The 71527-nt window shown below is 43.7% G+C and overlaps 2 protein-coding genes and 1 long non-coding RNA gene across 9 annotated transcripts in view; 2 read left to right on the top strand and 1 right to left on the bottom strand.

Moving 5' to 3' along the window:
- The window catches only part of LOC141424035 (uncharacterized), a 1297-nt gene extending 650 nt beyond the window's left edge, over window positions 1-647 (top strand). Inside the window, exon 2 of the long non-coding RNA XR_012448831.1 lies at window positions 457-647. This is a non-coding gene — a long non-coding RNA (uncharacterized lncRNA). The remainder of the gene's footprint in view (window positions 1-456) is intronic.
- A 14221-nt stretch (window positions 648-14868) lies between these two features.
- Gpr19 (G protein-coupled receptor 19) lies at window positions 14869-58438 on the top strand. 7 transcript variants are annotated; one of them, XR_012448833.1, is made up of 8 exons: window positions 14870-15638; window positions 15990-16042; window positions 24944-25100; window positions 26603-26712; window positions 50238-50382; window positions 50924-51014; window positions 53103-57143; window positions 57957-58438. XR_012448833.1 is itself a non-coding variant. In XM_074076028.1 (6 exons), the coding sequence occupies exon 6, from the start codon at window positions 53124-53126 to the stop codon at window positions 54372-54374; it is 1251 nt and encodes a 416-aa protein (XP_073932129.1). In that variant the 5' UTR covers window positions 14870-15638; window positions 15990-16042; window positions 24944-25100; window positions 26603-26712; window positions 50922-51014; window positions 53103-53123; the 3' UTR covers window positions 54375-57914. The 7 variants fall into 7 exon arrangements, 1 of the variants encoding a protein (XP_073932129.1); XR_012448834.1 differs by lacking the exon at window positions 50238-50382 and having other exon boundaries at window positions 14869-15638; window positions 50922-51082; XR_012448832.1 differs by lacking the exon at window positions 50238-50382.
- A 5865-nt stretch (window positions 58439-64303) lies between these two features.
- The window catches only part of Crebl2 (cAMP responsive element binding protein like 2), a 15702-nt gene continuing 8478 nt past the window's right edge, over window positions 64304-71527 (bottom strand). The window contains exons 2-4 of the mRNA XM_020153988.2: window positions 68234-68431; window positions 67210-67354; window positions 64304-65209 (exon numbers count right to left, since the gene is read on the bottom strand). Coding sequence (XP_020009577.1) covers window positions 65205-65209; window positions 67210-67354; window positions 68234-68431 — 348 coding nt within the window. The 3' untranslated portion in view covers window positions 64304-65204. The remainder of the gene's footprint in view (window positions 65210-67209; window positions 67355-68233; window positions 68432-71527) is intronic.

A 71527-nucleotide genomic window follows, 5' to 3' on the forward strand; every position in this document is an offset into this window, starting at 1 on the left:
TAAAAAATAAAGATCGACTGGGCTCTCAAGTTCCTTCCTACACTTTGTAGCCGTTTCAGACGCATTTAGTTTTGAAAAAAGCAAGGCTAACCCTCCCCCCACCGCAACTCAGGTTCTGGCTTCCCCAGCGCGGTTAAGGCCACTGACACCGGCTGCGTGTGGGAACTCGCCTCTTGATACTTTTCAATTCTTTCCCGGGCTCTAGCCGTTTCCTTTACCTGCGTCCAGCCGCCAAATACAACAACTCCTTCCTTCCTCCCCCTTTCCCTCCCACCGAATCGTTGCTCTGCCCCACTCAGAACAATATTCAGATGCAAGCAAAGGGCTGCAAGCTGTTGAAGGTGGAAATTTCCCTAACGATCAAAGTTGAGATTTTGAAGTGATTTATAAAACCACCACAACCGTGTCCTAACGTCTGGTCTTACTATTCGCGTGTTTCTCTGCTCCTCTTCACAGCTCCAAATGTATCTATCCTTGTGCTCTTGGACATCACGATGGAAGTTAAAGCAGGACCCACAGGATTGTCAGGGCTGAGACAGGGCTCAACGGGACTGGAAATGCCCCTTCACAATATTGACCACCTTGGCTGGGGCCTAAGTCAATAAATGTTATTGGAAACTGACCTTTTGTGTCAGTAGTACACAGCATCTATGCTATAGGTGAACTTCATTTTTTACTTTTCTTAGCCACATCTTCTTTGTCCCTTTTATGGACTAGCCTGGCCTCCTACATGCTGAATGTTACAGTTGGGAAGGCCCTCTGGGACCCTGTGGTTTAACCCCCTCTTTGTCCCAGGGAGGAAATTGAGACTCAGGTTTCCTGTCCAGGGACATACTCACAGTTGGTAGCAAAGTCAAGACTAGATGCAGTTCTCACTCTCCACCTGGGTCATCTTCTGTTCCTTTCCTCCCTGGGAGGCACAGCAGACTCAGGGTTTGGTGTGGATTTGTTTGCACTGTAGTCTACAGGTCTAACCGTCTTACAGGGAGGGATACAACATGACTTCTTCCCATTCTTGGGTGAACTGCAGATGTCCCCTTGATGTCACTGTGGTCACCAGTACTTAAAGGCAGCTGCCACTGGCCTTTGGTATCTCTCCCTATCCACTGGTTTAACTAAAATCCAGATTTCAAAAAAACAAGTGACACCCAGAGAGCAATGAAGGACGAAGTGTCCACAGTTTGTTCAATGTCAGGACTTCCTACCTAACAGAAAAGCTCACTGGCAGTCAAGGCAGGCAGGAGGTCTCACATTTTTTTGAGACAGGATCTCACTATGTTGCTCAAGCTGACTTTGAACTCCTGGGCTCTGCCTCAGTCTCCCACATAGCTGAGACTACAGGCCTGAATCCCTGTGCCTGGCTACTTTTTCTATATTTACCATCCTCACTTAATTTTTTGGACTGGGGACTGGGGAAGAAGGGACAGGAAAATTAGGGTAAGTCTTAATCCCACAATATCTGAAACAATACCACCGCTGAAATTCATGTCCAAATTTTAAAATAATTGTCAGATTGCATAGGTACTTTATACACAAACTACCCCATAATATGTAAAATGGAGACATTTTACCTTGTCACAGAAAAGTGATTTTATTCATGGTCTTAACAACTATGTGAAAGTAGACAATGAATACTTCCATCCCTGACACACGCTGGGTCTTTCAACTAATACGTAGGAACACCATTTTGTTACTCTGCTAAATCTCAAAAGTAACCGAGTCATGGTCACACCACCTTAAGAAAACTGACTGCCAGCAGAAAGACTGCTGACAGGGACCTCACTATGATCTAAAGTGTTTTGTTTACAGGCAAAGCACCGGAGATCCACACGGCAAATAATGAGAAGGCAGGCGTCTACTATAGTAGCGATGAAGCATGAAAAAAAAAAAAAAGTACAATAGAGACTCCGAAGGAAAAGGGAGCGTGGAGATGAGAGCGCCATCCTCCTGCAGGAAGAAAAATTGCACATGAACAGTGGAAGGGTGCAGCCTGGGTAGAAAGAAAGTGCCACACTGCACAGCTCTAAGATGGGCTCTGCTTCCCAAAGACCCCTGGCTCTGGGAGATGCTCTGTTGTCTTTTTCAGGACTGGTGGTCTCTTACTTAGAGCTGAGAAGTGTCGCATAGGCCACCGCAGAGTTCTGTGTCTTTCACAAGCTGAGGAGAGTGGCAAAGACCAAAACAACTGAAAAGGAAACGCCTGTGGAGCAGGCGCGTGCTCACGGAGGTGGTTGGGCAAAGCGGCTCGTGCAAGCCCGGCTCTCAGGTGCAGTGCTCTGGTTGGGAAATTAGGCAGCACCATATGTTTCTGCAAAGATACGGCCCGGGTGCCCTTCCCACTACAAACACACAACTTCTAATCCTCTCTCCAGGATGTTTTTTGCAGGCAGCTTTCACTCAATTTCATCATTCCACTACACAGATGTATTGTTAGAGGTGGAACTTTCACAGTCAGCTGTTCCCAACAGATGAATTAAGATTTAATTCAACTTAACAAATATTTACTGAACACCTTCCATTAAGTTACTTATAATTCTTTCTTTCAACTTGTTTATCGAGGCCTCCTATATGCCAGACGTTGTCCTAGGCTCTGGGAGTACAGATGTGACCCAATTTGAACTAAAGGGAGACAGAAAACAGTAAATGAGTACAATGCATACTCCAAGGAAGTGATCCATACCGCGGAGAAGCGATAGGCAGGGGAAAGGGGTAGAGCATCTGGAGTGTTGTGATGTGAACAGGACTCAGGGAAGGCTGAGAAAGCAGAGGTTTTAACCAGCAGAATGATGTGATCTTATCACATGTAAGTGTTTCCCAGGCATTTTTCACACCAGCATGGAGAGAGAAAAGATGGATAAGCCACAATCCCTGCCATGAAGTAAGGGGAGAAGAAAGAAAGAGGAAGGCCTCATGGAAGAGGTTATAGGTGCAGCAGATCTAGAGGAATAAGAAAAATGTCAGGAGTGGTGGTGTATGCCTGTAATCCTAGCTACTCAGGAGTAAGAGATCAAGAAGATCAAAGTTTGAGGCCAGTCAGGGCAAAAAAAATTATTAAGACCCCCCATTTCAACCAATGAAAGCTGGGTGTGGTGGTGCGTGCCTGTCATTCTAGCTACACAGGAAGCATAAATAGCAGGATCAAGGTCCAGGCTGGCTCTGGGCATAAATTCGAGTCCTTATATGAAAAAAAAAAACAAAAAAAAAGGAGCAGGGGGTGTGGCTCAGTGGCAAAGTGCCTGCCTAGCAAGCATGAGGCCATGAGTTCAAACCCTAGTACTATTCAAAAAAAGAAAATTCTATAACTGGGTATCAGTAGAAGTAGTAATGGGGGGATGGGATCAGGCAGTTATAGACCATGGAAGACATGCTAAAAAAAGTGTTATGTAGTCAGCAGCAGGCACTGCTGGAGCTTTTGCTGAGACAATGACATGATCACTGCCCAAACTTGTCCCCTGAAAACAAGCCCTGAGCCTGTGAGGAAGATCTGGAGCTTGGATTTGTGAGCTGGTATGACCTGCAGAAGGTGGGGCTGAGGGCCATGTGAGGGACAGTGTCTAGGGATGGTGCTAAATACAGTACAGAGTCAGGCTGGCAATCCCACTTTTGGGTTAATCCAAAGGGTAATGGGAGTTGGGAGTCCAGGTGGGAGGCAGAGAGGCCACAAGACAGGGACAAGAAGATCTGGAACAGTCAGAGGCAGTTGGGTCTGACCTCCCCAGCTATGAAGGCAATGGCGCAGATGCTTTTTGGTGCTTACAGCATTGGCTGTGAGTGGGGAGGTAACTGTGAAAGGCCCAAGGTGCCTTGGACAATCAGATCTTTGTGTGAAGAAGCAGATTGTGACAGCAAAGTAAAGGATCGTTGTGATGAGTGTGAGAGGCTGGCTACCCCGGAGGTAATCTGGGAGTGTCCTGCTGCTCAAGCAACAGATACCACTGCAGAAGGAGAGCTGTGGACAAGAGGATGGACGCATGGAACCAACTCGGCTTGCTTACGTAGTTGGAACAGAGGCAGACCTAGAGAGATGGAGAAATGGAGGATGGATGTGGACTTGGGTATTTGAGAAAAAAACACCTTTAACTAAGAGATGCAATACTGGGACACTGTACAGAGACTGCTAGCAGTCCATCAAAATCCTATCTTGCCAGGTGCTGGTGGGTCATACCTGTAATCCCAGCTACTCAGGAGGCAGAGATCAGGAGGATCATGGTTCAAACCCAGCCCGGGCAAACAGTCTGTGAGACCCTATCTTGAAAAAACCCAACACAAAATAGGGATGGGGAGAGAGTGACTCCAGTGGTAGAGTGTCTTCCTAGCAAGTATGAAGGCCTGAGTTCAAACCCCAGGGTCACCACCACCAAAAAAAAAAAAAAAAAATCCAATCTCACTTTCTTCTTTAGTATCAGAATTGTAACTGGGCATATGACTGCCCAGCTACAGAAAATTCCCCAGTTTCCTTTGCAGCAAGTCCTTGTGGTGCTGAAGTATTTTACGATTGAATGTAAGCAAAAGTGAAATGGGCCTTCCACGAAGGCCCAATGCATAAAACCTTCCCGGTGGGTCCTTCCATTGTGCCTCTCTCCCCTCCCCCGTAGTACAGCCTCGGAATGTGACAGTATCATCAACCAAGGACCCTAACCTGATCTGAGAGGAAAAAAAAAATCTATTTCCATTTTGATGAAGCACTATATTTTGGCTCCATTTGTTATAACATCCTATAGTCGATAATAACTGATACAGAGGGAAAAGTTTGGGAGGGAAGAAATAAGGAAGGTTAAGAATTTTGGTAATTGGCTGGGTGCCGGTGGCTCACACCTGTAATCCTAGCTACTCAGGAGGCAGAGATCAGGAGGATCACAGTTCAAAGCCAGCCTGGGCAAATAGTTAGCAAGACCATATCTTGAAAAAAAAAAAAATCACAAAAAAGGGCTGGTGGAATGGCTCAAGTGATAAGAGCACCTGCTTTATAAGCGTGAGGCCCTGAGTTCAAACTCCAGTGCCAACAAAACAAAACAAACAAACGGGATTTGGCCTATTATAGTCAGTGAATTAACTGGATTCCTTTAAGAGGATAACAGAGACAAGACAGGAGATATGAACCAAAACATGAAGGGATGCCACGACTGATGAAGCCCTGTGAGACTCATCCATATTTATAAATATACCATAAATCATCTAGCCAGATCAGATCCTGAGATTAAAGACTACAGGGAGGATGCATGTGACAGACTCTTTTATGTCACATTTGAGGGGGGCACACTCATTGTTACTTCACTGTCCAACACTCCTTCCTCAGACTCAGCAGATTATGTGACCCTGTTCCTAGCTCTTCCTGATTGACCAGAAAAGGGGAGAGGAGTGGTTATCTGACCTAAACTTGCCAAACTAAATTCTTTCTCCTGAAAATTTGGAATCAGGTTTCAGAAACTTTAATTAGTAAGTTGCAAGTTAGAGACTAATGAGGTAATGGGGTTTGGGATTAGAAGGGCCCTTTTAAGAACACGATCTTCAGTCTATGTGTGATAGAGATAGAGATAAAGTCTGTCTGTAGAGTGTCAGAAGAGAAAAAGGACATGCAAAGGGGGCTGAAAACAGAGACCGTGTGGTTTTAGAAAGACAGATAACCCTTAGTAACCAGAGACTTCTCATTTTCTGGATCCTGCACTTCATGTTCAAAAAGACGGCCCTGGGTTAATAGAACACTTCAACCCTCTTGTCTAAGCCAGCGTGGTATGGGTTTCTGCTAGGTGAACTAACATCCATGATTAACACAAAGCAGCTTCCTCTACCCCACCATATTTGATGCTCCTAAGACCACAGTCTGGAGACAAATGCTACTCTCTTCTCTTGTAGTTGAAACCTGGAGCTAGAAAATTAAGGTTCCAAAGCCACCAGAGAGTAGGGGAGGCACCAGGACTAGTGTTCCTGCTCTTCTGAAGCTGACTCCAGAGCCCGAATTAGAAGTTGCAAGGAGTGGTGGGGTTATAAATTGTATCACTGAAAGTTCATTGGCTTAATTTACAGAGAACTATTCACCAAAAAACAAAAAAAAAGGTTGGGGGATGGAATGGGATTCAAATCCTTGGAAAAATAAAGGTAGCATCTTTGGGGGGGTGGGGAACTAGACTCAAGAAGGGTTTAAATCTGGTAAGGCTAAAATTTAAAGAAAAAAGTGCATTGACCATGTTTAGTTACAGGAAGTTTTTTAAGGAGAATGTCGTGAGAAAGTATGACACCATTGCCAGTGTGGTAAGGGTTGAACCTGAATTCATGATCATGAGCACAATTTAGTTTCCATGGCTGAAACAGAATTGGATAGCTTCTGTGACTAGAATATGAAATTTGGAACAATGAACATATTTGCCCCCAATCCACCATTTTCAACTACATTCCATTCTTCATGTTGAGAAAACAGAAGGGGGGAATCGCTCTTGATTCTGACCTCAGTCCTCAGTTTATGCAGACTAACACCTAAAAAAAAAAAGAAAAAAAACCCTGGAAACTGCCCACTTTCTGCTTCTGACCACTCTCTGAATAATTATTCACATGAATATTTGTTCATTTCTTCATTCATTAAATTTTTAATGAGCCCTTAGCAGATGCCAGACCCTTTGGGGCCATCACAGAGAACAAAGATAATGAAAGTCCCTGCTGTCATGGAGTGGTGCACACTCTCAAGTGTGGAAGGGACCCAATACACAAATAAATCAGCATACTATGTCATGTTGTTACAAGGGCCAAAAAAAGACAAATTGACTAGTTAAGGGTATAAAGAGTAATGAAGGCAGATGTTACACTAATAGGAAAGGACTCTTTGATCAAGTGACATTTGAGTTGAGACCTGAATGAAGTGAGGGCAGGGACCATACAACTTTCTGTGTTTTAAGCAGAGAAAATAGCAAATCCAAATGGCTCATAGGTTAAGAATGTGCTTGGGATGGTTGAAGTACAATAATGGAACTAGTAAACCAGACACACAGTAAGTGGTGGCTGGGAGGTAGGAGAGAGGAAGTAGGGGCTAGATGATATGCGCTTTATAAAATGGCAAAGACCAGATTTTATTCCAAGCTATGAGCAGAGAGTTTTGATCTGACTTTGGCCAACTTCAATCACTTTGACTGTTGAGTGGGAAGTACTTCAAAAAGGTGAGAGAGAAGTAGGAAAACCACAAGACCCAGACCTCGAGACCCTGTCTCAAATTAACTAAGTCATGGAACTTCAGACCAAGGTGGTAGCAGTGTAGGTTAAAAAAAAAAAAAGGGATAGAGTTAATAGATGTATTTTTTAAAAGATACACCAATGGGATTTGCTAAAGATTTGAAAACTTTTTTTTTTTTGAGAGAAAAGAGGCCACAATGACTAAGCCTTTTTGTCCCAAGCAAGTAAGACAGGGGTGGCTATTTGCTGGGATGGGTTGATGGAGGAACTAATAAATGTGGCTTTGAGCATGTGACATTTGAGGTGCCCCCGGACATCCAAGCCAAGATGTTTGGTAAGCGGCCGGTGGAGTTCAGGGGCGAGAGATCTGTGTTGGACATACGGTTTTGAAGATTTTTAACACTTAGGTAGCATGAAAGCCACAGGACTACAACAGATCACCAAGGGAGTTTAGACAGAGAAGAGGCCTAAGTAGCAACCTTAGGGTAGGACAATTTTTAGAAGTGACTCAGAAACCAAGTAAAAGTGTTTCTAGGAGTGGAGAGAGAGAGAGCAGTCGATCAAACGCAGTGATAGAACATGTCAGACAGGACTGAAGGCTAACGCTGAGTTTGGCCATTGGAGTCATGGGTGATTTTCATCAGAGTAGTTTTGGTGGAGTGGAAGATGTGACCACTTGACTGAGGTGAGCTAAAAAAGGGGGAAAGTCATGTATACCATGCTGCATACCCACAGGGATAAAATACATTCATACATAGTCTAAGCATATGACGACTAGGTTCTAACATCAGGAAAATGGTCCTGGAAGTAGGCCAGGCAGGGCCCTGGGTGAGGTCTGGCTGATGGGGTGCAAACATGTTAAAGACATGCCACATAGAGGTCAGGGGTAGCGTTTGCCCAGCATATACAAGGCCCTAGTTTCAATCCACAGTCAACTGCCTTCTCTGTTGTTCACTGTCTAGTTTTTTAAACTGCTATCTTCAATATCCTTTCATTTTCTTTTTTATTTTAATTTTTTGTAATTTTCAGCTAAGCTGTCTTTTAATAGAGAGAGTGAACAAATGGTGCTGGAACAACTGGACATCCACATGGAAAAAGAAAAAGAAAAAATATCGTTGAAAAATACATAAATACACAGGCTGGGTGCCTATGGCTCACACCTGTAATCCTAGCTACTCAGGAGGTAGAGCTCAGGAGATTACAATTTGAAGCCAGCCTGGGCACAGACCCTAGCTCAAAAAAAGGGCTGGTGGATTGGAGTGGCTCAAGGTGTAGGCCCTGAGTTCAAGCCCCAGTACCACAAAACAAACAACAACAAAAAAACATAAATAAAATTACTTGATAGCTGCCAGACCAAAAGTAATACTTGTATACATCAGTAAAAGACATCTACTAAGTTATCTGTCATTCACTTCAGTATCTTTTCTACATTTCATTATAAGTTGTCCTGCCAACAAATGGCCTTACACTACTTTGAAAGTAATCATTTTTGAGACTATGCTAAGAGAATGGGCACAGGATTAGCTTGGTTTGTGAAGCTCATATTTCTACCAGCAAATGTCCTGCTTAGCAAGGAACCGCCAACACAAACTGTCTTGTTTCCCAGATAACTGGTGTAAGGCTTTATCATAAATTGTTAGCATATTTAAAGGGCAGTAAGTTGCATTTTTATCTATCATTATTATCACTATTTATTATTATCATTTGCGTTTTGGGGTTTGAACTCAAGGCCTTGTGATTGCTAGGCAAGTGCTCTACCACTTGAGCCATACCCTAGCCCCCCCGCCTTATTTGTTGTTTTTTTTTTTTGCTTTAAGATTTTTCAGAGGGTTTCATTTTTTGCCCAGGCTGGCCTATACTTGGGTTTGAATTCAGGGCCTCATGCTTACTAGGCAGAGCTCTACCACTTGAGCCACTCTGCCAGCCCTGCTTTGTGTTGAATATTTTCGAGAAAGGGTCTCATGAACTATTTGCCTAGACTGGCTTTGAACCTCAATCCTCCTGATCTCTGCCTCCTGAGTAGCTAGGATTACAGGCATGAGCCACGGGTGCCATGCTCATTTCTATTTATTCTTGACAAAAATCCTTTCCCAATCCATGACCTGCTTAGGTAGGCTCTTCCTATTTCAGTGCACTGTGTCAAAGGCAATGTGGAAGTTACTGCCTTTTCCCTTAATGGAGAATTCGATTTTTCAGACCTAGAATATTTCAGAGTAGTTTTCTTTGCCTTCTGAAGGGAAGAAACAGAAACATTCAAAATAGTTAGGCCCTCTGTGGCTGCATGAGGACAGAAGAAGGTTGGAATCCCAACCCTCCAAACCCCAGCAGAACATTCAGGAACAAGAGTGCAATTGACCTGCTGTGGTGGTTAAAGAGCACAGGAGGGCAGCATAAGGCCAGAGCTGTCAGCTCCAATTCTGCAAATACTCCAAACCATAGCCACATTTATAATCTACTTTTCTGAATGTATATACAAAGATTTTAATCCCCACAAAATTTAATTGAACTCTAAATTCACAGATTCTACATTTTTATTCATTACCCATGTGATAAATGTAATGCTTATTTTGTGATAAATAAAACAAACATATAAACAATAACTTTATAATAATAAATCTATAATGTTATAAACGTATAAGTAAGTATAATAGGTGTCTCACATTTACAATCTTAATAAGTGAAGTAAGCCAGATGCCGGTGGCTCACACCTATAATCCTAGCTACTCAGGAGAGATCAGAAGGATCTCGGTTCCAAGCCAGCCCAGGCAAATAGTCTGCAAGACCCTATCTCAAAAAAACCCTTCACAAAAATAGGGCTGGTGGAGTGGCTTAAGGTGAAGACCCTGAGTTCAAGCCCTAGTACTCACACATACACACACACATACACACACACACACACACACAAAAGAAAAAGTGAAGTAAAAGTAAAAAAAAAAGGTGACCTGTTAGTCAGGTGGTGTGGCACACTCCTAAAATCCCAGCATTCAGGATTCTGAGGCAGGAGAATCACGAGTTTGAGGCCAGACTGGGTTATATAGCAAGACCCTGTCTCAAAAAAAAAAAAGGTGACTTGTCTGTGGTAACATAAAATTAGTTGCAAAGTCAAGACAACAATGTAACCTGATACTTTCCCCAAAATCTAGGCTTTCCAGAAAGCTCGATGCTCCCCATGACATGTCCAAAACATCTTCACCTTAACCTCCCATATAAATCTGTTCTCGTTAACCTTTTTCATATCCCGTAATGAGATCAATTCCAATACCCCACTAAAATAAATGAAAGCAGGGGGCTTGTAATAGATACTACAGGGTCCAGTGAAGGTCCCAAAGACAGCTCCCAGGGCATTCTGTGAGGACTCCTATATGTGGGCCATGGAACCTATCAAGTCTACAGTCCCAAGAGAAAGTGTCCCAGGCCATAGCATGGGCTTCTGACCGTGAACTACTGTTTATGATGGGGCCCAGGACAAATGGCTCTGCCCAAAAGAAATAGGATGGTTATTAGCTAAGCCAGCCTTACACTCTCACTCAAGAATTGAACTTGGGAAGTACAGAAGGAAGCAGAGGACCACAGTGAGGCCAGACAGAGTGTAGAGTGGAGGGACTAGGACAGTCACCATGTGCCAGAATGAGTCACCATGATTTCCATGGCAAAGGTGGGTGTCTAGTTCACCCAAACTTCCAAAGAGCCTTTGAATCCCAGTAGTTTCATGGAAGTTTGGCAAAGACTCCCGTCACACACAGGACATACATGCACACAAATATTATTATTACAACAAGTGAGACTGTTCCTTATAACTGACAGTCCTTACTCAAACACTACCTCACAGATATAGTCAGAGGTAAGTCCAAATTCTGTAACAGATAGGCTTCCAGATGGCCAGAGGCAGGGCCAAATTATGTGAACAGTTACCCTCCAAATCCAACACAAGCGGGCACAACCATGCCCCATGCAATACCTGATTTTTACTTATTTATTTTTTTGCGGTACTGGGGCTTGAACTCAGGGCCTACACCTTGAGCCACTCCACCAGCCCTTTTCTTTTTTTGCGATAGTTTTTTTTTTTTTTTTGGAGATAGGATCTCCAGGAACTATTTGCTGGGTTAGCTTTCAAACCGTGATCTTCCTGATCTCTGTCTCCTGAGTAGCTAGGATTACAGATGTAAGCCACCCGTGTCGGCTAACACGTGATGTTTTTATCAAAGGTGCACTTCCTTCTCTCATTATGTATCTGTTAATTATGTACAATGTGTCAAGCATTACACTAGTTGCTGGAGTCACAGAGACAAAGAAGATGAAGTCTGTATTTGAGAGATTCCCAGCTCAGTGAAGCACAGAAATATCACATAAAAATGGAAAGAAATTATAGACAATTTAGAGGAAGTGTACATGATTGCCAATTGGTGGATTCTCTTTTGCATCTAAGTCATTCTAATAGAGTTCTTCTAGCCAAGACCAGTTTATCAGTCATGATAAGATTTGAGTCAGTATACTGCTTAACCAAGCAAGAAGAAGACAACAGAATTGAATCATTGTTCCTCAGTGCCTTGATCACTGGACGGCCAGGGTAACAACTACCAAGTTCAATGTAACCATTATTTAAGACGAACAGTCTTCTCAAGATTTTAAGTGTGACTATGATGTTTTAGATTTAAAAGCTACACATCCCCTACTGATTTCTTATTTTGAGTGACTATCAAGACATAGAAGTAATGAAAACATAAGTTTAAAATAGAGGATGAAGCAAAACAAAACAAAACAAAACAAAAAACACAGAGGAAGAAAGAGAGAAGGCACTGAATAAAGAGAAGGCAGATCGAGAAAACCATTCTTAAAATATGAGTCATTACAAATTTGGATCCAGATTTATTACAGGTCTATATTTACCATGGATTTAGTCATAGTTGCTTAAAATAAGAAATTTAAAACCCACTAATGCCTACTCTAACATGTTTAGTCTGACTTTTTAAATACATTTCTATACCAAGAGTTCTGTTGTCCTTTTTTTTAAGCACTGGAGATGCGAGTCAAACACCAACTCAAGGGGTGGAAGTGTATCTCACTGTTACAGCACGTGCACAAGACCTGCACCAGCACCAAAAGGACAACTACAAAAACAAAAACCTTTCCATTTTTCACAACATTTGAGTTATGTGGTGAAGCTGCACAGTATAAATGAAGGTGTGAAACCACTTTCTCCCGGGAAGGTGGCGGGTAGGTGGGGCTGACTGATCAAAGAAAGCAAAATCGTACATCAGATTTTCAATTTTCATGAAACTTCTCTTTTTTTTGGACAGGGCCTCACTGTGAATCCCAGGCTCACCTTCAAGAATGACTGTGATATTGAGCATATATGCCAGGTGAGATTTAGTTGTGTTAGTATTTTTTATTAATATAGTAATTTTTATGGTCCTGAAATAAAGTTTCAGTGGTCTGTTCCTAACGCTGTATTTCTGTTATTTCTAGTGCATCACTTTAAAGAACATATTTTCCCTGAACATAACTTCTTAGCCTCCCTGGCAGGTCGGGTAGTCATGTAAGAGTTTCAGGCAGAAAGAAGTAAAAGGAGGCCTGTTAGACAGGTCATATGGGAAAGATTTTTGCCCTTATAAGAAGAGAAAGACCCCAAGAGGTAAGCTTCCCCACACCATACTCCTTCCTTTCTGTTTAGAACATTTCTCATGAGGACATGATGTTTAGGGCTGTGGCAGCCACCTTGGGACAATGATAAAGGTCTATCAGATAAAGATAACAGAACAGAAAGACATCTTTCCATATCAAAGATGTAAATTGAATGAAGAAGTCAACCAAGCAAATATGGAGGCAGAGGGTGACAAGGACAAGGTTCCCTAGCAGAAGAGAGAGGATGTCAGTAGAGATGGCCTCAGTGGGCTTTGTTTGCATAGTCACAACCAAATCTGGCTCTTCTTTTCCCCATTACCCTTCCTTGCTGAAGATTCTCTTTGCTCTGACTGGAACATTCCTTCAAGAATCCTCATTCACCTCAATATGTAACTACAAATGACAAAGTTTTTCACTATTTTACAGTGTCAGGGTAAGCATAGAGGAATACCTTGGAAATGAAATGCTGCTTAAAGAAATGATATGGTTGGGCTGGGGTGTGTCTTCAGTGGTAAAGCTCTGGCCTAGCACAGGACACAGGAGAGGTAGGGAGGAGAGAGAGAGAGAGAGAGAGAGAGAGAGAGAGAGAGAGAGAGAGAGAGAGAGATCTGGTTATCATTTACCTTAACCAAGTATTTTCCTCAGATAACAGAGAATTTTAAAGTCGGCTCTCACTATGGAACAATGTATTTTTTTGTGAAAAGGTATATATCCAGTCTACCAGATTTACTAAATTATACTATCATATTCAACAGAATAAGAAAACTGAAAGGCTAGCGTTTTTGAGATGTTGGCTTCTCTGTGACTCATGTTGGAAGCATGCAGAACCTTAAAAATGTGCTCACATGTACATACAATTTCTGTTTAATTTCATGTTACTGAAAAAACCTCACTTTCCTAGTAGGAAATTTGTTACCAATTAAAGTATTCAAAATATACAAAACAAAACTGCTAAAAAAAAATCTATGCTTTTAGCCAACTCTAAGATTCAGGTTTAATTTAACCTACCAGTTATTTAAGGCTTTAAGGCTTTTAAGGATGTTGAAAATGTATTCTTAGAAATCATCCCATAAAGTGATTTTTAAGAAAATCAACTTTCAGATTGGAGGAATGGCTCAAGTGCTAGAGTGCCTGCCTAGCAAGCATGAGGCCCGGAGTTCAAAACCCAGTACCATGAGAGAGAAAAAAGTCAGCTTTCTTGCCTCTTTTGACAATGGATCCAATCATACACACACACACACATATTTTTTTCCATTTTTCCATACTGGAGCTTGAACTAGGGCCGCTCCACCAGCCCTTTTTTGTGAAGGGTTTTTTCCAGAGAGAGTCTTGTGAACTATTTGCCAGGGCTGGCTTTGAACCACGATCCTACTGATCTCTGTCTCCTGAGTAGCCAGGATTACAGGTGCGAGCCACTGGCACCCGGCTTGGCTCCAATCATATCTTAAAACCCAAAGTTTCACCGTATCTCATCGTATAAACATCACTATCTTCTAAGTCACTTAAAACTGACTTTGAAGGGACATTTAAACCATTTAAAAAATTTGTTGGTTTGTGCTTTTTTCTCGCTGATGCTTCTAGAGTCAGCTCTTTTTAGTTTCAAAATCTGCATGTGTGCCTTTTTTATTTTGCCTCAAGAGTATTAATCAGGAGGAGTCGCTCGAACACGAAGGCCCTGGGTTTAGGCTTATTTGCATTTTTACCATGGCTGAGTCCCCTATGCTACTCTGCGATGGGTTCAAGGTCGCTGCTTGCTTCTGAGCTAGGTCAGAGCAGCTATTGGCTTTATCCAGTTCATGATAAAAATCTTCCATGACAGCTCGGATGACGCACTGATTCCTGGGTGTTCACTTTCCGTCACCGTTGTTCCTTTCATTGATTTCACATCTACACCTCAACCGTCCGGTTTTAAGCCTCCGATGAGCATCCCTACACGGAAACACCATTTTTATTGTGAGCTCCGAGCAGTTCGCGCTGCCAGGGCTGCGCGCAGAGCTGGTAAACAAACCTACGGCGCATGCGCCATGGAGGGGCGGGGGACGGGGCGGGGATAATCAGCCAGTAGCCAATGGGATTTCTCGTATAGTAAAAAGAGGAAAACAACGTTCTAAAATGCCGAGCTATTTGTCTTTTCGTTTTTATTTTTTAATAATTTGTTTTTCAAGAGCTAACTTGCGGCCTCCGAGCCTCACAAGGAAGTCCTCCGCAGAACCCTCAGTCCCGGAGAACTGTCGCTAGCCCCTCGGCTAGTTATAGCAGCCTAATTTGTTTACTTAACGAAGTCTTGACTTTTTCTTTTGACTGTAACACTAACGCATTGGGACTGAGGGGAGGTGTGTGAAAAAAATGGGGTGGGGCTGGCTGCGCATCGCCACACAAAACATTTTTACGTGCCGGTCGTCCCAAATATCGCGAGATTTCTTGAGGAGCCGCGAGACTTCCTCTTCACCCCACGCCCACACCTTTGTGGGGCCTTGTGCGCATGCGTTGGGCTTTTAGCGCGAAACGTTTTGAAACGTTCTGCGTGGTAATAGGTAGCGAGTTTGGCGATGGGGAAATGTCTGTGCTCCACCGTGATAAGTGGATTTAATTGCACAACACCACATCCTTGGGGATTTATGGTCAAAACGCCCTTCGGTTGGGTTGGTCGTCCCTTCTTTCTGTGTGAACTCTTGAGAGGTTTCAGCGAATCGTGTAGAAAGGAGCAGGGTGGGAGAGCCTTTCAAAGTTTTCAATTAAGAGCGATAGGTTTTATTTGTTTGGAAAGATAACTCTGGGAGCGGCATGAAGGGATGAATCCGAGGAGCGAAAGATTTTTTTTTTCTTCCTGAAGACCTTGGGAAGATGTGTGAACTAAGGTAATGCAGTGGGAGGGAGATGAGAAAATTTAAAGATGAGGGAGGCAAATGAGACAGAAAGTTTATGTCATACCTGAAAGGCAAGGCTAGGAAGAACTGTTGCCAGAATATGAGGTTTCTCTTAAAATACCTGTGCATGCTTATAAACAGAAATGCAGAAGTGCCACGAATTTAGTCCTTGATGTATATAGTGGGAATTAGAATGTCCCTAAGTGAGTGGGACAAGGAAGATTCTAGAAGGGCTCTGTAAGGGTTGGCTTGGGAGGGTGAACAGTTAAGATAACAAACAGGAGTCTGGGAGTTAGGAATGTCTTGAGGGAGTCTGACTAATCTGGCCTCTTTCTGTCTCAGGATACATAGAACACCTGCCTAAGCACTGGATTTTGCCCTGCAACATCCTACAGGTACCTCCCAATACTTAAGAGTATCCTTCTCCTTCCACTGGAGTCCTTTGGCACTTCCTGCCAACCCACCCTTCAGCCAGAATGATTTCATGGAGTGAAGGGTGAATTTAGCCATAAAGTTACTCCGATGTGTTACTGGCTCATTACAAAAGTGCGTACTTGTAGCCTTTGGCCTCCCAGTTCTCTAAGTACTGATGTTCACGTTGATACTGGAAGCAGTGCTATGCAGCTTAGCCAGTATGCAGTCATCCCTGCGTATCCCAGGAGATTGTTTCTAGAACCACTCATGAATACCAAAATCCATGTAAGTCCCTATGTAATTAGTATGTGCATACACCCTATGCACATTCCCTGTAAACTTTAAATCATCTCTAGATTACTTATAATATGTAAATCAGTGTAAATATTGTGTATTCTGCTGTATTATTTAGGGAATGATAATCAGAAAAAACATCAGTACATTCAGTACAGATGCAGGTTTTTGTGTTTTGGTGGGACTGGGATTTGCAATCAGGACTATGCACTTGCAAAGCAGGTGCTCTACCACTTGAGCCAAGCCTCCAGTCCATTTTGCTCTGGTTATTTTTTTGGAGATAGTGTCCCCCCGAATGTCCTCAAACCATGATCCTTCTGATGTCAGCCTCCCAAGTAGCTAGAATTACAATCACTAGTGCCCAGCTAAGATGCAGTTGTTTTTCCTTAAGTATTTTCAGTCTGCTGCTGGTTGAATCTGAGAATGTGGAACCCATCCCATGGATATGGAGGGCGAATGCACACATGTGTGTACAGTGGTGTGTGTGTGGCGGGGGAAGATGGGAGTCTCATTGTGTTTCCCAGGCTGGCTTAAACGCCTAGGCTCAAGCAGTCCTCCTACCTCAGCCTCCTGAGTACTTGGGACTACAGATGCATGCTTCTGTACCCAGTTTTGACTATATTTTGATTCTTTGTGTACTGTCTGGAGTACAAGGCAAAGGAATATTGATGGAATACATAATTTTACTGGGCCTAACAAAGGAATGGCTAATAGTTAAGGAATGTACTCCATACAGAAAGTCACAGGATTGAAGCTTGCAATGATGAAAAGGATCTAGGTATTAATATATAGAAGGGAAGGACTTTAGGAAAAAGCTAGACATGGAAGCTGGGCATGCTGGCACACATCTATAGTCCCAGCTATTTGGGAGACCGAAACAGGAGGATTACTTGAGTTCAGGAGTTTGAGGGCAATCTGGGTGACAGAGCAAGACCCTGTCTTGAAAGTGGGGGGAGGGTGGAGAGGGGAGGAGAGAAAGAAACAATTAGTAATTTCTTACCAATACTTCACTTCATTTTGCCAGCCTAAAGTATTTGTTTTGGCATCTGGGCTGTATGTGTGGAATTTTATAGGAAAATGTATAGGAAAAACCTATGGATGTGACAGATTGGGATCACAGTTGGAGTGTTTTGTTTTAGGTGGTGGGGTCATCCAGTTCTAAGGGATATGACATCTAAGTATGATGTCATAGAAAGTGTAGAACTGGGGATCAGACATGAGGTTTGACGCCCCCCTCAATACTGGGGGTCAAACTCAGGGGCTTGTGCTTGCTAGGCAGGTACCATGCCACTTGAGCCACTCCACCAGCCTTGAGGTTTGACTTTTGGGTCTGCCAATTATTCTGAGTGATATTTCTCAGATCTTGCTTCAGTTTTCCATGTTTGTAAAACAAGAATAACTACCTATCTCATAGGATTATTGTAATGACAAAACTCAAGGAAAGTTCTGAGTTGCACACACAGAACTTCATGCACAGTATATGATCAATAAATGGTAAATTCTCCCCTAAGTCTCCATCCCATTTATTTATTTTTTGGCAGGATACTGGGGTTTGAACTCAGGGCTTCATGCTTGCTAGGCAGGCACCCTACCACTTGAGCCATTCTCCTAGCTCTGTTTTGTGTTGAATATTTTTTAGATAAGGTCTCTCAGACTATTTGCCTGTGCTGGCCTTGAACCGCGATCCTCCGGGTCTCTGTCTCCTGAGTAGCTAGGAGTACAGGAGTGAGCTACTGGCACCTGGCTACCCACCCCATTTATGCATGCCACCTACTCACTGAGTTATGGATGTATAGATCTATCTGTATTTAGACAGTAATAAAACAGTTTCTCTACCTGCCTGCACGTTAGAACACCAGGGGAGCTTTAAAAAATCCTAATGCCCAGGTTTTCCCTTAGACAAATTAAATCAGAAACTCTGGGAAAGGAGCCTGAATGTCAGGTTTTTTGTTTTGTTTTGTTTTGTTTTGGGCAGCGGGTTTGGTGGTACTGGGGATTGAACTCAAGGCTTTGTGCTTACTAGACAAGCACCACTTGTGCCACACCCCCATCAGTACTTTTTTTTTTTAAGCTTCCCATTTTGCAACTGACATTTAGAACCACTGCTTAAAGAGTTCCCTCAACATGGAGAAAAAAAATTAGATCTGTGGCTTAAGATCCCCTGATCTGGATGGTTATGTACTTGAAAATGTCCAGAGCAAAAAAGGATAGAGCTTGGGATGAGCAGATGAGTAAGACGCAACGAGCTACATTCTGGAGGGAGGCCATAGAGAGGGGTAAACATACTAACCTGGGAGGTCAGTAATGAGGTCATTAATATAGACACCAGGGATGTACAGGGTTTATTGCAGAGATGGTAGACTTTGAGCCTCCCAAACTGGCCTTTGATCTAGCACAGGCAGCACAGATGACAAAGTCTTCATTGCTTTGCCACCTGATGGGGTGGGGGCATCAGAAGTGTATGCATGTGGGTGGTCTTCGCTCATGACAAGGTGCAGGTGGGAATGCTTGTGTAGCTGGCCATTGATAATGAAGACTCTTCCATAACCTATCAGAGTTGCTGTGACCACACAAGTGGTTTTGTTGGCACTGACAGATGAGAAACAGAAGGTTCCAGCCTGTCTTTGTAGCCTTTCAGTGAGTAGAGAATCACTTGGAATAGGAGAGACGCCATGTCTGCAAGAGGAATTTCAGCTTCTAAGAGGCAAGTCACTTTCTAGTAGGACAACTCTGATTTCTAGGGATATATATATATATATATAAAAATATATATCTCTATATCCCTTTCAGAAGTTGAAACCAGTCCCCACTCCAGAGGAACTAATACAGAAAACTTAAAGCGACAGAGGTTAACATGAGAAGGGGATCAGGAACTAGTGTAAAGATCAGTTAGAGATGAATCAACATGGGTCGCAACACATGGGTATGTGAAAACAATGTTAGGAATTTCTCTGTATAGCTATCCTTAACTAGCAAAAACACTTTGTCTTCCTTATTATGCTTATGTCTTTTCTTCAACAAAATTAGAGATAAGCACAGAACAGGTTCTGCCTGGAAGGGAGAGGGGGAGGGGGGAAGAGGCTGGGGGGGAGGAGGGGAGAGGTTGGGAGAGGGGGGCAGGGGAAGAAATGACCCAAACAATGTATGCATATGTGAATAAATGAATTTAAAAAAAAAAAAAAGAAGAAGTTGAAACCACCATACTACTGTCATTGGGTACTAAGACCAAATGTGGTGGGAACGGCCAAGGAAATTTTTTGCCACATGGGGTAAACTGTCTTTAATTGGGTCCCTTTTCTTAGGAAGCAAGCACACATGTGTGTGAGACAGTCTTTGCGAGACAGGCAGGGTATGCTGGACAGATTTGTCTCTGTCTCAGATGAGTCTTATGAATTAGTGAGCTAAAGAGAACAAATTCTTCAGGTTCTTGAGGGCTTTTTCAGCTGCTGGAGGCCCCTAGTGCTTTTTCTTTTTTTTAAATTTTATTAGCATATAATAGTAGTATAGGGGAATACATTGTGATATTTATATATGTGCTTACAATATATCTTAGTTAAATTCACCCCATCCATTGTTCTCCCTCCTCTGCTCCTAGTGCTTTTACACAGAAAGCAAAGCAGGAAAAAGCTTAGACCCAGCTGGAAAAAAAAAATTTTAGTTATAGGACTTAGCATACAAGAGGCCCTGAGTTCAATCTCCAACACCAAAAAAACACCTTCCCCCAAAACAAGCAAACAAACAAACCTGTAGTTCTGCTTTGTGTATGTCAGATGCCTGTTGGACCTTGTTCATAAAATTTCGTATTGTTCCAGTATGGGATTCTGGTCCTCTGTGTAAAGGTGTTCATCTAACAAGAATGTTGGGGAAATGGACAGAAACTGTTGGCTAGGAAAGGAGACAGAGGGTTTAGGTAATATGCAGAGGCCAAGTAAGTCAGGTTATGAAGTGGGTGCAGAAAAAGGGAGAGGAGAAAAGCATGTTGAAAGTTAGAAATAGGAAACCCTCAGGTGGTAACATTACAGTTAGATTTTATAAAGTATGCTCACATAGGAGTGCTGCCTGAGATCCCAAGACAAGGGATGGACCACTCTGGGGGCCTTGCGCAAAATGTAGGGGGTGAGAATTGATTAGACTACTGTTAAATTCTCACCCATACACCCATATCAAGGGCCTGAAAGGGTCAAGAGTAAAGACTGGGGAGAGCTTTTATGTTTTTTTGTTTTGTTTTGTTTGTTTGTAGTGCTGGATATCAAACCCAGGGTCTTGCTCATGCTAGGCAAGCTACCACTGGGCTACATGCCCAGCCCAGGGGAAAGGGTTTTAAGGATATTTGAGTGGCATCATTGAAGAAGTGTGAGGCTATCCTAGGAAGGATGAGGAAGAGAAGGGAGTTTAACCCTTCACCCAAAGACCAGGGGAAGGGGCCTTCAGTTAGACCACATGGACAGTGGACAGTTTCCTGGAGTTCAAGAGGACGGACATTAATGTCTGCCTTCCACTCAAGAGATCTTACAGGCTTCTCTGTTGGAAGGGACTTATATTCCAAGAGTCTGTCAGGGCAGAAAGAAGGCATGTGTGCTTCTGCAAACCAGATGTGTGTCACTCAGAAAAGAGAGCCAGCAGGGGTCATCCCTGGATCTGACCACCCAAATAGATGAATAAACTTCAGGGAATTGCTAAAGATCTTTCTGGAATTAGTGGAAGCAACCAGCTGAACAAAGGAGCTGCAGTTGAGGAATTTCAGAAGTAGAGGTTTTCCCCCTAAGCCCACAGAACTGTCTGTGAGACATGTTGTCTGCTTTCAGGACCTGTGAAAGTGAGAATCACTTTCTGTGCAGAGAAAGTGAAAATCACAGCTCATGATAACATAGTAAGATGTTTCTCATTCCATGTTCTAGCCCAGAGGGCTCACACACTGAGTTGGGCAAGGTCTGAGAGTCAGGGAAAGTAAGAAGGCGGCTGTGCTCTTTCCCTGATGTACACTACCCTATCTACAGCAGGCCCAAACTGGGAGGAGGCAGAAAAGCCTGAGCTCTAAGTCAGGTGTCACATTTTGGCTATTATGCAGGCTGTTTTTTTTTTGTGGTACTGGAGTTTGAGCTCAGGGCCTACACCTTGAGCTGCCCCACTAGCCCTTTTTTGTGTTGGGTGTTTTCCAGATAAGGTCTCACATTCTGTTTGCCCAGGTTGGCTTTGAACTACAATCCTCCTGATCTCTGCCTCCTGAATAGGTAGGACTACAGGAGTGAGCCACTGGCCCCTGACTCAGCCCTGTTTTGTATCGGGTATTTTTATGAGAGGGTCTCAGGAACTATTTCCCCTGGGGCAGACTTCAGACCTCCATCCTTCTGATCTCTGCCTCTTAAGTAACTAGTATTACAGGCATGAGCCACCCCTACATTCCCCAATATGCAGTCTTTCTCTTCTCTTTTCTCCAACTAAATTCTCTACAAATAAAATCTTTCTGACCTCTGGTGGTAGAGTCTGTCTGTGCTTTCATTCTCAGAGCAGGCTCAAGAACCCTGAGCACCTGAAATTCCTGTGTGTGTCATCCGTGCATCAACTTCTCTTTCCTCTCCTCTTGCCTTTTATGAACTTTGCTAACAGCTCTTTTTACAGAGTGCTAAGAAAATAGTGTAAGGACACTTTTCTATCCTGGTACCCACAACTGATCGGACCTGGCTTTGTATTAGACTCTGCATCCTACAAATTTAGGATCAACTTTGAGACTGTTATTTAGATAGGAGTATTGACTTTGTAAGGGCATGTAAATTTCAGAGCCATTTAGGGGCCAGTAATACAATGTGAAACTAGCAAGCTAACTGATCTCCAAAAAAAAGCTGGTGAGCACACTAATGAAGAGAAAGAACCAGAGACAATAGGGCATATGGTCCCAGGGAGAAAGAAATGGCAGTCTTGGGGCTGGGGATGCAGCTTAGTGGTTAAGTGTTTGCTTAATAGCCTACCAAGCACAAGGCTCTGAGTTTGATATCCCCAGTACTATGCAAAAAAAAAAAAAGAAAGAAAGAAATGATAGCTTTAGCTGTGACAGTGTTTTGGTTCAGTTCCACCTAAGGTCTGGCTGATACTTCTTGTTCTTAAGTTCCTGTAATTCCTCTGAGTCCTTATAATAAATCCGTCTCCAGCTAAGTGGCTTTCTCTTTCTCCTAGACAACAGTGTTACATCCCTATGTACTTTGCCTTTAATGTTCTTGTCTGAATTAAGCTGCATACCTTCTGCATCAGGGATACAGTGTGTGTAGCAGAGACACTTCACTTATTTAACTCAGTACAGCTCAGAGATCTCCCAAAAGTTAGGTTTCTTGTTTTGCTTAGAGGTTGCTTTGTTTTGTTTTTGGAGGGACTAGGGTTTGAACTAAGGGTTTCACACTTGCAAAACAGGTGCTCTACCCCTTGAGGCACACCTTCAGTCCATTTTGCTCTGGTTTTTTGGAGATGGGGATCTCATGAACTATTTGTCTGGGTTGACCTTGAATCACGATCTTCCTGATCTCAGCTTCCTAAATAGCTACGTCTATAGACATAAGCCACTGGCACCCTGCTTACCTAGAATCTACTTATGCTTTATTACCTAATAGTGCATAGCAAAATATTCCACAGTTTGGTATCTTGGCAAGTACTCTACCACTGAGCTACATCCCTAGCGCCACAATTTAGAATCTTAAGACATCATCTCATAGTTTCTGTGGATCGGGAATTTGGGAACAGCTTAGCGGGTAGTCTGGCTCAGACCCTAACAAAGCTGTAGTCAGGTTGTTGGCTATGGCTGCAGTCATTTGAGGGCTAAAGGATCTTCCAGCGTGGCACACTCACATGGTTAGCTGGTTGGAGAAAGCCTCCGTGTTCTGTATGGTCTTCACAAGGCAATATGATTGTCCTTACGACATGATGGCTGGCTAGCTCCAGAATAAGTCGTTCAAGAGGAAGAGAGCCAGAAACTCTCCTTATTATCTCTTGCCTCAGAAGTTACATAGAATCACTTCTGACATATTCTATTAGGAACAAGTAACCACATCTGGCCCATATTTGAGGGGAGACAATTAGGTTTCACTATTTGAAAGGAGGCATATCAAAGAATTTGTAGACATACTTTAATACCACCATAAAAAGAAAACATGAAATTATGAAGTGCTTGAAAACTGTTCTTAGTATCAACGATCAGGTGTGGTCCTGCATCTCTCAATTAAGTCTATTACGACTTAGGTGAACAGCTTCCCAAAAGACTGAATCCCAAATTGAGGGGAAATACCTTTCTTGTGTTCTCTATGATGGCAATCTGAGATCATTCTATGAAGCTGACATTTTCACTCAGTTGAACCTAAATAGATTTTTAAGGAAAAAAACAGTGGAGGATGGGAGGAGTCACCATATTAGAATAAATACAAATTCCCAGAACCCTTTCAATATTTAGGGTCAGCAACGGACCAGTAAGAAAGGACCACATTAGGTAAATTTGGTTCTGCAAATGCTAATTGAAAGGCCTTCTTAGCAATTCAGTGCTTCTCTCCTCTTCCTTTCTTTAGTCACCAGGATCCCATGGTGACCGGTTTTGAAAGAAATCGTCCCCTTCAGCAGTTACCTAGTACCATGGCAACCAGGACGTCAGCAAAGCAGGATAGAACCACACAAAATAGCTCTAACCAGGCTCCCCTCTTGTCTCCAATTCATCCCTGCCTCAGGCCTGTGGATGGGACTAAAGACACCTAAACTTTTATACCCAAGAATGCCTATGTGTTACTGTGGTTTTCCCCATAAGCACAGATATATGGGCATATAAACTATGTTATGAAAATATTCCCTCCCCCCTCCACAAAAACCAAAACCCATGGAGTATATTTAAAGGGTGGGGATAAGTGGTGAGGATGGGGACAGGGAGGTAGGTATGGGTTGGTCAAATATAAAAAATTGTGTGTCTTTATAAGTAAGTTGGTAGTAGGGGAAATCAGAGGCCCCAGATATATGATGTTACTTGTATTGAGGCACAAGACTTCAGGGAAATACTTTAAAAGTATTTTTATTTACCCGAGAGCAAAATACACATACGGCTCTAACGAGCCCTGGAGGGGGTACAGTGCTGTCCGTGGTGCTGAACACTTACTTGATTGTCCCAGACGTGCTCTAAGGGGGCTCTGGAGGGAGGTTATGCAACAACCTTGCCAGGTCAGGATGCTGATGAGGAGAAAGACAAAGAGATTGGGGGAAAGCATCTTTTCCCTCCCGCACCAAGCAATCCAGATCCTAAGGATACAATCGTCAAATGAAAAAAAAAAAAAAAACAGAAAATGGAGAAAGCAGGAAGCTTAGAAAGCTCTGTCTTTTCATATGGAGATTTTTGGTCAAAGCCAATCAGCTCAGAGATTTCTGCTGCTTTGCTCCAGAAAGGAAAAGTGGGGGAAGGGAGAAAGAAGATGGCCACATTTTCCCCTTGAGCCACATGATCCGTTTCCCATGTGACACATTCCAGAGCCTTGGAAAGGAGAAGGGAGGGGCACCCAGAGAGTGGGGCTGGGGGTGGGAAGATGGTTTAACAGTCAACCCCGCACCGCGTCATCTTGTCTCCCTACCAGGAAGCAGGCTGTGAGCCAAGGGGAAGGCAGAGGACAGCTATGAATGTGTTCCCAAGATTTCCTGGTGGTTTATGGCATTCTTCAAACTCCTATGCAAGAGCTCTTCCTGACTAAGAAGACCCACAGAGACTGTCTCTGAAATCAAGTCCCAATGAAGGTATGTGACAAGAGAGCGCTTGGGATCACGGCTGACATTTGCCTCTTTTTTTATTCAGGCAATTTGGAAATGTTGTCCTGGCTTAGACGCTCGTTAGGGGCTTTAGATTGTTACAGGTCCTTAGCTAGTTCTGTAGAATAATAATTGTCCAGACTAAGTTCCTCTTGAGAAAAAAATGGGATGGAAATTGCATGTGATAACTGATAATAAAACAAAGCACTCATTGATACAGAAAATTTTTCCCTTGAATCCTGGAAAGAGGAAAAAAAAATTACCAAAGTCAGTTTAGGTTTCATTGTCAATACAATAAAATCCAGGCTTGTCCCTTTTCAGCTGCTTATTCTGTGCTCTTGTTCCCAGAGGTTATTGGCAGTCGCTTAGGGAGCCTGAGTGGGCAGTCCTGCTGTTCCTTTGTGCTGTGCCATGGTCTTCCTTCTGATGTTCCTGATACCAGGAGTGCCTGTCATTGTTCCCAGCTCTGGTTTAGGACAGTAGACTGCCACTGAATTCTACATCGTACAGAATTGCTATCAAGAAGGCTCTGGGGAAGTTCTCAATGGAATCTCCTGAAGTTACAGGCTAAAATCTGCTATGAAGTCAAATCTAGCTATCCTTTTCTGCCCAACACAAAGAGAGGAACTAGCAAATTTAAATGTATTTCATTTACTTAACATATACTTACAAGGTTCTTGATATAACCAAGGCACCATTCTAAGCACAAACAATCATTTTATCCTTACAGCACACAATTTAGAGATAAAGAGACTGAGGCACAGAGAAGTTAAGGAACTTTCTTAAGGTCACATAGTTGGAAAATAGAACCAGAATTTGGACCCAAGAGTCTTGACCCCACAGCCCCTGTCTTTAACCACTGAGTTACGCTGCTTGCCTGCTCGTTTTATCTCAAATGAAATGATGTCAGCAGCCTACTTGGCTACAAATTTTGTTCAGCTGATGCTACCAGAAGATCAAATCAGCTTGCCTGGCTAAAACAGATCTCCAGAGAAACCTATATTTAATCCTGAATTATCCCAATAGTCACATTCTGTACCCCCAAATAACCCAGTAAGTAATTGCCTGCTCCCTTCCTCTTGAGCTGTATAGATATGTGGTAGTAAAATACTGTTACTATGGTGACCAAATGATGTCTAAAGGAAAAAAAAAACTTGGAATTACATCATGGTTGACTTTTTTTTTTTTTTTTTTAAATTGAGTCTGGAAACACTTTTCCACCTTAAAACCTAGTGACAAGTCCAGCCTTAAACATGCTATCTTTAAAAGCACTTACTTGGTCTTCAAAACAAAATAGATTAAAATCTTCTAAAATTATGCACATGAAGTAGGATATCAAACTGACTAAATTTATTGCTTTAAAATTTTATGCTTTAAAATAAGTGGCTAGAGCGCTCTTTGCAAATTATCTTAGGTTTTTAAGGGCAAAAGAAAAAAATGTGTTAATTTTTTAAATTTTGGAAATAAGATTTTTTTCCCTTTTTTTCTAGATGGGTTTCCTTCTGGCCCTTGATAATACAAGATGCCTGGTCTCATTCCTGTAAGCATTTGAGAACTGAAAGAAGTTGCTAGGTCTAAGATATAAAGAGGAAGAAACGAGGTAACAGTCTGAAATTTGTAAGAGTCTTTGCTAAATTTGTGTTTCTCTCTAGGGCGAACAGCCCTTTGAAGAGAATTGTGTCCCTCCAATCTTGCCCTTTGGTCCCTGAGGAAATGAACATTTCCCTGGGATAATTAGCACCTCTGTGCTATTCTAGTTGCTTGAAGTGTGTGGCTGGGTGTCTAGGAAGCTCTCAGCACACCCTTGTGAATGTGCAGTGAGAGACTCAAGACCAACAGTGTTCTGCTGGAGCCAGTTCAGGAGACCCTGCCTGTGTTTTTGTATATGTTTATAGGGAGGACAGTGAAGAGGCAAATAGGCTTTTAAATTTGTGCTTGAAGTTTGTATATGTTAGTTAGACTGGCTTTGCACTTGCAGCAAACTAGAGTTCAGTAGGTTCATAAATTCTTTCCTGAGGGTCACCAATCTTCCTGACATTTTTATTTGTGCTTAGAAATGAAGTTTTTCTGATATTTTTGTTATTTATATGTAGATGGAACCACCAACAGTATGTTCCTCTGATTTTTTTTTTTTTTTTTTTGCCAATACTGGGGTTTTGAACTCGGGGCCTCACGCTTACTAGGCAGGTGCTTGAGCCACTCCACCAGCCCTTCTCTGATATTTTGTGGCATCATTTCCCAACATTGAAACCATTCACCTTTGGATGAGAGTGAGTGTCTTGAGGTCCTGCTGCATACGGTCTAATGCATTCTGGCTCCCAGTCCTCAGAACTCTGCCTGAGAAATCAAAGGACTGCAGGACTCCTTCACCTGACCCCTGGGATCTCAAGAAGTGTTGACCTGGATTAGGACCAGAGTGCCTTTCCCAAACCATGACAATTGGAATCTTAATGCAAGATGTTGTCTCAGGGCATTTTTAAAAGCTTCCTTAGGATTTAGATTCAAGTTAGCGGGCTGACTAGGATTAAATAGGCATCCTCCTGGTAACACAGACAATACAGCCTTTATTCCATTAGTTTTCCACTTAATGAAAGCATTAAGGAGAAGAAGATGGGAGTTGTGGGTAAAATGTGGCCACCCATTCTCTTTACCTCCAATGTCCCCTTACCTTCCAGTCCTGCTGGAAGCTCAGGCCAGCTGAGCTGGTGGTGCTGTGGCCCACTGCACCAGCTCTGGCTGTATTCCAGAGGCCCTGCTGGGCTTTCTGCTGTCCCTCTTGAATCTAAACAGAGGCAACCCACTCACCAGCTGAGCAGAAGACAGAACAGAGAGAGAGAGAGAGAGAAAGAGAGAGAGAGAGAGAGAGAGTTTTCCCCTTGAGGAGAAACACTGCTAGGAGAGCCGAGATCTGAATCCAGTTCTTTCTGATTCCGTGTCCCTAGTATATCACCAGTAAAGCTCTTTCCTCTGCATTCTTTAAGAGAATATATAGTTTTTGGATATCAGACCGATAAAAAATACAGTTCTCAAAAATTTGGAAACTACAGAGCCCTGAGAAAGAGCTACTAAAATTTTGGTATGTTTCTTCTCAGTCTTTTTCAGTGCCTATAGTGATAACAAAAGCAAAGGTTTGTTGAGTACTTGCTTTGTTTCAGACATTGTTCTTGTGTAATTTATTTTAATTTCACAACAATCGATGAGATAGGCATTGTAATTTTATTGGTAAAGACCCTAAGCACAAGGATGTTAGGTAACCCGCCAAGGCTACACAGACTGTAAGTGATTTGAAACCCAGGCGGGCTGGCTATAGAGCAGTTTCTCAGCCCCAGCACCGTGAGCACACAGGGCTCCTTGCATCTTCGTAGTCTTCACCGTGGGGAGCTGCCTTGCTTACTGTGGAATGCTTAGCGGCATCCCTGGCCTCTACCTGCCAGATGTCAGTAACACCATCCCAATCAAAAATGTCTCCAGTCATTTTGCCAAATGTCCTCTGGGAGGCAAAATATTTCCACTTGAGAACCAACAGTGCAGAACCTGTGCTCAAAGCCACTGTATGATAGAGGCTTGTCCTGGTTAGAGTGCATATACACTTATTTTCTACATCCAGAGAGGGAGATCAGATTTGGGTGCAGGCTGTGAAACCTCACAGGAGTATCAATGTTTTACGGTCTTCAGTAGATTAGTTACCTCAGGAAAATGCTCATTGGTGAACTCTGACAGCAGAGAGCCCACGTTTTCACAGTGAAAAGAAGAACTGGGCTTCTCTCTTTACCTGTCCTTGGTTTTCTGTGCCAAATGCCTCAGCCTTCAAGAATTCAAATTTCAACCAGGCATGGTTGGCACATACATGCGTATAGTCACAGTTGTTGGGCGGGGCTGAAGTGGGAGGATCACTTGAACCTAGATGTTTAAGATCAGCCCAGGCAACATAGTGAAACTCCATGTTAGAAAGAAAAGGAAAGAATTTAAAGGATGGGGATGGTGGCTCACATCTGTAATCTGAGCTACTGAGGAGGCAAAGACCAGGAGGATCAAGGTTCAAGGCCAGCCTGGATAAAAATAATTATGGAGACCCATCTCACTCAATGAGATGGGTACGGTGGTGTGCGCCTGAGATCCAGCTATCAAAAGGCCATAGATAGGAGAATCAACTTCTAAGGTTGGCCCAGGCAAAAAAGAGAGACCCAGCTGAAAAATAACTAAACAACAAAAGGTTGGGGGAGTGGTTCGAGTGGTAGAGCACCTGTCTGGGTAGAGGCCCTGAGTTCAAACCCTAGTATCACCAATAAGTAAAGAAATAAGGAAAAGAAAAAAGAATGCAAATTTTAGGGGTACACTTGTAGTCTTAGCAGGGCAGTGCTCATCAACCAAGGTGCCCAAATATATTGCTGTATCTGAAACAGAGATTGTCTCACAAATAATTGCCTGCTAATAAAATACTGAAGTTTGCATTAAAAATTAATGGGAATAAATTTCAGGATGTCAACATAGCAATTACCTGTTCAACATGATTTCTTAGGTTGGAAGACTAAGGCTCAGTCAAAGGTAAAGCTTGTAGGGTTGCAGGTTGTGTCTGGGGCTATATCCCACGTGAGTGCATTCGTCACGTGTTACTCAAATGCAGAGAGGACTAAAATAACCACTGAGAAGTAATAGTAGCATTGGTTTATAGAGTGTCTGGAAATGGATGGTTTTAGATACGCATGTGTAGTAACCATGTGGAATATGTGTACACACGTGTTCACCCATATTTCTACTGACATCTAATTACACATACTTGCATAATCTGCCCATGAAAAATGCTGTTAACACAAAATTCCCTAATAATAAAATTTCTCTGATTTTGGTATCATAAGACTCTGATTGAGGACAATGGTGTAGATAAAAATTTACCTGCAGTGTTGGACTGGAGGAATGGCTCAAGTGGTAGAGTGCCTGCTCCACTCAGTGTGAGGCTCTGAGTTCAAACCCTAGTACCACCCAAAAAAAAAAAATTACCTTGACTGTTGATGTTAATATGATATAAGACAGATAAACATACTGAGAAGGTGTTTTTAGTACCTCTCTGTTCAGTGCTCTTTGTTTTGTGGTACAGGGATTTGAACTCAGGGCCTCACACTTACTAGGCAGGGGCTCTACCACTTGAATCACTGCCAGCCCTTTAAGTGTTGGGTATTTTCGAAATAGGTATTTTCCCTGGCTAGCTTTGCACTTTGATCCTCCTGATCTCTGCCTCCTGAGTAGCTAGGGTCATCGGCTTGAGCCACCAGCGTCCAGCTTGTTCAGTGTTTATACTTGCTTCTGATGAATCCTTTACCTTCTTTTCAAGTAGAATTGACCTCCCATATCCTAATATCCCACATCCTTGGATTTAACCAACCTTAGATTAAAAATGCTCCAAAAAATTTGCCTCTCTACTGAATGCATACAGACCTGTTTTTTTTTTTTTTTTAGTTTCCCAAGTGACATAGCATAACAGCTGTTTACAGAGAGTTTATAACGGGGCTCAGCAGCATGCACTTGGAAGGCTGAGGTGGGAGCATCACTTGAGCCCAGGGGTTCGAGACCCTATCAGAAACAGATAACCCCTCCCCCAGTTCACAGCATTTCCGTTACATCAGTATGTAAATAATCTAGAGATGATGTGAAGTGTGGGGGAGGACTGTGCAAGTCACTACAAATTCCACGCCGTATTTCTGCAAGGGCTTTGAGCATTCTCACATTGTGATATCTACCCTTTGGGGTTCTGGAGCCAATCCCCTGCCATACTGAGGGACGGACACCTGTAGTTGTAATTCATAGCTTACTACTGTACAACTCTTTGCTTTGGGTGGAATGAGCCTGCTCCGTGTCCCCCCTCCCCCACTGTTCATATTTAAGTCTCAGTGGTAAAGGTGTTGATTCAGAAATCAGAATTTAGGAATGAAATTGAACATTTACCTCCAGAATAACGGGTTGCCTCTAATTATGGGAGCACACAACAGGTGTTCAAACAGTGTAATGAATTGAATTGAGCTTGGTGAGGTGCAAAGGCCTTGGCCAAATTGTTTTCCTCGGAACTTGAAAGACCCCACATTGGGAAGAAAGCCATGGAATACTGGTGGAGGACAGTCAGCTCTTGATGAAGTTGCACTGAATTTATTATGGAGTCAGATGGAATGGAGGAAATGCAGGTAGTAGGGTCCTCTTTGACCAGACCATGTCTCTCAAGAATCTTCAATGAGAGGTCTGAGGGAGGCTGGGATGGACCCTAGGTAAAATTCATCTTTTCCTTCAAAACTCGAACTACTACTCTTGGATGTCAGAGGTTCCGGGTGCTGGGCTTCAGGGGCCCTAAACACAGTCCCTCTCATCAACATGTGCAGGGTGAGTTCTCTGCTAGATGAAAGTAGCCTTATCAATTAAATGAGTGCTTACCCTAGGCAACTGCATCTACCCATCAGCATTGGAGCACAAAGCTGAAATAACCTTAAAAATCACGTAGGCCTGTTAGGTGTGTTGGTTTATGCCTGTAATCCTAGCTACTTGGAGGATGAGATCAGGAGGATTGAGGTTAGAGGCCAGCCCAGGCATAAAGCAAGACCCCCATCTCACTCAACAGCTGGGCCCAAGTGCACATGCCTGTCATCCCAGTTACATGGGAAGCTGATGTTGGGAGAATCATAGTTGTAGGCCAGTGTGAGCAAAAATGTTCCTGAGACCCCATCTCAGTGGGGTATGCTGGGCGTAGCTGCCATTCCAGCTACCGTGGGAAGTGTAAAATAGAAGGGTCATGGTCCAGGCCAGCCCAGGCAAAAAGTGAAACCCTATCTCAAACTACTCAGAACAAAAAAGGGCTGGAGGCATGGCGTAAGTGGTAGAGCAGGTGCCTAGCAAGTACAAAGCCCTGAGGTCAACACGAGTGCCACCAAAAAGGAAAAAAATCCATGTATGCCCACTCATTTGTATTGTAGACACGGTTCTGAAGATTCATTTACTTAAGGTCCTTATGCTGATATAAAAATAAAACCAGGGTCTCTTGATTTGTTCCAAGTTTAAGTCAGAATTGGAACCCAGGTTTCTCAGTCCCCACTCCAATGTATAGGGTGAAGGAGAAAGCACTATATAATTAATTTTTTTTTTTTTTTTTTTGATGGTCGTACTGGGGTTTGAACTCTGGGCCTCACACTTGCTAGGCAGGCGTTCCACCTGCTAAAATTTTTTTTTGAGACAGAGTTTTACTATATAGCCCAGACTGACCTTAAACTCAGGATCCTCCTGCTTCCACTTACTGAGTGCTGGGATTACAGGTATGTACCACCATGCCCTACTAAAGTACTATATACTCTTTAAGGTTTTGTGGGGTTCCTCATATTCTAGAAGCTGGTAGAATAGTTGAATGTGGTAGAATAGTTGAATGTGATAGAATGGTTGGTATAAATTTAAGTCCTCACACTCAATTATATAAGAAATGTTACACTAATTAATTTCTATTGCTGCTGTAACAATTGACATAAATTTGGTGGCTTAGGATAATACCCCATTCATAGTCACAGTTCTGTAAGTTGAAAGTCTGGGTGGACTTAGCTGGCTTCTCTACTTAGAATCTCACAGGACTGAAAACAAGATGTTGGCAGGACGGTGATCCCTTTTAGGCACTCTGGGGATGATTCTCCCCAGCCTGTTCAGGTTGTTGGCAGAATCCAGCACCTTGGTTCCATTTCCTGATTGCTGTCAATTGGGGCTCACACAGAGCTCCTATAGGCCTCTCCCTGGTCCTTGCATGCGGGCCTTTGAATCCCAGAGCAGACAGCACCCTGTCAATTCCTTCTCTCACTTCAGATCTCTCCCTGGCCTGTGTTACATCTCTGCATTTGAGGGCTCTTGTGGTTAGGCTAGGCGTGCCTGCATGATCTCCCCGTTTTAAGGTCCACAGCCTTACTTACATGTGCAGAGTCCCTTTTGCTGTGCAATGTAACATATCACTGGTGCCAGGGATTGGGACATGGATGGATCTCTTTGCTATTTCTGCAGGGCCATTGTGTCAACTCCACACATTATTACATTTATCTATTTATTTAATTTAGAGACAGGCTCTCGCTAGGAAGCTCAGGTTGGCCTTAAGTTTGTCATCTCCCTGTCTCAGCCTCCCAAGCACTGGAATTACAATATCCTTTAAATAATAACTGCAAGACCCCATTGCAGCAGGCTGATGGGAAAGTCAGTGTCAAATGTTGTGGGACTGCTGGCCTCTTCTCAGTCCTGGGATTCTTCCATAGGGCAAACTCTGTGGGGTGGGATGGCCTCTTACATCCCTGTGATTATTGTAGAGAAGTAGCTCAGGTCTGAGTGAGGTGGCTGCTTTAAGATGCCATGGGCACCAAAAAACACTCTCACCATCCCTAGCAATAAAGGAAATGCAAAGTAAAACCACACTAAGATTCCACCTCACCCCTGTTAGAATAGCCATCATTAGCAACACCACGAACAACAGGTGTTGGCGAGGATGTGGGAAAAAGGAACCCTCTTACACTGTTGGTGGGAATGTAAACTAGTACAACCACTCTGGAAAAAAATTTGGAGGCTTCTTAAAAATCTAAGCATAAATCTACTGTATGATCCAGCAATACCACTCTTGGGGATATACCCAAAAAACTGTGACACAGGTTACTCCAGAGGCACCTGCACACCCATGTTTACTGCAGCACTATTCACAATAGCCAAGTTATGGAAACAGCCAAGATGCCCGACTACTGATGAATGGATTAAGAAAATGTGGTATTTATACACAATGGAATTTTATGCAGCCATGAAGAAGAATGAAATGTTACCATTCGCTGGTAAATGGATGGAATTGGAGAACATCATTCTGAGTGAGGTTAGCCTGGCCCAAAAGACCAAAAATCATATGTTCTCCCTCATATGCAGACATTAGATCAAGGGCAAACACAACAAGGGGATTGGACTTTGAGCACATGATAAAAGCGAGAGCACACAAGGGAGGGGTGAGGATAGGTAAGACACCTAAAAAACTAGATAGCATTTGTTGCCCTCAATGCAGAGAAACTAATGCAGATACTTTAAAGCAACAGAGGCCAAGGGGACCAGGAACTAGAGAAAAGTTTAGATCAAGAAGAATTAACCTAGAAGGTAACACACATGCACAGGAAATCAATGTGAGTCAACTCCCTGTATAGTTATCCTTATCTCAACTAGCAGAAACTCTTGGTCCTTCCTATTATTGCTTATACTCTCTCTTCAACAAAATTAGAGATAAGGGCAAAATAGTTTCTGCCTGGTATCGAGGGGGTGGTGGGGAGAGGGAGAGGGTGGGGGCAGGGGGGAGAAATGACCCAAGCATTGTATGCACATATGAATAAAAAAAAAAGACTCCAACAAATAATAAGTAAACAAAACAAAACAAAAAAAGATGCCATGGGCAGTAGACTGTTGGCAACTGGGGACTCCGGCTCAGCCTCCAGGGCTGCTCTCCTCTTTCTTCTTGCATTGACCTGGCTCACAGTGAGGAGTGGAGCATGGATCTCACAGCTTTCCTTCCTTCCTCTCTTTCTTTCTTTCTCTCTCTCTCTCTCTCTCTTTCTCTCTTTTTTCCTTTTCTGTCCTCTCCTCTCCTCCTTTCCTTTTCTCCCTTTCCTTCTCTCTTTCCTCCCTCCCTCCCCAGTGCTGGGGTTTGAACTCATTCTTACATTTGCTAGATAGGCACTCTACCACTTGAGCCACTCCACTAGCCCATTTTTGTTCTGGGTATTTTCAAGATAGGGTCTCAAGAACTAGTTATCTGGGCTGGTCTCAAACTGTGGTCCTCCTGATTTTCTGCCTCCTGAGTAGCTAGGATTATAAGCTTGAGCCACTGGTGCCTGGCTTAACAGACTTATTGAGGTATTTTACATACCATAAAATTCACACATTTTCAGTGAAATGTACATTTCTGTACATTTGCTAAATGTACAGATTTGTAGAACCACAACCATAATCCAATTTCAGAACATTGTCATCATCCCAGAAAGATCCCAGTCCCCCTTCAGGCCTGCTTTTGTGCCTGACTCCTTAGGGGCACAGTCAGATTCCTCACTCAGAGGTCCACATTTTTCCTCCTTTCCTTTAGAAGTCCCTCAGGAAACTCAGCTTCCAGAAAATAAAAGCCAACTAGGTAGATTTGTCTCAAGCCAAGTTTGATTACAACTCTTCTGTAAGAAAAGGCAGCACAGTGGGTCTGGACTTATTATCAGAGTACAATAGGAAAACAAAAACCAGCAAGGCTGGGTGAGGTGGGTCACATCTGTAATCCCAGCCACTTGTTATACATAGTAATACTGCTGTCAAGCCCAGGCAAAAATGTGAGATCCTATTCGAAAAGTAACTGAAGCAAAAAGGCCTGTGTAGGTCAAGTGGTAATGCACCACCTGCCTAAGCAAGCATGAGGCTCTGAGTTCAAAATAAAAAGAAAAAAAAAAACAGCAAAGAATCAGCACAGGCCAATGTGTTATTATTTTTTTTTGTCTTTTTATAATAGCCATTTTTACTGGAATGAAGTGATACCTTGTTTTTGATTTTGAGGTTTATTTACTTATTTACAGTAGCACTGAGGTTTTAACTCAGGGCCCCACACTTGTTAGGCAGGTGTTCTACCACTGAGCCATGCCACCACCCTGCTATGGAGTGTTTGAGTTCCTTCTGTTTTCTGGATAGTCACCATTGGTCAGAGTAAGTGTTCAGGGCTGGGCCATGTTCGGGTGGTGGGAATCGCTTTGCAAAGCCTGGAGTTCACACCAATCAAGTGTGGTTTGCAAATGCACCTTCCCATTCTACAGCTTGTCTCCTCACCTCCACTGCTTCCTTTGCCAAGCAGACCTTTTTTAATTTGATGTATTCCCTTTTGTTTTCTTGTGCTTTTGTTTCCTGTGCTTTTGGATCTTCTCCCAAAACGATCCCCTTTCCGGGACAGTCCATCCCACTGTCCAGAAGCATCACGCTGTTTTCTTCTAGCACTTTGAGTTTCAGGTCTCACATCCACTTTTGAGTTGATTTTTGTAAGCGGGGAGAATTAAGGGTCTAATTTCATTCTTCACATATGGACGTCGTGTTTCCCCAGTGCCATTTATTGAACCACTCCCTTCTTCAACAGGTATTCTTAACACCTTGTCAAAGATCAGTTGGCTGTAGTTGTGTGGTTTTACTCCTGTGCTTTCCATTCAGTTCCATTGGTCAACGTGTCTGTTTTTATGCCAATACCATGATTACTACAGCTTTGCCCTATGTGGTGAAGTCAAGTACAATAATCCGTCCTGCTTTGTTCTTTTTGCTAAAGATGACCTTGGTTATTTGGGTTGTTTGCTTCCATACAAAGTTTAGGATTGTTTTTTCTAGTTCTGTGAAAATGTTGTTGGCATTTTGGTGGGGATTGCATTGAATCTGTAGAGCACTTTGGGTAGTATGGACACTAACAATTTTGATTCTTCCAGTCATGAACGCAGGAGGTATCTCCCGTTCGAATGTCCTCCTTGATTTCTCCCATCAGTGTCTCACAGTTTCCACTATAGCAGTCTTTCACCTCTTTGGTTAAATTTCTTTCTTTCTTCCTTCCTTTTTTTCCTTTCTTTCCTTCCCTCCCTTTCTCCCTTCCTTTCTTTCTTTTCTCTCTCTCTTTCTGTAGCTATTGGAAACGTGGTTGCTTTCTTGATTTCTAGTTGAGATAATTTGCTGTTGGTATATAAAAATAAAGCTTGAGTTTTGTATCCTGAAACTTTGCTTATTAAGATAATTTTTTTTGGTGCTCTTTGGAGTTTTCTATATATATGGTCATGTCATCTGCAAATAGTGGCATTTGACTTGCTCTTTTGCCCTTTATTTCTTTCTCTTGCCGTGATTGCTAAGGCTGTGACTTCTAGTATAATGTTGAATAAAAGTAGTGAGAGGGGGGAGGGAGGATAAGAGTTCTAGAGGAGTGATTGTGATCAAAGTGTGCATGCATGGGTTTGTCACAAGGAAACCCTTTGTATAATTAATATATGCTAGTTAAAAAGAGGAAGCAAAAGTACTCACAGTGAGCATCCTTGTCTTGTTCTAGATCTTAGAGAACAACTTTTCAGCTTTTCCCCATTTAGTATTGTGTTTGCTGTTGGCTCATTAAAAATGGCCTTTATTATGTTGAGGTATGTTCCTTCTATGCCTAATTTGTTCACAGTTTTTAATCGTGAAGTGATGCTGTTTTATCAATGTCTTTTCTGTATCTGTAGAGACAACCATGTGATTTTTGTCTCTCCTTCTGTGGATGTGGTGTACCACGTTTATTGACTTGCACTATGTTGAGCCATCCTTGCATCCATGGGATAAATCCCACTCGATTGTGGTAAATAATTGGTTTACTAATGTTTTGTTGGGGAGTTTTGCGTCTGTGTCCATCAAGGGTATTGGCCTGGAGCTCTTTTTTGTCTTTTGTTGTGTCCTTGTCTGGTTTTGTTATCAGGGGAGTGCTGGCCTCACAGGATGAGTTTGGATGAATTCTCTCTTCAGTTTTTCAGGATCATTTAAAGGCTGGGATGTAGAGAGTGCTCAGTGGTAGAGCATTTGCCTAGAATGTGCAAGGCCTAGGTTCGATCCCTAGCACTGGGGGAAGGCGGTGGCGGGGTGGGGGGAGGAGAAGAATAATTGAGGAAGAATAGGTATTAGTTAGTTTTCCTTTAAATGTTTGCTAGAACTCAGCAGTGACTTGATCCTATCCTGCACTTTTCTTTGAAGACTTTTGTTTTGGTAGGACTGCGGTTTGAACTCAGGACTTCACACTTGCAAAGCAGGCTCTGTACTGCTTGAGCCACACCTCCAGTCCATTTTTCTCTGCTTACTTTGGTAATGGGGTCTCAAGAACTATTTTCCTGGGCTGGCCTTAAACCTCCATCCTTCAAATCTCAGCTTCCCAAGTAGCTAGGATTACAGGAGTATGCTACCAGTGCCCAGCTGATAAAAGATTTTTTAGTTTATTACATGTTGATTTGCTGAGGTTTTCTTTTTCTTTTCTTTTCTTTTTTTTGTGGTATTAGAGCTTGAACTCAGGGCCTACACCTTGAGCCACTCCACCAGCCCCTTTTTTGTGAAGGGTTTTTCGAGATAGGGGCTCACAAACTGTTTCCCCAGGCTGGCTTTGAACTTCGATCCTCCTGCTCTCTGTCTCCTGAGTAGCTAGGATTACAGGCGTGAGCCACTGGGGCCTGGCTTCTTTTCTTTTGTTTTTATTTCTTCATGGTTCAGTCTTGGTAAGGTATGTGTGTCTAGGAATTTGTCCATTTCTTCTTGGTTACCAAATTTGTTGGCATATGCTGTTCATAACATAAAAAAACCCTTTGTGTTTCTGTGGTATCAGTTGTGATGTTCCCTTTTCTTTTCTCTCACTTACTTATTTTTTGCAAAGCTGGATTTTTTCCTTCATTTTTATTAGGATATATTCATTGTATGGTGGGATTCAGCGCAATTATTCTGAATAGCCTTACCTTGTACATTGGTTAGATCGCTTTTACCACCTCCCCCACCCCAAGCCCCTCCCTGCCCCACTTAAAGCAATTGCAAGATGTTTCATTGTTCTGTTTTGTATAGGTGTATGAAATCCATCAACCATATTCCCTCACTTTAATCTCCTTCATTCACCCTCCCCCTACCACAAGTACCCCCTCCACACACACACTGTACCTATTTTACAGTCCTATCGTTCATTTTTAACTCCAAAGTCAGTGTTCAAAGGAGTTTCTCAATGTATGCCCACTGTGAGTCTACTTTACTTTGGTCAGTTCAGCCCCTTCCATTACTCTCTCACCCCTTCCTTCCCACCCCCCATTATTCAGTAGTTCCCAATACACATCCTTACATCTTCTACCTGCACAGATGTAATGCATTTCGATATTGTTGACACTCTAGCATTCTCTTCTCCTTTCCCTCCTCCTCGAGTCCATACAGTAGTTCTACTGTTACAAACATGTCCTACATCTGAGTTTGTATATGATCATGTTTGTTTTGTGTATATGTTTATCTTTTGGATCTGTCTTTCACATATGAGAGAAAATATTCGGCCTTTATCTTTCTGAACCTGGTTTACTTCACTTAGAATGATGTCCTCCAATTGCATCCATTTACCTTCAACCCACATGGTGTCATTCTTCCTTATGGCTGAGTAAAACTCCATTGTATATATATATATAGTATATACTATACACACACACACCACGTTTTCTTGATCCATTCATCAGTGGTAGTGCATCTGGGTTGTTTCCATAGCTTGGCTATTGTGAATAGTGTTGCAGTGAACATCAGTGTACAGGTGTCTCTACTGTATCCTGACTTACATGGGTTTGGGTTTGAACTAAGGGCCTTGTGCTTACTAGGCAGGCACTCTACCACTTGAACCACACCTACAGTCTTTTTTCTTTTTGGCTTCAGTTATTTTTCAGGTAGATCTCACAGTTTTGCCTAGGGCCAGCTTCGGACCTCAGTCCTCCTACCTACAGTCCCTAGCATAACTGCGACCACAGCCATGTGCCACTATACCCGCTTGTTGGTTGAAATAGGGATCTCATTAACTTTTTTTGCCTGGTCTGGCCTCAAACTGTGATCCCCTCAATGTCTGCCTCCTGAGTAGCTGGGATTACAGATGTGAGCCGCCACATTCAGCCCTTAATATCTTCCTTTTCATCTCTGATTTTACTTATTCATGTCATGTTTTTTAAAAATATAGTCTAGCTAGGGGTTTGTTTTCAAAGAACCAGCTCTTGCTTTGGTTGATCTTTTATATTTTATTTTTAGTGTCTTTGTCATTTACTTCTGCTCTGAGCTTTATTACTGTTTTCCTTCTTAATTTGGGTTTGGTTTGTTCTTGTTTTTCAAGTTTCTTATGAGGCAGTAATAGGTTGTTTATCTGAGATCTTTCTGCTTTTTTGTGTAGGCACTGACTGCTATAAACTTTCCTCTAGTTCTGCTCTTGCAAGGTTTTGTATGTTGTCTTTCCATTTTCATTTTGTTTCAAGACAATTTAAAATTTGTTCTTGGACTCTTCCTTGATCCATTAATAGTTCAAGAATAAATTAATTTCTGTGTGTTTTTATAGTTTTCATTTTCTTTCTTGTTATTGATTGCTAATTTTCATTGAATTGTGGTTGGAAAAGATATTCAATATGATTTCAATTTTTAAAAATTTGCTGAGCGTTGTTCTGTGGACTGGAGAATATCCTGTGTGCTTATGAGAAGGTAGATTCTACAGTCGTTAAATGGAATGTTCTAGAGATGTCTGACAGGTCCAGTTGGGCTAGGGTGCATCTTACCTCTGTTTCCTGACTGAGTTCTGTCTGTCCATGGTTGACAGTGAGGTGTTATAGTCACCTACTATTATTGTGTGATATTGGTCTCTCTCCTTAGGTCTAGTGACACTTGGCTTTATTATTTGGGTACTCCAGTATTGGGTGCATGTAAATTACAGTTGCTATTTCCTCTTGCTGAATTGATCCCTTTATCATTATGTAATGACCTTCCTTGTCCTTTTTCACTGCTTTTGATTTAAAATCTATAGTATGTGACATGTGGCTACTCTTGCTTTCTTTTGGATTCCATTTGCATGGAATCCAAATCACAGCATCCCTTTTCTCTCAGGCTGTGTACTCACTTTATGTCTTTAAATTAGAGAGTTTAATCTGTTTATATGTAGGGTAATTATCAATAGTTTTGGTTTTACTATGGCCACAACTTGTTTTCTAGGTATAGTGTAGTTTCTTTCATTGTCTTACGGTCTTCCTCTGTAGTTAAGTGACTTACTGTAATAGTGTGTTTGTTTTGTTTTTGGAAGAACTGGGGTTTGAACTCAGGTCTCACACTTGCTAGGCAGGTGCTCTACCACTTGAGCCCTCCTTTTGTGTTCTTAAGTCCTTTTTGAACTCTAGTAACCTGCATGTTGGCTTTTAATGTTGTCCCCAAAGTTCCCATAAGCTATTTTCATTCCTCTTCATTCTTTTTTTTTTGTTTTTTGTTTTTGAGACAGGGTCTTATTGTGTAATGGTCCTCCTGCCCCTGCCTCCAGAGTGCTGGGCCCAGCCTCTTCCTCACTTTGTTTCCTGCTGTAGCTGTCTTCAGATATCCTGTATTCAGCTTATTTTGCCTGATCTGTTCTGCTATTGATGCCTTATGGATTCCTGTTTGACTTTTTTTTTTTCTTGAGATAGAGTTTCACTCCATAGTTCAGGCTGGCCTTGAACTCATAATCTTCCTGCCTCATTCTTCCAAGTGCTGGGATTATAAGTGTGTGCCACCATGCCTGGCTTGTTTATATTTTTTAAACAAATTGTTTCTGTTTCTCTGTTAGAGCACTGAATCATTTTTCTGTGTTCTTTTGAAGCTCATCAAGTTGCCTTAAAACAGCAGCTTTACATTCTCTGGCATTGGTCACTATCTGGTCAGTTTCTGGGACCTTATTTTGACCATTAGGTGAGGTCATGGTTCCCTGAAAGTTCTTTCTTTTTGAGATCTGACCTAGGACCTTGTGTATACTTTTTTTTTTTTGGCAGTACTGGGGTTTGAACTCAGGGCCTCATACTGTCTAGGAAGGCACCATCTCCACTTGAACCTTGTGCATTCTAGGCAGGTACAATGAGTATACCCAGCCAAGCTTTTCTGCTTTCTTTCTTTCTCTTTTTTTTCTTTCTTTCTCTCTCTTTCCTTCCTTTGTTTCTTTCCTTCTTTCTCTTTTTTGTCTGTTTTTGTTTCTTCCTTCCTTCTTTTCTTTCTTTATTTCCCTTCCTTCTTTCCTTCCTTCCTTCCTTTCTTTTTTTCCTTATGTAGCCCACTGTCATCCTCCCTCAGCCTCCTAGTGAATTCCCCTAAAGTTCTCAATGTTGATGAAATATGGCCAAACTCTCATATGGAGGATTTGAAACTGCTTCTTTAAAGTAGCTATTGGTATGCACTGAATGTTGAAGGATAAACTAATTATTCCTGTTTTTGTAATCTGGTTTTGTTTTTAGCCTCATTCTAGAAATTCATGCAGGCTATTTTTTTTCTGAACCTGTAGTCGCTTCTGCTGTTTCACCACCAGATGGCACCCTGAGTCCAGGTTTACTGCAAAACTACTGTTGGTGTGTTGCTGTTGTGTCAGCACTAGAGGTCAATTCCAGTCCAGGTTTCCTTCGAGTCAGCAATTAATGTGTTCAACATGAATTGGGGGAAGCACCTCAAAAGAGTAGTCCCAACCCGTAAGCCTAGGGCTAGGCCCAGATGCCTCATCCATAATCATTGGCCTGTGGTCAAGCACTGCAAAATTCTGCTGAGCTGTGTGGAGAGACTAGTCTCAGGCTCCTATGCCACACCTCTGTGGCCATGAATGTCACACCATAAGCCCACAGCCTTCCAAGACCAACGAATCATTGGATAGGACTAAAGCCCACATTCATTTTCTCTAAGATCATGGATTCAGAGAGAGTGGATTTGAATGCAGAGCCTTGTGCTTACCAGGCAGGCACTCTACCACTTGAGACATACCCCAGTCCTTTTTTGCTGTCATTTTGTTTTTAGTAGGATCTCACTTTTTGCCTAGGCCGGCCTTGGCTTTAGACTTCCTGTTTATGTTTCCCACATAACTAAGATGACAGGCACATGCCACTATGCTCAGCTTTTTATTGGTTGAGATGGGGTCTCCCTGACTTTTTGCCTAAGCTGGCCTCAATCTGTGCTCTCCTGATCTTTGCCTCCAGCGTAGCTGGTATTACAGTTGTGAGCCACTATGCCTGGATAAAATGTTCACTTTTTAAGAAGCATATATATTTTGATAGGGACCTTGATTTTAAAAGACTGTTGCTATAATTGTGAGAGAGGCTAGAGATATAGACACCTTCCTGGCTACTTGAAGTCATGCCAAAGACGCTGCTCCTGTTGATGTCTGATAGTATAGATTCATGTACAGGACAAAGAAAGAAGAAAGGTTGCAGAAAGAGTAAGAGCTCCTTAATTCTAGGCGTCCCAAATTTCTCACTCAGGGATGTCCATTGGTTGCTGTGGCTATTTTGTGAAGTTGAAATAGGCTTTTTTGAAAACTCTTCCCTGTTTAAAAAAAAATCTTGTTGGCTTTAAAAACATACCTAATATCCAGACAACAAGAAAGTGTACCCAGCCTGACACCTGGAGTACAGCTTCATCCCAGTTGGGAAACAGATCGAAAAGCACAAAGCAAACCACACCATGGAAGAGGAGAAAGAAGCTTCTGACACTGGGAGTGTGGGGTGTGCAGGGGAGCTTTGTGTTCAGAGGTTTTTTTGTAGTTATGCAAACTTATCTAATGGCAATAATGTAAACTAAATGGATTCTGTATGCTTTTGAAAAATTTATAGTCGATCCAGTTATATTACTGGATTATTTTGGTGTGCAGTATAGAAAAAACTTTGATCTGGCCATTATAAAAGCACCCCCAACTTGGAGAAAGGTTTTGTTTATTTGTTTGAGCCTCAGTGATTTTTCCCTTAAAAGCATTGTATCCGGTAATTCCAGCACTCAGAAGGTGGAGGCAGGAGGATCACAAGTTCTAGGCCAGCCTGGGCCACACAGGGAGGGAGACCCTGTCTCAACACACACACACACACACACACACACACACACACACACACACACACAAATTATTATAAATTATAGTACTCAGAAGCCATCAATCCTTAACAAATCCAAATGATGTGATGGATGTTGGTATTACCGCTATAGTAGGTGATGGGTGATATGGTTACTGAAATCTGCCGAAACTCAAAAACATAAAAAAGAAAAATAAAAATTTGTGATGTGATTTAAAAGATTCTTATGAGCTGGTGGTAGTGAGTGCAGGGTTTTGAAGCACTTGCTGTGTGCCAGACAGGTGGTTTACAGAGCCATTCAGGGTACATGACTGTTTTCCTTTGTACCAGGTGAGTGCATGCATGTTAACTCACTTAACATGTATATGTATGCCTCTGTGAATTCTCTTACTTGATTTTCATAATCAGTAAATAAGATAGGGACTAATTATCCTCATTTTACAGGTAAGACAGCTGAAGTTCAAGAAGATGAGGTCACGTGCCCAAGGGCACACAGTGAGTGACAAAAGTGGGACTTGTATTTCAGCTGTCTTGATTTCAAAGCCTGAATACATAACCACTTTGCAGCATGCCTGTATTGTCAAATGAAAAATAACATTCTTGCCAGGCTTGGTGGTGTGCGCTTATAATTCCAGCACTTGGGAGGTAGAGGCAGGAGGATTGAGATTCAAGGCTAGCCTGGGCAAAAAGTTATTGAAACTCTATCTCAACCAGTAAGCTGGATGTGTAGTGTGTGCCCGTCATCCCAGCTATATGGGAGGTGGAAATAGGGTCACTGTCCAGACCTGCCCAGGTAAGAACTTGAAAAAAAGGCTGGAATGTGATTCAAGTGGTAGAATGCCTTCCCAACAAGCACGAAAACTTGAGTTCAAACCTCAGTACTTCCAAAAAATGAAAAAAAAGACCAGTCTGGTACATAGCAAAAACATTATCTCAAGGGGAAAAAAAAAAGAAGAAAAAATTTTCAGCAGAAGGTTATGTTCTGGGTGTAGGGTTTGCCAGGTTTAACAAATAAACATATGGGATGTCAGTTAAATACCGTGTGTATGGGATGCAGTGTGGGACACGCTTAGTGTAATAATTATCTGAAATTACCATTTCACTGGGAATCGTGTTTTATCTGGCAATCCTGAATGGGTGCTTATGGTAAGAACAGGCCTTACCCTCCTTGGTTTTCCATTTCTCCACGAATGTTGTAGAAGGTGTTTAGCTCAGTGTTCCCACTCCAGGATCTTAGAGCCAGAAAGGAAGATGTAGCAGGAAGCGTCTGCAGAGCCCATGAGGCCTCCTGAGCCATGTTCAGTCCAGAGCTGGGAAGTGGGCTGCCCCGTAAACCCTGCTCCCCTGGAAGTCAGCTGTCAGTACGTATTTAATAACTGGCTCTGCAGAGGAAACACACAGAACAACCCCAACTGATGGTGTTTGCCTGGTTCTGTGTGTTTTATTCCACCACAGCTCATCCGTGATGCAGTGTATACCAGTGCTGACTAGTACACAGTTGGCCTGGAGGAGCCCGTGTCAGCCAGCTCAGGCCACTGCTGTCACAAGCATTTCTCTTTTTTCTGTGTAGGTAACTGAGTCCTACACGAGAAGGGGGTGGAAAACTACCACCAGGGTATTTTCTAAGATAAAATCAAATTTCAAAGGCAGTTTCCTCCTTGGGTAACACCATTGACCAAACTTATTCCTTGCTGTAATTTAGACTTATATCAGGAGTTCCGTTTTCATTCTGTGGCGAGAGCAATCTTCACTGTATTGAACGTGCATATCTCCCATTGCTCGTTCCTGCCTCCAGACCAGCTCATCTGCTGCACGTTCCACGGAAGCCTCACGCGGTACCTGGTGGGCGTGATTTTTTAAGTGCTCTCCGTCATGTATTTCTGAGCTGGCATAGTGAGCAGATGTCTCTGTGGGTAGGTGAGAGGCTGTGGGGAGTAACTTTATATTCCTGGGTTTGGATGAGGAGTCCAGAAAGGCGTCCCCAAGAGAAGCCAGTTAGACCTTCTGCATAAGCATGGAGAGCTTGCAGACTTGCTGGGCAGGAAGCCGATGGTGGAAGGTGTCCTTTTTCCACTTGTGTGACCTTTCACTTGTAAAGCAGGGATAGTAATATCTACCTCAGAGTGGTATGCAGATGAGCTGCTTGGTCATATGCTGGCCCTGGGTAGCGTCAGCAGTGTCGCTGTCATCACTGTAGCTGACCTTGCTGCTCCTGGGTAAATGTTTCCACATAGGCCAGTATATGGTAGATCATTCTACAGGGTCCTTTTTCTTTTTTTTTTGGTGGTATTGGGATTTGAACTCAAGTCTTTGTGCTTACTAAGCAGGTGCTCTTCTGCTTGAGCCATACCTCCAACCCTTTTTGCTCTGCTTACTTTGGAGATGGGGTATTGCTTTTTGCTCAGGCCTGCCTGGACCCAACTCTCCTATTTTACCCTTTCCAACATTGCTGGGATAACAGGCACGTACCACCATGCTCATATTTTTTCCACTGAGATGGGGTCTTGCAAACTTTTTTGCCTGGGCTAGTCTTGAACTGTGATCCTCTGATCTCAGCCTCCCAAGTAGCTAGGATTATAGGCATGAGCCACTGGCTCCTACTCATTTCTTTTTTTAAAAAACTAAATTATGAAAAAAATTAACATTTTGATAATTTTTTTTTTAATGAGACTGGGGTTTGAACTCAGGGCTTCAGGCTTGCAAAGGAGGCATTCTTACACTTGAGCCACACCTCCAGTCCAGTAATTCTTGTTTGACATTACATTTTAAACAAATCTCAGAAATAAGAATGGTCTTCCAGTCATTAGGGGTTTTTGATCTGAGAGCCAGGAAGAGCCCTCACAGGACATGAAGTTTGTTCTCTATGCCCTCTTCCTCCTTGTGGGTCTTTCCCTCTCATTAGCTTCCAGACTTGCCCTCATTCAGACATTCACCAAAGTATGATTTTCAAGAAATTTCAACATCGTAACTTATACAAATACAGAAGGAGCCTATGCAAAGATTTATTGACTTATTACTGAAGGATCCAGTGACATAAGACTGGTTCCCAGAATCTTTGAAGAATGGTAATTTATAGGCAGGCCTTAATAAAATCCAGTGTCAGCATAGAAACAATGTCAGCTTGGTAGACACAAAACTGGTTGGTGTCCTACAAGGCTGTCCACAGCCTTGGGGATTTCAGTTTCTGTTAGACAGAGATCTACAAGTTAACACTTAACTTGAGGGTACCTGGGCACTAGTCACACACTAAGTAGCACAATCAAGTACAGTGTCGTCTCCCCAGAAAATTAGTCTCAGCGACACCCACTTAAGAATATCCCCCGGGGCTGGGGTATAGGTGGTGGGAAAGCACTTGTCTAGCACACGTGAGGCCCTGGGCCCATCCCCAGCACCGGGCACAGGGGTGTCCAGCACTAGCAGTACAACGTGAGGATGTGTTGTACTCTCTTTTGCCTGATTTTCAGGTATTAGGTTTTATTAACGTCTGTCCATCCCTACATGCAGTCTACTTTCATTAGTACCTGTGTGCCCCAGGGGCACAGAGATACAGACGCAGCCCGTCTTTGAAGAACCTGATTGTGTGTGTGTGGTGGGGGGGATGCAGAGTGCAAATTACAGGACCAGGTGATAAAGCGCATTCCTCCCAGGCACCACTCCCCACTGGCCCGTCCAGCCCTCAGCTCTGTACCCATCGTCACCCTTCCTTTCCCCCCGGGTGCTAAGCGTCTTAGAGCCAGGCGGGTGAGTCGTTATTTCATAAGTGAATGACTTCTTGTTAGCTACACGAAGCAGATAAACGAGGACCTTCAATACTCAACGCAGTGGAGTCTGTCACATGGCACAGGGGGCCTCCTGCTTGAACCACATGCCCAGCCCTTTTGCCTTAGTCATTTTTCAGATAAAGTCTTGCATTTTTGCTTGGGCTGGGCTTGGATGATGATTCTTCCATCTACACCTCCCACATAGCTGGAATTGCAGGTGTGAACCACGTCACCCAACTTTTTTGTTGAGATGGGGTTTTGCTAACTTTTTTTTTTTTTTGGCCAAGGCTGGTCTCAAACCTCAATCCTTCCGGTCTCTACCTCCCAAGTAACTGGGATTTCAAGCATGAATCACCACACCTGGCCACTTGAAAACAGTATTGAAGTTTTTCTTCTAACTCTTAAAATTAATGAATATGGAAGGCTATAGACATAATTAGTAATTAAACAGCCCTGTATTTCAGGAACACTCCCTGGAAGACATTTGTATTTCCAGATTAATGGAGCACAGGGGGTCTTTCTGAAATTTTACTTTGAGACTCTACAATTGAAATATGACTTTTTTCTGGGTAGGGGTACAGGGCCTGGCAAAAGCCACCTAAAATCACCTTTCCTCTCCTTAGAGTAGCAGTTGAGCTGAGTGGCTTCAGTGTCCCTGCCCTGCTCTTATCAAGAGTAAGGGTCCCTCTGTCACCATGGCCACCAGTGCCTTTACTCCCGAGGACACACAACCCTCCATCCATCCCTGCGCTTAACTCTCCTGGCATAGCCAGGGGGCAGGGTCATTGTTTCAGCTCTGCCTTGTGGGCCCGATGGCGACATAAAGAACTCCAGTGTGGCGAGAACAGCGCCTCCCAGGAGCACTCAGGTTGGAGGGGACCAGTAGTGAATTTTAGCCTCTCACCTGGGGACCCAAGACATCCTGACACCACCTGCACCCCTGGTGCAATCACATTGGTGCTGGAGGACAAGGACGGGCCCCTGGCGCTCTGGGGACCCAGCATGTGGCCGAGCAGAAGCAAAGCAAACTCCAGGGCGCTCTGGTGATGCTGGCTTCCCTCCCTGCTGTCTGACATGTCGCAGCCCCCGAGTGTGGACAACCTCTGTAGGCAAGAAAGGTTTAGGTCAGGTTGTTTTAGAAGTATGTGCTTTGGGAGGCACAGTCTGAAGACACTGGAGTCTCAGGAAAAGAGCCAAAAAAAGATCAGCCAAGAAGGATAACCTTGAGCTCGTTTCTTCCCTGGAATGCATATTTTCAACTCCCCAGCCTTTCTGAAGAAGGCTTTCTTCTCCAAGCTGCTGGCTCAATTCTCAGCTCCTCTGTGAACCCCTTCCACCCTGGTCAAAATCAGATACCCATTTTCCTCTGTGATGTAGTTCCTCGAAAATAGGTCTGTTAGTGACACTTAGTTGTAATTTTCTTAAATTCAGTTATAATACGGTAGACCGCTTATTTTCTAGGCCTTCGTTTGTGGAATGACTGCAGAGCTGCAACAGTTTTAGTTATGGCCAACTCCCCTGTCTGTCCCAGAGGTGGGGCTACAGGAGTTAGCACACTCCTGGGTGAAAAGTGGATGGAGGAAGTGCTGGCAGGAGCCCTGGCAGGGCTTTAGTTGTAACAATGACCCGGAGTTTCCTCTGCAGAGTTTTGCTGAGAGGAAAAGGGAAGAACTACACAGGTTATTGTATGTATATTGACTAAGGAAAAATGCCTGTGCCCGGACTTCTATTTCATTTAGAACCCAACCGTCAAAAAAAGTTTAGAACAAAGCCAAGATGTAGTGACTCACATCTATAATCCCAGCTACTCAGAAACTAAGGGTTGAGGTATGAGGTCAGCCTGTGCAAAAAAAGTTAGCAAGACCCCATCTCAATAAGTTGGGTGTGGTGCTGAGCATCTGTGATCCCAGCTATATGCAGGAGGAGTAAATAGGATCTTGATCCAGGCCAGTTCCAGCCAAAACCAGGAGAACACATTTGAAAAATAACTAAGAGTGGGCACCCGTGGCTCACACCTATAATTTTAGCTACTTGGGAGGGAGAGATCAGGAGGATCACCATTTGAGGCCATCTCAGGCAAATAGTTTGCGAGACCCTGTCTTGAAAATACCCATCACAAAAAAACAGCTAGCAGAGTGGCTCAAGTGATAGAGCACCTGCCTGGCAAGCATGAGGCCCTAAGTTCAAACCCCAGTGTTGCCAAAAATTAAAAAAAAAAAAAAGAAAGAAAAATAACTAAAGCAAAAGGGCTGGGTTGCAGATCAAGTGGTAGAGCACCTGAGTGCAGGACCCTAAGTTCAAACCCCACTATTGCCCCCCCAAAAAGTTACAGATTTCTGCATGGGAAAGTTGCTTGCCTTTAAAGTTTAAATCTTAAAAAAAGATACTTTTGTTTTTGTCTTGGAGTTTTATAGCTTTCACACATGTGAAGGTGAGAACATGAATTTTCTAAGGGTGGGGATCATGCATTCCCTGTTTTCTAAGGCAGGACTTATTTTAGAGCTGACGCCTTGGTTTCACAGCTTATCCTGATTTTTTTTGCTTGGTACTGGGGTTTGAACTCAGGGCTTCGAGCTTGTGAAGCAGGCCTCTAGCTCTTGAGCCACACCTCTAGCCCTTTCTTCTCTGGGTATTTTAGGAGACAGGGTCTCACTTTTTGCCCAGACCAGCCTGGATCTCCACTCTCCTGTTTGACACTTCTTGCTGTAGCTGGGATGACAGGCATGAACCTCAAGCCCAGCTTTTTTCCACTGAGATGGGGCTTTGATAACGTTTTTGCCCAGGCTGGTCTGGAACTACTGTCTTCCTGATCTCAGCCTCCCAAGTAGCTGGGGAGAGCCACCATGCCCAGCTTTATCCTGATGTTTTTACGTGGAAAGTACTGTTGCTGTTCTTACAGTCAGCTATTATTTGGCAGCATTCTTAAAGGTATGTTTTTTTCTAATTTTAAATTTAACTTATAACCATTTAGTAGCATATATTAGTTGTAAGAGTGGGTTCATTGTCACATTTCTAGTGTGTTTACTGTGAATCTTGGTTAGATTCATTCCCTCCGTCATTCTCCCTCACCTCCCTCTCCCGACTTAAAATAATCTCAGCAGGTTTCACCGTTCTATTTTCATAAGAGTGCACTGACCTTGCTCCCCGTCCTGCACCCTCCCGGTTTGCCCTCCCTCTCCCAGTAGCACCCATCCCCCAACAGGACCTGTTTTTCATTCCAGTCTTTCATTTTTCAAGTGTATAGTCGTTGCAAAGCAGCTTCACCATGGTGCTTCACCCATGAATCTAGTGTACTTTAATCAGTAACCCCTCTGCTGCTCTCCCTTCCCTCCTCCCACCCCCTTTTCATCAAAGCTCTCAGCTCCTTCCTGCTCGGATGTAGTGTGTTTCCACATTATTCATTCCTGTCATCTCTGAAAGATCTTTTAATAGGCAAAGTGTCTAATTACCTTCTGTTTCTCTTTGAGAGCTTAAGTAGGCTGCCTCGTGGACAAAGGAAGCCTGGAGATAAAAACACGGACCTTGACTTCAGTGCCCCGAGAGCCAGACTTCCCGTGCATGTAGGTTCTTGGTAAAGACCGTCTGTGAACACTGCCACGGATTAACACCCACCTCCTCCAGGGAAAAAGTGGGTCCCTCCAGCAAGAGCTGTTCTTAACCCTCTCCCACCCCACAAGAGTTCCTTAGTGAGCTGGAGTCCCAGGGCAGCCGCGAGTCAAAGTAGTCCCTTTTGGAGGCTGTGGCTAGAGCCACACGCCCTTGGCAACAGCCAGATGGACTCTTCAGGTGGCCAGAACCCACATGGGCGCTTCACTTCTAGTGAGCGAAACTTTGAAAGATGCACGCTCCTCCTTATCTCACCTTGGTGACTGGTGCTGCTGTGGTTATTGCGGATTCAATTGTGTGCTTTCTCTCTGTGTTCAAAGACTTCTGTGCTTCAGCTGTGAGCAAAATCAATTCTGCTTTCATTGAATGAGCCGCCATATTGCAGTCTTTTTACCTATTAAAAACTACATTTGGTAAATGTCACAGTGTGCCCCAGCACAGCAATAATAATGAAGAAGATCATACACAGAAAAAGTAGGACATTGTATGGCTAGAGGTGTGGCTCAAGTGGCAGAGCTAGAGTCACCGCCCAGCAAGCACAGCCTAGATTCAAGCCCACTGCTTGAATATTATAATATAATATTATAATTATATAATTATTATATAATTATATTATTATAATTATATAATAATATATATATAATTATATAATAATATATATTATTATAATATAATAATATAATATTATAATATTAATAATAATAATTAAATAATAATTTTTAATTATTCTCACTGAATAATTAAAAAAAAGTTAAGGCTAAACTTTCTCTTATTGTATACTAAGCATTATAAGCTTTAAATTTATAGTGCTTATATTTTATTATTTTTAATCACCTGATGGCCATAAGATCTCTGGTAATCTGCTTACATGCCCGAGAGGACATCTTGTATGTTCTTCGGTCAGTATTTTATTTTATGAAGGAGCAACAACAGAATGGCATCAAAAAATATGTCACTGGAAAGTGACATGCTGTTAGCACATGTTCATCTTTTGGAAAGAAAACAAGCTATTTTCAGATATCATTTACTTAGGAACTGCTGCTGGGTATGGTGGTACATGCCTGTAATCCCAGCATGTGGGAGGCTGAAGCAGGAGGATTGTGAGTTCTCAAGGCCAGCCTGAGCTACATAGCATGATCCCGTCTCAGAAACCAAACAACCAACCAACCTAAATGAATAAATAAACGAGGAGCTCCTTCTGGCTCCCACAGCAGGGGCGATTGCTTCTAGAATAGCAAGTCCGAGTCAGGAAGGATGGGTCCTTCCCAGGACTCAGCCAGGCTGTGCTCTCAGACTCCCGTAGCTGTTTGTGTAACCGGCATCTGTGTGTTTCCTTCTCTTGCAGCTCACTGCGCACTGTTACATCATCTCTGAACTCCTCTTTTGGTTGGGTTTTGGCGGTGCTGGGGGTAGAATGAGGGCCCTGTGCATGCTAGGCAAGCGCTCTGCCACTGAGCCACAGCCCTGACCTGCCATCTAGGAGCTTCTCACATGTGTGCCCAGAATTCCTGCAGTTCTTCAGGCGACACCACCACCCATACCACAAGCCAGCCTGAGCTCCCCTGTCCTCTGTGACCCTCCATGGGGGAAGGAAACCCTGAGAAGATTTCTACCACACCTGACCAAGGGTCAGGTGATGCTGAGGCCAGGGAGACCCCACGCTCATTCTGAAATGAAAAAGAGATGGGGCCAGAACATCTCTTAGTAGTTCTGTTTTCCTGCCACTACACAAGTCCCACCCTTTGAAAAGTATCAAATAAGATTGTCAGTCAGCCGGGCACTGGTGGCTCATGCCTGTAATCCCAGCCACTTGGGAGGCTGAGATCAGGAGGATCACAGTTTGAGGGCAGCCTGGGCAAATAGTTCCAGAGACCCTATCTCCAAAATAACCAGGGCAAAATGGTGTGGCTTAAGCAGTAGAGCACCTCAAGCATGAAGCCCTGAGTTCAAACTCCAGTCCCACCCCCCAAAAAATATATATATAGTTATGTCTGTAATGACGTAATTTTAACAGGAGGCCTCATTCTTCTTTTCTTATCCAGAACTAAGAGAGAAAGGTGAATATGGTTTTTGCTCACAGAATGGACCACGGCAAGCCACCTTTGCCTGTCCCTACTCTTGTGGCGACTCTGCAGAACCACAGCTGCACTGAGACGGCTGTGCCCGTGTCCAGCCAGGACCTGCCGGGATTGTACGCAGAGGAGCACGGTGTGAGCAGCAACAAGTCAGACCTGCAGTACAGACTGGGGCCCGGGGAAGTGGCCACGGCTAGCATTTTCTTCGGGGCTCTGTGGTTGTTCTCCATCTTTGGCAACTCACTGGTCTGCCTGGTCATCCACAGGAGCAGGAGGACTCAGTCCACCACCAACTACTTCGTGGTCTCCATGGCCTGTGCGGACCTCCTCCTCAGCGTGGCCAGCACGCCTTTTGTCCTGCTCCAGGTCACCACGGGAAGGTGGACCCTGGGCAGCGCCACGTGCAAGGTCGTGCGGTACTTGCAGTACCTCACTCCGGGCGTCCAGATCTACGTCCTGCTGTCCATCTGTATTGACCGTTTCTACACCATCGTGTACCCACTGAGCTTCAAGGTGTCCCGAGAAAAAGCCAAGAAAATGATCGCAGCCTCGTGGGTGTTCCATGCGGCCTTCGTGGCCCCCGTGTTCTTTTTGTATGGCTCCAGCTGGGACAGTCGCTGCAGCTACTTCCTCCCGTCCTCCTGGGGAGGGACCACCTACACCGTCCTCCACTTCCTGGTGGGCTTTGTCATTCCATCCATCCTCATCATCTTGTTTTACCAGAAGGTCGTCAAGTACATCTGGAGAATCGGCTCTGATGGCCGCACAGTGAGGAGGACGATGAATGTTGTCCCCAGGACAAAGGTGAGGACAGTCAAGATGTTCCTCCTCCTAAACCTCTTCTTCCTGTGCTCCTGGCTGCCTTTCCACGTGGCTCAGCTCTGGCACCCGCACGAGCAAGACGACAGGCAAAGCTCCCTGGTCTTCACAGCCGTCACGTGGTTATCCTTTAGCTCGTCAGCCTCCAAGCCCACCCTGTACTCAATTTATAACGCTAACTTTAGGAGGGGGGTGAGAGAGACCTTCTGCATGTCCTCCATGAAATGCTACCGGAGCAACGCCTACACTATCACAACGAGTTCAAGGATGGCCAAAAAAAACTATGTCGGTATTTCCGAAATCCCTCCCATGGCCAAGTCCATAACCAAAGACGCCATCTATGACTCATTCGACAGAGAAGCCAAGGAAAAGAAGCTGGCGTGGCCCATTAACTCAAACCCGCCAAATACGTTTGTCTAATTTCTCAGAATTGCGCGCCAGAGATTAAAAACTTTGACTATAAAAATAGCTTTCAGAGTTGTTTTGTAAAATGCACGCGTTTATTAGATCACGGTTCGTGGCTTGGTTTGTGGCTTTTGTTCTGGTTGCTTTTCTGTAGTAGTTAGGTGCCTAGAACAAAGTCCTTCCTACATTTATTTCATTTATCGTGAGGTCCCCAAAGCATAAAGCAAACCGTCTATGGTTAATGGTTTCACCTTGGTTTATTTTGTCTTTTCCTTTTCCCTGCTGAATTTTTACAAGGAGGACTTCCTCTTCATTGGCATCTCCCATCATGCATTTCAGGAACATTTCGGAAGAGCAACACTGTTTTCACATCACCTTGTTCCATGGAGTCACTGCTATGGAAAGTGCTCGGTCTGCTGGATGCAGTGGAGCTTGCTGGGAAGTGGCCTGTCATCGAGTTTTAATTAGGCTCTTGGGAATTCGTGCTTAGCCTTACCCGAGTGTCTTTTCTTTTCTTCCTTCATCCAGGCAGCCAAGGAGGCCCGGGAAACTCGGAAGCCGTGTGCTGTCCCCGCACATCTGTGTCCCGTCTAGGCTGTTTCTTGGACACTTATCTCCCTTCAAGTTGTCCACAAGGGCGTGCCCAGTGGAGAAGGGACAGATGACATTTCTCTGCGCTCTGCCATTCAAACAGAGACCTTCAACTTCCTGCCCTCCCACTGTCCACGAGGACAGCAAGGGCAAAGGTCAACTTTCCATTTCTCCTAGAAACTCAGACACGAGGCCCCTCCTGCAGCCAGCCCTCCTTCCTTTCATCTCTCAGGTCCCAGCACCATATGCAGCCAGAGTCACTCTTCTTTGCTTGTGTAGCTGAGGATTTTGTTCTCTGGTTCCCATATTCCCATAATTTCAAATCTAATGCCGCCACAGTTAGAAAATGTTCGTATTAAACAAGAAAGGGCTCCAGACAAGACTGGCATGGGGTTTATGCCCGAGTTAACAAGGATTGCAAAATGCATCATTTCATCCTCCCCACAATTCTGTGATACATTTCTTCTCTGTTTTATAGATGAGAAAACGAGAACTCCAAAGTGACATGTCTTGCCCAGGCTAGAAGGTGGCAGAGCTGGAACTCAGACCCCTTTCCTGATGTTTCAGATGTCTCCTTAGTGGACACTGTGGCCACACACCCTCAGCCAGGCCTCAATTGGCCTCCTGACCACAACCTTGGTGAAATCATAATGTCTAAAATAATCTGGCTATCTTTTAAAAAGTCTTAGATGAAGTTTAACAGGCTGGCCCTCCCCTTCCCTTGGCTGCGGGTTGGTTCTTGCACTGAATATTTTGATATGAAGAAGGTAGCCTGTCCACTCCCGCCTCACAGACCCCAGGAGATAAGACAAGATTGGGGCTGGTGTTCGGGGCAAAGAATAACAACAAAACATTTAATCTACAAAACATCTACACAGCTAATTTTTTCTTTTTCAGTAGTGGGGTTTGAACTCAGGGCCTTGTGCTTGCAGGTAGGTGCTTCACCACTTGAGCCACTCCCGTAGGCTTCTCTTGCTTTAGTTATTTTTCAGGTAGGGTCTTAAGTTTTTAACCAGGGCCAGTCTCAGAAAACCATCCTCCTTCTCCTTACACCTTACACATAGCTGGGATTACACAGATACACCACAATGCTGTTTATTGATTGAGATGGAGGCTCACAAACCTTTTGCCTGGGCTAGCCTCAAACTTCGATCCTCCTGATCTCTGCCTCCTGAGTAGCTGGGATTACAGGTGTGAACCACCACACCTGACTTGATGTTTTCAAGTTGAGATGGTTCCTTCAATTGACAAAAGCAAAAGATAAAAGGAGTATCTCATATTTTTCTCCCTTTTCCTCTTCCGCCTCAGTCTTACTTGGCAAATGATACTCTAAAACAAAATCAGGCAGATACTTATGTCACTTGACCCTTGCACTTTATGGTCCAAACTTGTTCAAAAATACAAAAGACTCCTGCAGTAGTTTTAAGTTTTTATTTATTCACTTATTTCTGACAGTTCTGGGATTTGAATTTATCTGAAAGAGAGACAAGGGCTGGGGGCGCTGGGAAACAGGACAAAACTCCTCCCTCTAGCAGTTCCTCAAAATGACCGCTAGGTGGCACTGTGGCCAGCGGCCTCGCCTGCCAGCTCTTCCCATGCCAGCCACACTGGGGACTCAGAGGCCTTGTCTCCTAGCAACAAGAGGGTGGAAATGGCTGAGTCCCCAGATGCAGCTGTAGATTAGCCAATCAGTGTGTTCCAAACACAAAGCTTCTAAACATTGCGGGAAATCCCAATTAATACCCTTTACAGACCTGAGATCTCTAGTCAAAATATTGTTCTAAGCCCACTTTACAAATGTGACCGTTGTCAGAAAGGCCCATCAGACCGTCAGGCTGGCGGCAGCACCACCCACATCACCAGGCCTCTCCTCCCCTCTCTGCTGCTTTTATCCCTTGGCTGAGAACTCATGGACTCGCTCATTGCGGGATGGAGGGTTTCCCACAGGGGGCTGTGCACCAGCAGCTGGTGAGTAGGCAGGAACATTCATTTTAGGCCTGTATTGTTTCTCTTACACGCTCTTTGATTTTTTTTTTTTTGGGCAGTACTAGGATTTGAACTCAGGACCTCATGCTTGCTAGGCAGGCACTGTACCATTTGAACCCTGCTCCAGCCCACCTTTCCTTGTTTAGTTTCATTTCAGATGACGAGGTGGCTGGAAAAAGTGGTAGCAGGAACTTGTATGGAAGGAAGGTAGGTGGTGACAGGCTGACTCCCCTCTCACCCCAAAGAACCTTTCCTCACCCCCTTGGAATGTTCCTTAAGAAGGAATGCTTTAGTCACAGAATTTACATGAGAGTGACTTTTTTTGGGTAGGACTGGGACTTGAACTCATGGCTTTGCACTCGAAAACTATGCCCTTTACTGCTTGAGCCACACCTCCATCCCATTTTGTTCTGGTTATTTTGGAGATGGGGTCTTGATAACTATTTGCCTGGCCTGGCGTCGAACCTCACTCATTCCGATCTCAATCTCCCGAGTAGCTAGAATCGCAGACGTGAGCCACCGGCGCCTGGCTAGGAGTGAAGACGTTCATCCACACTGTTCTGTTGGCTCCTCACTGAATACCACAGAGTACCAATGAGGAAAGCTCAGTGCTGGCTGATATTCAACTGTTCACTCCGGTAAAGATGAAAAACAGGGACATGTGACTTAAATCACTCTTGGCCATTACAGGCCACCATCGTAGCAAACACGCAGAGCAACTGTTTTCAGTTAAGCCATAAGCAAATTACGTGGTAAGCAGAAGCCTAAGTGGACTCAGGTGAAAGTGAGGGCGAGGCATTTTGAAAAGCTATTTGGTGAGCAGAGAAAAAACAACAGAAGAGCCAAAGGCTTAAACGTGAGCACGAATGTTGTAGAGACGTTTGAGTCGGGGTGGGAGGTGCTCACGCCGGGTGTGGGCAAGGCCAGGTTCAATCCCAGACCCATGAAAACAACTTGGAGGAGAAATTTGGAACTAGCAGAATGGTTTATGGCTTCTTTTTGTTTTGTTTTTTCTTTTAGAGATGTATGAGCCTACTGTTCGGAAGACTAAGGAAGACGATAGGTTTTGTGCTATAAAAGAAACAGTTCAAAGCCCACACATGAAGACTCCGCTGAGCTAGAGCCCGTGAGCTCTGTGCGGGCCTGGCTCAGCTGCGGGGTGATGGTGAACATGGGCGGCTAGGCTGCTGGAGGTGAAAGGCAGGCCCTGCACAGCCACCACGCTTGGCAACAGGCTGGGTGAACTGGTCACCAGACCCCAGGTGTTTCTGGTGATCATGGTGGGATTAAACCAAACTGGCCTCCCTGTCCCCAAGCTGATTGGCTGCGCCACGGCTGTCCTGACGTGGGTACACTGACCAGAGGACCCATGAGCGATTGACAGGGAGAGTGTTCCAGTCCAGGGGCCAGACGCATGTAAGCCCTCTGTGCGCAGATCCGGTGTCTTTGGAAGCTGCTTGGTGAATGTGGAGCCTGAATAAAGGGAAGGCGGGTCGCTATTGCCTTTTTGTCATTTGGAAGATGCTCTCAACTTTGTAGATGAAATGGCAGGCGAATATTTAAGGAAAGGTCAAGCCGCGTGTTGTGTGAGGAAGCATTCCGTTGATTCTAACCGCCCCGTTTTTGCTTTCTGGTACTGGGGATCGAACCCTGGGCCTCATGCTTGCCAGGCATGTGCTCTAGCCCTTGAGCTGTGCTCCCAGCCCATCTGTTTTTATTTTTATTTTCTATTTTTATCTTTTTGGTGGCACTGGGGTTTGAAGTCAGGGCCTCCTCGCTCTTGCTAGGCAGGTGCTCTGCCACTTGAGCCACTCCGCCAGCCCTTGGCATTTCTTTTGATTTCGTGTTTATTTTCATTTCCTGACAGTGCTGGGTCAGAACCACGAGGAACAAACCCGCGAATAAGGCGGCCTTACCTTAGCTGCTATCAAGATTCAGTTCCTGGTGCTGGCACCAGCTGCAGGCCTAGCTCGGTGCCTTCACGTGGGTCTTTCCAGCCTGGCAGAAGTCACTGCTTACACAACCCTGTCACACCAGTGACGTCCCATCGCCTTTCTGCGTTCTACTGGTCAGAAGCGCGTCACCACAGTCCTGCCCATATGCCAGGGAAGGAGAGTAGACAAGGGTGTGGGTTCCAGGAGGCAGCCATCATCGGGGACCTTGTTGAAGGTGTCGGCCCCAACAACGGAGGGCCGTGTGAAAAGTGGACCTCTCTCTAGCCTGCACTTCTTGTTTGCCAGCACCCCTCTCTGCAGATAAAGGCTATTACGCTTTGAATGAACAGAAATAGTCTATGCACACAGAAGCAAATACATGGTGATAAAATATCACACCCCTTAAAAATACAACAAAGTAGGCCAGGCACATTGGCTCACATCTGTAATCCCAGCTACTCAGGAGGCAGAGATTGGGAGGATTGTGGTTCAAGGTCAGCCCAGGCAAAAAGTTTGCAAGACCCTATCTCAACCAAGGGCTGGGTGCAGTTGTGCCTGTATGTTGTCCCAGCCAAATGGGAAACATAAATGAGGATTGCAGTCCCAGCTGGCCTGGCCATAAAGCATGACCCTATCTCAAAAATAATATGTATATATACACACATATATGTTTGTATGCACACACACACATAGTTAACATGGCTGGTGGAGTGGCTCAAGTGGTAGAGTCCCTGCCTAGCAAGTGCCAGGCCTTGAATTCAAACTCCAGTATGACAAAAAAAAAAAAATACAATTAAGAGCATATTATACAAACTATTTTGGTATTTTACTATTTTTGTTATATGTTGAGAGTCACTCCATATAAGCACATTCTTTTTAATGACAGCATAGTATTCCTTTGTGAGGTTGTACCATAAATTTATTCAAACAGCCCCTTGTTAGAAAACGAAGTTGTGTTCCGTCTTTCGGTCTTACAGACACGCAGTGGGCAACGTCTTATTCAGGTATATTTGAGCACAAGAGCTGATATTATCTGTGCCAAAGCGTATTTGCATTTGGATAGACGTTTAAATTACCTTTCATTTCACTTCTTTGCCTGTTTTCAGAATGTTGTGCCTCCTCCTGGCAGCTGGATTTACACTCCCACCAATGGCTTCTGAGCACACTGGTCTCCCCAAACCTACCAATGGAAGCTTTATTCATGCACGGTTTGCCAATCGGGCAGATAAAATACCCTTACGTTGTAACACACATTTCCTGATGAGTGAGGTTGAATAGCTGTGTTTAAAAGCAGGCCTCGTTTCACTTCCTTGCCCTTTTTCATAGTGAATTTTAATCAGTTAGGTCACCTTTGATGTTAAGTGACAGCTCCAAACTGGCTTCAGCAAAAACACAATGGACTGGCTCCCCTAAGAAGTTGTGGGAGCCCAGCTTCAGGCAAAACTGGGTTCAAGACTCAAAGGAGGCAACAGGGAGTGGACTGTCCCCCGCCTTGTGCCCCTTCGCTGTGGTGGGAGCAGCCACCCCTTCTTATCTTAACTTCAGCAGGAAGGGCACCTTGCTTCCCAGGAACTCAGGAAAGCTGCAGGAATGTCTTTGACTCTGATTGGTTGGGCTTGGGGTCAATGCCCACCTGCCTCAGCCAATCATTTTCACTTTCGAACATGCTGCTCTATTTAAGGAAGAATGTCACGCAAAGCACAGTTTTTCTATTTTGTCATTCGTCCAGAAGAGGTTTGTTATGGTGATTTTTCAAGAGACATTGTTAATATTGTGTAGTCACACTGACTAGTCACATAGGTCTTCCCTAGAAAGTCTTTCCACTCTTGTTTTGGTGGACTGAGGTTTGAACTCAGGGCTTCACACTTACAAAGCTAGCACTCTATGGCTTGAGCCACACCTCCAGTCCATTTTTCTCTGGTTATTTCAGAGATGGAGGTCTCATGAACAAATATTTGCCTGGGCTGGCCTCAAACCGAGATCCTCCAGATCTCAGTAGCTAGGATTATAGCGGGGAGCCACCAGTTCCCGGCTTCCTCATTTTTTCTTTCAACAAATTTGGCTGTTCTTGCACACTTCTATTTGTAAATAACTTCCGAATCAGCTTCTGTGGTGTGAAAGCATCTAGAAATGCATTTCACACAGGCCTGGTGAGGACGTAACCAACCTTCCCTCCCTGTGCTGACAGGCATGGTCTTCCTGCATTGAGCTGACAAGGGCCCAAACGCAGTGTGGGCTTGGGGTGGCCTCTGGCCATGACTCAATTCCATGTTGGGCTCAGGGTTGTGACATGCTGGCCTGGTTGTCTGCCAGGAAGCAAGTGCTGGCAAGGTTGGTAGGTTTGGTTGGATCACAGGCAAATTTCCTGCGTCTGTGTTACTGCAGAATCCAAATGGCCTGTAACCCAGAGCTCGGTGGCCAGCTGCAGCCCACTCCAGCTCAGGAGTTGCTGGCTCCATGCCAGATCCAGTAGGCGATCTGGCTGTGTCTACTTAGAGCTGAGGGCCTGATTTAGGAATCCAGGCATCCTTTCTGCAGTGGGGCTGGGCTGGCATGATAGTCTGAGTCGCAAGTACACCGTTTTGGGAAATGATCTAGATTAGAGGATGGCCAGGCTGCTCACACCTCATGGGACGTGTCCTTCCAGCCCACGTGGCCTTCAGCTGGGTACTTTGGGGCCTCCAATGTGCCTGTACCAGCCAGGGCCATGCTGGCCCACAGTGGAAACTGGCTCTCAGGTGGGGGCTTCCGAGATCTGCAGCATCTGCTGGCTTGTGCAGTGTCAGTGCTCTCGCCACAGCTGACTAAAGGCTGCCACGCCTACATTGCCACATGTGGGGTTGGGAAAAGATTTGTGTGATTGGTGCTGCTCTGGAAAGCCAGCCAGCTGCCACATAGCCACACACCAAAGGACTCTGGCTGGGTGGAGGAACTAAGAAAGGGTTCCCCATTTAGCTAATTACAAATGGCCACCTCTGTGAGACACAGGCCACACCTGCACCTTGGTGAGCAGATGGCCAGTTCCTCCACACGTGGCTTTTGATGTGAACTGCATTCTGGGCCCATCCACTTTTAGCTGTGTGCCTTGTGCAGTACGCAACCAACACACCTTACATGTAGTTAAGAAAAATGGGTGAAATAGGGGGAAACACCCCAAATTACCTTGCAGCCCTAGACCTGCTTCATGCAGGACAATATTGCTAGCTAGAACATTAGTTGTTCTTAAAATCAGTCTAATTAATAGAAAGCGCTTATTTCTTTCCTCTACTTTTTTTTCCCTTTTTCATGAGCCTCCAACTATACCACTGCAAAGACAGACATAATAAAGCCCAGGGAAATGTGGTTCCTGTAACTTTATGTTTACATTCCAGCTCATTAAATAAATGCACGTATTTTCAGTGCTTTAAATCCTAGCAGTCAATACAGCTGTACTGTGGATACTGACTGGATCTCCTTCTTAATAAGCACTTTCTCCTACCCCACTCACCAGTGGCTCTGGGAAGGTAAGTCTTCCCCTTTCTTTAACAGATGAGATGAAATCATGCAAGGTGACTCAGAAACGGACCGAGACCTGTTCTTGCCTATAAATGCCACGTTTTTATTGCTCCAGGCAGACAGACACACTGCAGTACTTGAAACACACAACCTGACATGGCTCTGGTGAAGATAGTTTGTTTTTCATGAAAATAGGATTATACAACGCTCTTCAGAGAAAGAAAATTCTTTCAGTGTCCCCAACACCATGTGGTTTAACGATCTCCCTCCTTTTAAAACAAAACATGTAACTGATAACATGCAACCAATTTCTTGGGAAACAAAGCATTTATGTTTTTAAATTCTAGTTCCCTTTAACTAAAGGTCAGTTTAGTTTAAACCTGTACTTTCTGTAATTAGTCAAGTGAAATCTATCATAATTCCAAGATGATCAAATAAAACGCTAAGTGGTGATGCTAAGTACTGTCACCAGCTGGCCAACACAGATGGGAGTTTGCTGAAGTAAGACAGCTCTGACTTACATAGAATAGAAAAAAGCTTGAATAATTCTGACTGGCCCTAAAACCTGACCTGATGGGACTCGTTCCAGGTCACACTCAGCTGCTCTGACAGGTGGAAGCTGATGTTGGAATACCAACAGACTGCCTGTGGGGATACATTGATCTGTTCCCGCTTACTTTTCTTTCTTTGGGGGGAAAAGAAAAGGAAAACACAGCTGTGTTGACTCCTCCCCCTTCCCCCACCACCCATCCCTGTCCTCTCAGCCTGCTGTCACTGTCACCATGCTGTGTGGCCACTGAGGAAGGAAGTGCTCCAGCAACATTTACTGCATGTTTCCAAGTGGCCAAAGCATGTGGCCAACACGACATCAGAGCAGCCCAAACGGCCCTCATTCACACAATAAACGTGCTTGTGGCTTGATCTACTCCAAAATACCAGACAGACAGCTTGAAGAAGAAACTCAGATAAACTGTAACTTACTTTCACCCCAAATGACATGCCCTGCATCTAAGGACAGGTCTCTGCTCTTGTGAAGATACCAGGGCAAGGGGAGGAAACTCGAACAACCTGTCGCTGAGAATTACAACCCGAGAAGAAACCCTTGGAGCACAATGGAGACATTCCAGTGAAGAGCCACATTTGTTCTGGAATGTTTGCTTTGAAAACAACTCAATTCAAAAGGTGCTCAACTAGCAACATAAAGGAAGTCTTGGGTAGTTTTGCAAAATAAAAATACACAATTGAGTAGACAGGCTACAAAAATATACCCAAGCCAATCTGAGTACTGTATTTAAAGTGCCTCAATTCTTAAAGCCTGAACATCAGCAGTCATTAATCTGTTTACATTTATGGTCCTAGAAGACATAAATACCTAAAACTCCCAACTGCCTAAACACAGATCCCAACGAGCTGGGCTAGTGGTCCATCAGTAGTCACCAGGACCAGCCTCAGATCTGCAATTGCAACCTAAGCACAGAGGGATTCAGGAGCCCAGGCTATGGGAAGGTGCCTTATTCAAATGCATGGCCAGGGAGCAGAAGTACTTCTAGAATAAACTATGTGGTCCACCTCATGTTCCACCTCAGAGACAACCTAGACTATGCTGCCACCTTGCAAATGGCCAGTCTATAAGGAAGCATGTCTTGTTTGGAAGCCAACACTTGCTTCATTTGAGTGAAGAGCAGTTATAATTTCACAGCAAAGAGACTAAAAAGAGAAGGCATGATAAAGGTTTCCAGGGGAATTCCACAGACTGTTAGTCTGTCACTATACGCCTGATGGTTGGTGGTCAGGAAGAAAGTGCAGCTGTGATAGGAACTCAAAGAACTGTCCCGGCTGCCAGCCTGCTACTGCAGGGCACAACGCACTACTGTCGGGAGAAACTCAGTCACTACAGGGACAGCCACTAGATGTTGTTCCAGATACCAAGGCAGAAACTCAGTCTCATCAGCTAGTTTTATTCTGAAAAATTCTCTGATTTCATTGAGTACACAAGAAAATGTGTGTGAGCACTGACTCCTGTCCTCTCCACGTACACAGACAGACAGACAACAGGAACACGGATGCATCCATGCGTGCTACAGGTTAAGATGACATATGCTACTGAAATGCCTGAAAGGTTATTTCTTGCTTCAAAATAAAATTTGACTAATTATTCTCCACATGTGGATTTGGCCCTAAGCACTTACAAATACAGTGTGTGAGACAGCAGCAACAGTTTAAAATAGAGGCTGTCTTGAGGATTCTCTGGATAGATTTTGTTAACATGTACATTTCAGACAGGCATATCACTATGGATTATAAAAATAGAAATGTATATTTTTGTTAATACAGATTCACAGCTTCTGCTGGAATGGCTCACAGGAGAAATCATGGTTTGTGCAGAAAATAAACATTGCTCAAGTAAATATAAGGAAAGAATATTAGGTCCGTGAGGCTGAGAACTTGGTAAATCAGCCCATTTGGTTTCTCTTTGTAGGTCAGTCAAAAACATGACAGGAAGTGACAGCTGAACACACATACGTGTACAATCACACAAAGAACATAAATTAACCAAGAAGCAATGTGAGTTAAGGTGCAAAAATGCAGTCTTCACCCATGTCTCTCTGTCTCGTGTCTTCAAGCATCACGGCACGCTAACCGTCATGGCAGCACAGAGCAGCTCTGAATGTGCTGAAGGAGTGCACGACCCTGTGATCTGCCATCACACGCTGGTGGGAACTGCAGACTTAGAGATGACCACTGAGCCTCAGGTAAATGGCACCAAGAACCACAGCTGGCCCGCTACATTCAGCAGCAACAGCTGGCTTCAGCCGCTGACCCTGCACTTATGTGACCTTCACCCTGGAAAAGAAACCAGAGTCACCAATGTGAGAATGGTTCTGAAGTCGGTAAGGTTTGGTTAACCTGTTTTAAAATTCATGAATTTTTTTTCCAGGTTAGTATATAAAGGAAGGCTAATTTCTAAAAACACAAATTTAAAGAAAAATAGGCTAATTCATATTTACTCACGAATTCAGATTAAAGTCTGATGTTATTTAATAAAGATGATCAGAAAGTCAATTCCTTCAATTTCATAAACATTTTTAAAAGATAACAAATTGGTAACATCTCCTAACTATCTGATACTCTTTAGAGTAGTCGCTGTAATGAAGAAACCCTGACATCTCATTCTCATTCCTTCCCCTTCACTTTTTTGAGACAGAGCTTGCTATGTATGTCCACAATCCTCCTGCCTCAGCCTCCCTGGGTGCTGGGATTACAGACATGTGCCACCATACCCAGCTCCTAACATCAAACTAAAATCTTTACAGTCTCTTCTATAATGCTGCTGGAACAACTGGAAATCCACATGCAACACATGGGTTCCTATCTCACACCATATGAAAAAAACACAACATTGGGTCAATAACCCAAACAAAGGAGCTAACACAAAATTCTTAGATGAAAACAGCAAATCTGCACAAGTTGGAATTGGGAATGGAGTCTTGGATATGACACCGAAAGTATGAACAACAGAAGATGGAAAAAAAAGGTAAGTCAGACCTCATTAAAATGAAAACCTTTTGAGCATGAACACTGTCAAGAAAGTGAAAAGATAGCTTAAACAGTAGAAATTCTGAAAATCACATCATATTAAATAATAGTCTGGTATCCAGAGTAAATAAAGAACACTTACAACTCAAAACAAAACTAAAATAATCCAACGACAACGTTGGTGAACTCAGATATCCTTCCAGATAAGATCTAAAATGGCAGACAAAAACATGCTCAAAATCATTAGTTGGTAGAGAAATGCAAATCAAAACCACAATGAAAGCTGAACATGGTGGCTCACACCTGTAATCCCAGCACTCAGGGAGGTTGAAGCAAGAGGACTGTGAGTTTGAGATCAACCTGGACATTATAGTGAGTTCCAGGCCAGTTTGGGCTACAGAGCAAGACCTTGTCTCAAAACAGAAACACAACAACAAAACCCACAGTGAGATGCTACCTCACACTCACTAGGATGGCTGTAGTTAAAAAAAAAAGCTGGGCACAGTGGCACATGCCTGTAGTCCTGGCTACCCAAAAGGCTGAGTCAGGATGATCACTTGAGCCCAGGAGTTCGTGGTCAGTCAGCCTGGGCAACACAGTGAGACCTCATTTCTTTTAAAAAATAAAAATGGAGGGCGGGCAGAGTGGCTCAAGTGGTAGAGCACCTGCCTAGCAAGAGTGAGGCCCTGAGTTCAAACCCCAGTACTGAAAAAAATAAAAATAAAAATAAATGGAAGAACTGATGAGATGTAGAAAACCTGACAGTCACTCACTGCTGGTGGGAACACAAGCTTTCTGCCATGGGGCAAGCAGTCTGCAGGTCTTCACAACGTTAAACACAGGGTTTCTACATGGTAGGACTTACTTCTGGGTAAACACTCACAAGCACCGAAGGCAGTGCACAAATACTTGGAAACACATGTTCAAGCACCACTGCTCACAGTAGCCAAAAGGTAAAAACAAATGGCTACCAGTGGATGAATGGAAAATCAGCTGTGACATACATTTATAGAAGAATATTACGCTGCCCAGGCCGGCCTCAAATTCACAATCCTCCTGCCTCAGCCTCCCTGCTGGGATTACAGAGGTGCTCCACCATGCCCACCTTCACACTTTTTCTTTACGGACTCCATGTAAAATGTATTTTGGTAAGTGGAATTCATTGCCATTTCATTTGCCTATTAATGCATTACAAATGACATCAATGTTTCATTATACTTGAGGAAAAACAGGGAACGTGGTCAACTGAAGCTCTACCCGGAGATGCTCCCATAAGTAGAAGGAAGCCCTCTGGTGGGCTTACTCACAGGAATTGCTGCTAGCATCTGTCTTCCCTGTTTTCAGGTGCCGGCTGGAATTCTGCTGAGACTTGCTCTGCTCCTCTCCCGTCAGGAGGGCCTTTATTTCGGAAGGGATTTTCCCTTGGTCCATTGCCATGCACCACTGCTTGTACTGAAATAGGTGAAACGCATTCAGTGAAATGCTGCTGGAGTTCAGAGGCAGTGTGCCCAGCTCTGCAATAATTATGGCAGTACCATCTCTCTCTTCCCCACTTGTCACCTCCTCCCTGAGCTCATAGTAAAGAGGCTGCAATTCTGTTCTACCTACTCTGTTTGTTTTTCTTACTCTTATCTTTTCTTTTTTTTTTTTTTTGGTGGCACTAGGGCTTGAACCAACCTCACTCTTGCTAGGCAGGGACTTTGCCACTTGAGCCACTCACCAGCTCCTGTTTTACCTACTCTTACATTTCAATACCTACTAGGCAAAGTCTGAATGAATGAATAAAACATGCAAAATAAATTCATTTAAGCACAAATGGTGTCATACTATACAATTACGTACTGCTATACTGCTTTTCCACTTAACAATATATTGTAAACATCCTTCTGTAATAGTAAATATGTATATACATTGTGATTTTTATTTTTGCAACAGGGTCTCACTATGTAGTCCAAGCTGGCATCAAACTTGAAATTCTCCTGCCTCAGCCTCCAGAGTACTGGGATTATAGGCATGTGCCACTGCACCTGGCTGCACTGTGATTGTTTACTGGCTACAAAGTAGTCCAATATATGAATGTAGCGTTGTTTACTTAACCCCTAGTGTTGCACACCTAGGTTATTTTCCAGATTTTTCTATCATAAACGATCAAGGAAGTAGTCAGCACGTTCTGCTCCACCAGCAGTGTATGAAAATGCCCATGTGCCTAACACTCTACTTGTTAACAGACTAACTCTTTCCAACGTTTGCCTACTGGGCATGCGAAATGGTGTGTTCATGTGTGGACGTGTCTTTCCCTGACTGCCAAATTGCTTTACTGAAGGGCTTTACCATTTCCAGTTCCTCTCGGAGGGCGCAGATGGCTCTTTCCCGGCTGGACACCAGCTCCTCCAAGTACTGGTACCTCAGCTTCTTTCTGGCCCGGCACTCTCTTGCACTCTGCCGGCTCCTCTCGAGTTTAGCTTTCAAGTCAATTTTGGCCGGCTTCCGCCCACGTTTACCTGGCTTCTTTACCTTCCCTCCGACCACCTGGCAAGAAAGACACAAAATGTTTCCTCTGAGTTCTCTGTACAGCAAAGCAACTGTGGCTATCTATGAGCAAGAGAACATTAACACGTGATAAGTAAGTGAAGCTCGTGGAACCAGCACAATCCTATCCCGTGATCCTTCTCAGGCTTTGCCTCATTTTGTTCTGATACTTTTTTGATACCATGAATATGAGAGAAAATAAAAGCTTTCACTATTTCCTCAATACAGTTAAGTTTAAATAGTATAGATACTATATGGAGATGGGTAATAAACTAAAAGATCACTCCTAAATATTTTGCATATGAAGAATTTTTATTGCCTTGAGAAAATGACATCAAAATAAGTTTAAAAAATCAATACTCAAAGTTGCAAGTTCATTATGATCTTAATGTCTTTTTTAAATTTTTGGTGGGACTAGGGTTTCAACTCAGGGCTTCACACTTGCAAAGCAGGTGTTCTATCACTTAAGCCACATTTTACTCTGCTTATTTTGGAGATGAGGGGGTCTCATGAACTATTTGCCTGAGTTGGCCTCAAATTGCAATCCTCCTGATCTCAGCCTCCCAAACAGCTAGGATTACAAGCATGAGCCACTGGTGCCTGGCTTCAATGTTCTTAGTAATTCAAGAAGAAAGGAAGTTAGAGTCATTAAGGATTTCTCTGATAGCTGTGATTATAAATAGCATTTACCTCATCTGTATTTTCACAACTTTTAATGTTCCCAATTAGAAAAAATATGTAATATGTATATTAAATTATACATATAAACAGTAAATCTGTGTCCTAATGATTTACCTATGAACTCCCTCTTCACATTTCTTGAGCCCAAAGAAACACTGAGGAAGTTCCTGGAATCATCAGGTGAATCCCCTCGAGTCCTTACAGTGGTAATTACAGTCCTAGACTATCTCAATAGGTTTCTGCCTGCTCCCACTGGTATCCAAACACCCTCTCCACAGCTCCGCTATTCATTATCTTCCTAGGCACAATTACTAGGTGACTGGCACAGTCATTTAATCTTCTGAGTATTGAGCTTTGAAATGTTCCCAAGTTCTTATCTGGGATGTGCCTATGAGGTAAAGATGATGAAGCTTTAAACATGAGCCTGAACTTCTGCCCCAAGTAAATGTTCTTTAAAGCAGTCACTGCAAAGGGGAACACGCAGTACAATAATGACACTGGGTTTTGTTTTATTTTTTGGTGATACTGGGGTTTGAACTCAGGGCGTCACCCTTCCTGGGCCCCACCTCCAGCCATTTTTGCTTTAGTTATTTTTCAGATAGGGCCTCCCACTTCTGGACTGGATGCGCTCCTTCTATATACACTGTCCAAGTGGCTGGGATCACCACGCCCAGCTACGCCTTTGAATGTTTTCAGAATCTAGTTCTCACCAGCCATAATGCAGTGTGCCCATAGTGTAGTCTCTGATTCCCGAACACTCACTTCATTTATTTAACAAGCTTCTGTATGGTGCCTACCTTTTCCTGAAAATCACGCTCAAGAGAGGCTGGGGGTGCAGCCAGGGATAGAACTACCACATACAGTGGTCCTTAGCACCAAAAGAGAAAGAAAAAAAATCCCCTTTTAGAAAGGCCAAACTTTCTAGTGTCAGCATGCTGACACGGATGTTGCTAAGGCAACTCTAAAAGAAGAGGGGAGAATCAACACCGGCAGATCAGGGTACACAGACAAGCCGCCTTCGGGAACAACATCCATTTGGACATAAAAACTCTGACTTGTTTGTTTGAAATCATTATTAGTATCACATACCGACAATGTCAAGTACCTCGAAAGATGGGCTCATTCCTGAGTATAATGGCTAGGTCAAAAAAAGCAAACTTTGTATGTATTTATTTATTACACTGGGTATGGAACCTAGGGCCTCATGCATGCTAGGTGAGCGTGCTACCACTGAGCTGCACCACAGCCCTAGAGAACCAAGCTGTAAGTATGAATCAGCCACGTTCATCAAATCCCAGGCAGCATGATGGCTTACCGCTGCACTAGCATTCTATACAGTGGCTCTGAAATGCCAGCTTACCCCAAGGCTTTCCACCACCCCTTAAAAGCTGGCTGCTCGGTGCCACTCCCTAGGAAGTTTCAGCTTTCCAAAACCCGCTCTCCTCAAGCTTTTCTAGCCTTCACCAGTGTGCTTGTGGTCCAAATGGTCCAAATATAACCAGGGAACTACAAAGCCAAGGATTCGATAGCAATTGCAAGATGGCCTCAATTCAATCAAATATTACCAATTGAAAAATTTAAATTATGCGTTTATTTTACCAACTGCATAATTTTAATATCTTAAAGCACCCTGCATTAAATTTGCTATTGCTACAACTGTGAAAAAGCATGTATTACAGTCAAGCTGCTATGTTCAGTGAAGCAAATGGATAACGGCATGTATTCTCTATGTGGTAAGTGAGTCATCAATTACATACCACTGTGATCCAATACTGCTGTTCTTAATTAATTCAGGAGGGGCTGCCTTTGAGAAGCCAGCAACGGAACACAGTGTTCTTCACAGACTTCTCTGGTATTTTAACAAATCTAGCAGTCATAAAAATCAAACAAAAGAGCCAGGCATGGTGGCTCATGCCTGTAATCCTAGCTATCTGGAAGTCAGACATGTGGAGGATTGTGGTTCAAGGCCAGCCCAAGCAAAAAGTTCACAAGCACCCTACTTCAACAGAAGAAACTATGGTGTGGTGGTGCACCTGTCATCCCAGCGACGGCGGGAAGCATGAGAGGAGGGTCCAGGTCTAGGCTGGCCTGAGCACAGAGCAAGATCCTGTCTTCAAAATCACCAGTGAAAAAGGGCTGGGGGCAAGGATCAAGCAGTAGAGCACCTGCCTAGCAAGCATGGGGCCCTGCATTCAAACCCCAGTACAGTCAAATTAAAAAAAAAATCAAACCCAGTTATAAGTCTTTGTTTTGCTTTCATGGTGGTGAAGTATTTAAACTGGAACTGTTTTGTTCTGTTCCTTTTTCAATGAGAAAGGCAGAGTAAACAAATCTAGTGCTCCTATACTTCACATCACCTCCTTTAAAGCTGAGCTTAACTCTAAGGAACCACCATGCTCTAGCTTAAGTTCTCTT

Source organism: Castor canadensis, chromosome 6 (genome assembly GCF_047511655.1).
Source record: "Castor canadensis chromosome 6, mCasCan1.hap1v2, whole genome shotgun sequence".
NCBI lineage: Eukaryota > Metazoa > Chordata > Mammalia > Rodentia > Castoridae > Castor > Castor canadensis.

Bases quoted from the DNA above. Each gene is read 5' to 3' on its own strand.
- Gpr19 (XM_074076028.1), top strand. From the start codon at position 53,124: ATGGTTTTTGCTCACAGAATGGACCACGGCAAGCCACCTTTGCCTGTC.